The sequence below is a fragment of the Malaclemys terrapin genome, chromosome 6 (genome assembly GCF_027887155.1).
Source record: "Malaclemys terrapin pileata isolate rMalTer1 chromosome 6, rMalTer1.hap1, whole genome shotgun sequence".
In the NCBI taxonomy this organism is placed as follows: Eukaryota; Metazoa; Chordata; order Testudines; family Emydidae; genus Malaclemys; species Malaclemys terrapin.
Window position 1 is genome coordinate 131,633,445 of NC_071510.1, and position 70,037 is coordinate 131,703,481.

Consider the following 70,037-nt stretch of genomic DNA (forward strand, 5'->3'; position numbering starts at 1 on the left):
GGCCGTGTTAGAGTGCCCTTAAATAACTCTGTTTGGGTTCAGCAGAGGCTGGGGAACAAGCACATTCAGCTAATTTCTTTTCCTAGAACAATTTCTTTTTTTAAGCCGCCATGAGGTGCCTGTGAAAACATCCCATCTCCTCCCACCGCCCCCTCAGCTGGCAGCCTCCCCACCTTACAGGCATGACAGCTGGCAGGCCATGTGCATAGCATTCTCGCGCACACGCATCCGAGGGATACTGGCCGCTCGTTTCCCCTTCCCCTGGTTGAGCAGACAGGCAGCGGAAGGTGCCCCTCCGTTAGCAGTACCCTGAGCCAGGATAGCTCCTCCGGAGGGCACCCTCCCTCGTCCAGAAAGACAGGGACAAATGTGGGGTCACCTGACCAAGCTACTCTGCAGACAAAGTGCACTTTCATCTCACTGTTGCAACTGCTGCTGTCCGGCCCCAGTGGGAGCTTTTGCAGTTGGCACTCAGCCCTCCTGCCTGGGCGAGAGCCAAGCAAAGCAGAGGAGCAGAGCTCATTCTGCAGCCACTACTTTATCCAGCCTCAGCCCCGCCACCGGCAGTGAGTACCAGCGTGCCCACCGCCCTATGGCTGCAGACACACAAACACCGGCGTTGCCAACACTTGAGCTCTTCCGCACCAAAGCACAGGCCTCTACCACTTGAGCTACAAGAGTAACTTCTTCCACGCTAAGTAGCAGGCTTTTATCCCCTCTGAAGCCAGCCGCTGGAGGGAGGCGGGATCACACATACTAAACCGGCGGAGTCTACTTCCTGCCTGCTCCCTGGATGGGTGGGTGATGGGGGAAGATGGCTGTGGATTGTCATCCTGCCATGCTGAAGAAACTGCTCTTTACTATCCTAGATGGTCTCCCCCGCAGGCATGTGGCGGGTGAGGACACACATCTGTGATCTCTAGTGCTGCAGTAGGAGAAAAGTTCTGAAGTGGTTTTAAGGGCTCCGCTAGTGGGCGCAGCGCAGGGGTTAGGAAGGGATCCCTCTTCCCCCATGGGCAGCACTGCACAATTGGCCAGCTGCATTAGGGAGGTTTTCCATCTTCCTCTGGAGCACCAGGGGCCTGTAGGTCTGTGCAGCCGCCGTGAACTGCTCTCTTCCACACACCACGCTGTAGAACTCCCTGGGCTCCGTAGGAGAGACATCGGCATGCAGGCAAACCCTTTGAGTCCCACTCCTGCCCAATCGCAGCCCAGGTGTTGACAGCATCATGGAGCTTGGGGTCTGGCTGGGCCAGGGCACATCCACTGAGAGATTGTCCTGTTCGGGGGAAGCGGCTTGAGCGTCTCTCGCTGAAAGCCCTCAGAATTGTCTCCACCCTTAGTTGTCACTAACCGCTCTCACGGCCCTTGCCTATCTGTGTCCTCACTACTCAATGGCCCTCTTTAGCCCTGTGCTTGCATCTCCCAACTGCGCAGCAGACACCAAGGCAGACTCAGCTACGTGGCCAGCCTGCTGCTGTCCAGCTATGCTAGGAAGGGACTGGACCATCCGCCAGCTGACGCCACCTTGCGGGGGTCTTATCTGGACGGAGACCAGCAATAACTCTGGACTTTGATATCATCCGAGGTCAAACCTGAGACCTTATTTCACTTCTTAGGAAAACTAGCTTCGGAGTGACAATGGCTCAACCCTCCCTTTCTGCTGGCCTGGGAAGAGTTCAGCTCTGAACATTCCCAGTTAGATTCCCCATGTGACGGAGGCTGATTATGGTGATTAGCTCCCGGAGCCCCTGCAGATGTGACCCCGCAGCTGGCAAACAGAACTGGGCTGATAGCTGCATTTTCACCCCCAAAGCAAGTGAATGCTTCTGTAATGAGCATGATTGAGTTGAGGAATGGGGTTGGCCTTTTGTTCAAGAATAATTCAGGCAGAATTCGCTATTCAGCTCATAGCAGCAGCAGCTACTGTTCCAAACCCAACCATTAGCCTTTTGTTCATGCTAATAGGCTTCTCTGTCCTCAGCAACCTTTCTGTGCCAGTCTAGGTCATTCACCTCTCCTCCTGTGTCTCCAGAGCCTTCTCACTTGCTAACTGCCTCCCCAAAATCCTCTACAGGTATACAGGAGGCAGTTTGGCCTAGTGGACTAGTATGGGACAGGGTCTAGGAACTCCTGAGCGATTTCTGGCTCTGCCAGTGACTTGCTTTGCGGCCCTGTCCCATACTAGTCCACTAGGCCAAACTGCCTCAGTTTGCTCTTGCTCTCTCCGTGCCTCAGTTTCCCTGTAAGTGCTTTGAAGGTGTCACGGACTCACAGATCGTGTCCACTCGTGGCCCCGTGCGGTCTGTGGGGGGTGCCCCTTTCAGTGAGACAGCCCTTCTCGGGGGTCCACTCTCTCTCAGGGTCAGGCCCTTCCACCTCCTGGAGCTGCACCTCTCTGAGCCATAGCACGTCTGTTTCTCGCCATGAGCCCCCTCAGGGAGTCCACTCGCTCTGGACCTCCCGGGCCTCCACCCCCAAAGGGGTGGCTGCAACCCTGTTCTCTAGACCGGAGCGACTCTCAGCCAGCGTAAAACAGGAGGGTTTATTGAGTGTTGAACACAGCACAGGAATTCTCAGGCCTGGCCTCCCTCAGCACAGCACATCCCAGTCTCCCCTGCATCCAGGCGGGCTCTGCCTGCTCCCCCTCTCCAGCCCAGAGCCCCCCTGCTTCCCAGCTCGGCATCTGAGATCACCGGTCCCAAGCCCCACCTCTGTCCATTGTCTTCTATCCAGGTAAACAGGGTCGTAAACCCGGTCACCTGGACCTCCTCTCCTCGCTTCTGTCCTCTGGCCTCTCTGGCTGGAACCAGCTGGTCAGGTCACCAGGGTCCTCTCTTTACTGCCCATTGTCCTCCCACTGGCCAGAACCGGTTGCAACTCCTGAGCTGGGCCTCCCGGTCACCAGTCGCTGGGCTGTCCATCCTCTAGGCCATTGGCTGGGGTCCCAAGTTGTGTTGCTGGTCCTCTGCAACAACAAAGGCCCTCTCCCCTCACCTCGTTAAACCAGTAACACCCAGGGACACTGAGTCCCACCCCCTCCGCATGCAAACCATTGGAAAAACAAGGAAAAAACAAGAAAATCCCCACTTCGTCACAGAAGGTGAGACCTGCTAAGTGCTCTTATCCTGTTAAGTTTGCAAGGTGCTTTGGGACCCAGGGGCTGAGCGAGAAGGGGCCCCAACCAAACACCAGGTGCAAACATTGCAGCAGAGCTTTGGGTTGATCCAGATCTGGATCCCGGTTGTGCAGCCTGAGTCCCGCTCTGTTTTGGATAAAAGCCATTTGACAAAAGTGACTGAACAGGAGTTGGATCCCGCCCTCACCAATTACAAATCAGAGCTGGCCCTTCAGCCACGTCTACACTGCAGCAGGGAGCTTGCCTGCAAGCCCAGGCTAGCGGGGCTCCTGCTGGCGCGGTAAGAATAGTAGCGTCGACGTGGCGACTCAGGTTCCCAAGCTCACCCCACCCCTGGGTCTGGGCTCTGGTGGCTAGACCGAGTCTGCGCCCGAGCCACAACCTCCACACTGCTTCGTTTAGCGCGCTAGCTCCAGTCCCGCTCGTTCGTGCATCGAAGAACTGCATCAGTCCTGTTGGCCAGTGTCACACGGGGAGCTCATGTTCAGCTGATTATCTGCCAAGAGTCCCAACTATTTTTCAGAATCACTGCTTCCCTGGAGAGAGTCCCCCAGCTTCCTAGAGGTCTCCGTTTACATGTAGCTGTATTACAGCGTATATTGTTTGCTAGCACCCAGCCAACCAAATCATAGAATCATGGAAGATTAGGGTTGGAAGAGACTCAGGAGGTCATCTAGCCCAACCCCCTGCTCAAAGCAGGACCAATCCCCAACTAAATCATCCCAGCCAGGGCTTTGTCAAGCCGGGCCTTCAAAACCTCCAAGGAAGGAGATTCCACCACCTCCCTAGGGAACCCATTCCAGTGCTTCACCACCCTCCTAGTGAAACAGTGTTTCCTAATATCCAACCTAGACCTCCACCCACTGCAACTTGAGACCATTACTCCTTGTTCTGTCATCTGCCACCACTGAGAACAGTCTAGATCCATCCTCTTTGGAATCCCCCTTCAGGTAGTTGAAAGTAGCTATCAAATCCCGCCTCATTCTTCTCTTCTGCGGACTAAATAATCCCAGTTCTCTCAGCCTCTCCTCATAAGTCATGTGCCCCAGCCCCCTAATCATTTTTGTTGTCCTCTGCTGGACTCTCCAATTTATCCACATCCTTTCTGTAGTGGGGGCCCCAGAACTGGACTCAATACTCCAGGTGTGGCCTCACCAGTGCCGAATAGAGGGGAATAATCACTTCCCTCGATCTGCTGGCAATGCTCCTACTAATGCAGCCCAATATGCCGTTGGCCTTCTTGGCAACAAGGGCACACTGCTGACTCATATCCAGCTTCTCATCCACTGTAATCCCCAGGTCCTTTTCTGCAGAACTGCCGCTTAGCCAGTCAATCCCCAGCCTGTAGCAGTGCATGGGATTCTTCCGTCCTAAGTGCAGGACTCGGCACTTGTCCCTGTTGAACCTCATCAGATTTCTTTTGGCCCAATCCTCCAATTTCTCTAGTCACTCTGGACCCAATCCCTGCCCTCCAGCGTATCTACCTCTCCCCCCAGCTTAGTGTCATATGCGAACTTGCTGAGGGTCCAATTCATCCCATCATCCAGATCATTAATAAAGATGTTGAACAAAACCAGCCCCAGGACTGACCCCTGGGGCACTCGACTTGATACCGGCTGGCAACTAGACATCAAGCCATTGATCACTACCCGTTGAGCCCGATGATCTAACCAGCTTTCTATCCACCTTATAGTCCATTCATCCAGCCCATACTTCTTTAACTTGCTGGCAAGAATACTGTGGGAGATCGTATCAAAAGCTTTGCTCAAGTCAAGGAATAACACATCCACTGCTTTCCCCTCATCCACAGAGCCAGTTATCTCCTCATAGAAGGCAATCAGATTAGTCAGGCATGACTTGCCCTTGGTGAATCCATGCTGACTGTTCCTGATCACTTTCCTCTCCTCTAAGTGCTTCAGAATTGATTCCTTGAGGACCTGCTCCATGATTTTTCCAGGGACTGAGGTGAGGCTGACCGGTCTGTAGTTCCCCGGATTCTCCTTCTTCTCTTTTTTAAAGACGAGCAATCGTCCAGGACCTCTTTATCCAATCATCCAGGACCTCCCCCGATCGCCATGAGTTTTCATAGATTATGGCCAATGGCTCTGCAATCACACCAGCTAATTCCCTCAGCACCCTGGGATGCGTTAGATCTGGACCCATGGACTTGTGCACGTCCAGCTTTTCTAAATAGTCCTTAACCTGTTCTTTCACCACTGAGGGCTGCTCACCTCCTCCCCATACAGTGTTGCCCAGTGCAGCAGTCTGGGAGTTGACTTTGTCTGTGAAGACCGAGGCAAAAAAAGCATTGAGTACTTCAGCTTTTTCCACATCATCTGTCACTAGGTTGCCTCCCTTCAGTAAGGGTCCCACACTTTCCCTGACCTGTTTCTTGTTGCTAACATTGCTGTAGAAACCTTTCTTGTTACCCTTCACATCCCTTGCTAGCTGCAACTCCAGTTGTGATTTGGCCTTCCTGATTTCACTCCTGCATGCTCTAGCAATATTTTTATACTCCTCCCTTGTCATGTGTCCAAGTTTCCACTTCTTGTAAGCTTCCTTTTTGTGTTTAAGCTCACTGAAGATTTCACTGTTGAGCCAAGCTGGTCGCCTGCCATATTTGCTATTCTTTCTGCACATCGGGATGGTTTGTTCCTGCGCTCTCAATAAGGCTTCTTTAAAATACAGCCAGCTCTCCTGGACTCCTTTCCCCCTTCTATTAACCTCCCAGGGGATCCTGCCCATCAGTTCCCTGCGGGAGGCACAGTCTGCTTTTCTGAAATAATTCACTCCGCTCTGTATCAGAGATCTGTCCTCTTAATGATTTCCCCTCCCCCGCAATTTCTGTGATGTCTGCAAACTTGATCAGTGATGATTTTATGTTTTTTTCCGGGTCATTGATAAAAATGTTAAATAGCGAAGGGCCAAGAACTGTTCCCTGTGAGACCTTATTAGAACCACCCCTGCTCAGTAATGATTCCCCAGGGAGAGTTATATTTTGAGACCTATCACTTAGCCAGTTTTTAATCCATGTAATGAGTGTCATATTAACTTTGTATCATTCTAGTTTTTTAATCAAAATGCCCTGTGGTACGAAGTCAAAGGACTTACAGAAATTGAAGTACATTATGTCAGCACTATTACCTTTGTCAACCAAAACTTGTAATTGCATCAAAAAAATGTATCACATTAGTTTGACAGGATCTATTTTCCATAAACTCATGTTGATTGGCATTAATTATTGTCACGGACTCACAGGACTCGTGCTCTCTCTTGGCTCTGTATGGTCCCTGGGGGGAACCCCCTTCAGTGCAACAGCCCTTCTCAGGGGTCCACTCTTTCTTGGGGTTTAAGCCCCTCCACCTGCTGGAGCCGCACCTCTCTGAGCCTTAGCACGTCTGTCTCTGCCGTGGGCCCCCTGATCTCTAGACCGGAGCGACTCTCAGCCAGCGTAAAACAGGAGGTTTATTGAGCGTCTGAACCCAGCACAGGAAACTCTCTGGGCCTCAGGCCTGGCCTCCCTCAGCACAGTTCAGCTAGGTCTCTCCAGCCTCCAGGTGGGCTCTAGCTGCCCACCCCTGCCAGCCCAGAACCCCCCCTTCCAGCTAGGCATCTAATGTCACCTCCCCCAAGTCCCACCTCTGTCCTTTGTCTTCTGTCCCAGGTAAACAAGTCACCTGGGCCTCCTCTCCTCCCAGCCTCACCTCTCATCCATCCTTTGTTTGGCTGGAATGGGCTGGTCAGGTCACTAGGGCCCTCTCTCCACAGCCCATTGTCCTCCCACTGGCCAGAACCGGTTGTGACTCCCGAGCTGGGCCTCCCAGTTACCAGGTCACCAGTCACTGGGCTATCCATTCTCCCGGCCATTCGCTGGCCCTCTAACAACAAACTCCCTGTCCCACCACCTCGTTAAACCAGTAACACCCAGGGAAACTGAGTCCCATGCCCGCTGCATGCAAACCATTGAAAACAACAAGAAAACCCCCTGCTTCGTTACGATTATATTACCCCTTTTTAATTCTTGATTAATCAAGTCCTGTATTCCAGAGGCTCCCAAGATCTAGCGCCGAGTCAGTATCCGTTTTCTTGTTGCATCTCCTCCTTCTGCTTCCTCCACAGGTTGACTCTGTGGTTTGAGCCTGACGCTGGATGACAGCCCTCAAAGCGCATGCCGAGGAGTTGGCCACTGCCTCTGGACAAATGGGTCTCTGAATAGAGCAGCACAGAGAGACACCCAGCTGCTCTCTCTGGCCATGGCCCTGCTGACAGGCAGGGGCCCAAAGAAGGTTCAGGGGAGTTTGTGCTAGAACTAAATAAGATCCTCCTTAATTATACCCCTTCCGAGCTGCTGAGGCTGTGTGACAAGGGAGGCAACAAAACCCCAGCGCCACGGGGCCCCTCAGGCAACAGGCGCAGAAAGGATCCTGCATGGGTGGGTGACTCACTTCCACTAGCGGGGAGCCGAACTCATCCGTTCTCCCCCGCAGCGGGGGTGGGGGGGAGCTGGAAACCTCGCTGTGTATCCCTTGGGATAATTGCTCAATGCGCCAGCTCTCTCGCTGCCGGCTGGTGCTTCCCTGAGCTGTGACGTCGCCTTCAGGCTGTGCCAGTCAGGGGGAGATGGGTGTTGGCATCGGCTCCTGAGAAAGCAGCCTGGGATGGACCCAGAGCAGCCACCGAGACACAGGGAACGTGCCACTGATCCCAGACTGGCACGGGGCCCCGGGGCCAAACCCAAGAGCTCAAGCACCAGTATTCAAAGTGAAATGAACCCAGGCGATTGATGTGCAGCCCAAGATGCTCACGGCCCTCCGTCTCCTGGTGGGGCCCTTCCTTCCCATGCACTGGCACCTGCACCGCAGTCAGCTAGCGCAGGGCAAACTATTCGCCTCGCTCTCACTTCGGCAGCCCTGCAAGCAGCGCTGGGCTCTGAGAAGGCCCCGGAAGCTCGGCCAAGCTGCGGCTGGTTAATGCCACGCTCCCTATTTGCGGCTCAAACCTGGCTGGGCAGCTGGATTTTGTAGAGCATCGAAACACTCCGATGAGGAGCCCCTTAGAAAGGCCTATAAATAATGCATCAGTGACTCAGCTCAGAGTGCACTTTCCTAGCCCTGGCCTGCAGTCCCAGGCAGCCCAGCCCACTCAAACCTACCTCCTGATGCTCTTCTGATCCCTGGGAGAACTCTGTGTTCTTCACGGGCTAGAGACGCTCGTGACGCAAGAGAATGGCTCTGAGAACCCTGTGCTGGCCTCCGCAGCCCAAGGTGAACTTCACCCTCACGTGTGGGATGGTCCATGGTGTGCTGCCTCCATGGTAACCACCTCTGACCCTAGGGTGACCAGATGTCCCAATTTTATAGGGACAGTCCCGATATTTGGGGCTTTGTCTTATATAGGCTCCTATTACCCCCTTCCCTCCCCCCATCCCCTGTCCTAGTTTTTCACACGTGCTATCTGGTCACCCTACTGCCAACCCCCAAAACTGACTGGAATCCATCCCCTCTCGCCATGGGTGGAAATGGGGCCAAGGGGGCATAGTCGTATGGTTCAGGCTCTGGACTAAAATCTCGGAGCTTTGGGTTTAATTCTGCCTCTGCTGCCAATTCCCCATGTCTCTTAATCTCCACGTGTTAACATCTGTAAATAGGGATACTGACACTTCCTCGGCTCCCCCGCTTTGTCTGTCTTGTCTGCTGAGAGTGCAGATTTGCAGGCCCCATCTCTCACTACGAGTGCCTATGGGACCCCGAGCCAAGCTGGGGCTTCTAAGTGCTACTGGAATGCAAAGAAGTAATAAGAAATCCAGATCTGGATCAGAGCTTTCCCCAAATCCGGGGGCGGGGCTCAGAACCAGGATTTTCATTTGAAGCCATCTCAGTCTTGCATCTTAGTAGCTAAACAATAATACAGTCTTCTCATTCCTCATCCACCCATCTCCCGGGGCGCGTGACCAAGCCTACAAGTGAGAGCTGGTGAAGCCCGGTTAGGGCCCATTTAACCTCCCGCCCCAGGGCAGGACTCTCTCCCGTAGCTTAATCCCTAGTGATTTGTCCAGTCCAGATTAAGCTGTGTCAAGGCATGACTGGCTGAAGGGTCTATAGAAATCTGCAGCACTGGTACTGAAGCAGAACACACACACACTTCACTTGCTGCCACCCAGAGCAGGCTGCATCCTCTCCGCCCACCTGGTGAGATGAGGATAAAGAAGCAAAGGCCACGACCGGCTCATCAAAGTGAGCGGAAAAGGCCAGTTGGGGAGGAGTGCAGAAAGGCTTGTGCGGCTGCCAGTGTCTGGGAGCTGTTGTATAATAGAGGCAGAAAGAAAAAAACAGACCAGCTGGCAGCCCAGACACTGCCAGGGAAGGAAGCGTTCGGGTTGAAATGAGGATCCGGCTCATTAATTCCGCCCCCGCAGGTGCACTGTACCAAGCCGGAGCGGAGCCGCAGGGTGCTGTCCTCGCCTCAGCCAGCAATGCTGATTGTCCGGCTTTCTCGGTACAAACTAATCACCATCATTAGTGCAAATAACAGCTTCCAGCCCACCGCGCCGGTCACCTGAAAGGACCCGGTGGACTCTACAGAGCGTCTGCACAGCACTACCGAAACACAGCCACCTCCACACGGGGAGAAGCTGCACACTTGTGGGGGACAGACGCTCTCCCCAGCGAGGGTAACCACCTCTGAGAACCACCCTTGAGCTCTAGGCCAGACAGCACCTGGCTCTTGCATGGATGAGACCCCCATATACCCCCTACAGGGACTCCCCATCTGCAGTCCAAGCACCCAGTCTAGAGTTTGTGCTCTCAGAGGGGCCTGGTCTGGATGGGCCGTGAAGAATGAACACAACCCTTGTCCATGGAAGGGGTCTGCAGCTGTGACACATTCGTGGGGCTAATGTACGGGAGCTGCGTAGCGGCTGCCCCACTCCTGCAGAACAGGGGTAAAAGCGTCATGGAGAGGGCTGCAGCTGTGAAAGGCTGGGCTGATTGGGGGAAGCAGCCACAGCTGTGGCCAGCTTAATCAGGGCCCAGCTGACCCTTATAAGAGGGCTGTGGGCCAGAAGCTAAAACACACACTGTCTCTCTCGCTTCGGAGAGAGAAGGACCTGGCTGCCTGGGAGCTGAGACGGGTACCTGAGGTGGAGCAGTGCTGGGGAGCTCCAGCCTAGCAAAGCTGCAGGCTGAGTTAAGGGCCCACAAAGGTCCTGGGGCTGCAGGGAGGCAGCCTAGAGATAGGCAAAGGCAGTTGGTCCTACCCCCCTTGCCCGTGATGAGTGGTTTACAGACTGCAATCGGTCCCAGGGAGCGGGGGCTGGATGGTGGTAAACTCTCTGGGCCCGGGCTCCCCAGCCTTTGTCTGAGTACGTTGTGAACTCTTGGGGCAGGAAGTCTCTCACTCTGCGTATGTGCAGCACCGTCACCTAATGACAACAAATGAGCTCTCCTCCTCTGGTGTACAGAACCCTGCAGCCTGCCCCAGATTCATTGGCAGAAAGCTGGGTTGCAGATCTAGTCTGGACTCCTTGCTCCCCAGGCTGGCTGAGAACTAGGCACAGTGCAGCGGTGACGTCCTCGAGTGAGTGACTCCACGCAGGCCCTCCTGGAATGATGGTGGGATGGTGTTGGCATCGGTTCCAAAGGGAATTGTCTCTCGGGCCAGGAGATGAAGTGTGACAATTCAGCAGCCAAAGAAGTCAATGAGAAGAGTTGTGCTGGACTAGACGACCTCTCGAGGTCCCTTCCAGTCCTACGAGTCTATGCTTCTGTGCTAGTACGAATGCTCTGACAGAAACATATGGAGGCTACTTGCACAAGTGCTAAAAGTGAATGGGCCAAATCCATCCCTGGTGCATCCTCATCGATTTCTGGGGAATTAAAGCAAAGATGGATTTGGATCAGTGCTTTTGCTTATTAATCCCTTGGCTTCTCTACATCAGACAAGGGAAAGGGGAAAGCCCTTGGCTGGTAACAAATAATGACTTGAGAAGACACCTTGTTGATGCTTCCTGGGTCGGAGGTAGCCTTGAGCTCTGCACCAGCTAACCCTTTACAAGGAGAAGTGATTTCACCAGGGAAAACTGAAAGCTACGAAGGGCGGATGGGAGCCGAATTCCTACCACGTTTCAGGCTAAAAGCCAGGCTTTTGTCTCTTAGGCATACGTCTACACTGCAGAGAAAACCCTGCAGAGTCCAGGTCACCTGACTCGGGTTCCCGGGGCTAAAAGTAGCAATGTAGACGTTACCACTGAGGCGGGAGCCGGGTTCTGAAATGCAGTGAGGGGGGAGGGTCTCAGCGCCCAGCTCCAGCCTGAGCCTGATGGCCTAGGCTGCTACTTTGAGCCTCGCAAGGAGAGCCCCGCGAGCCTGACTCAGTTCACCTAGGGCCTAGGCTCTGCCACTCGCTGCCGCCGGGGTAGGGGGGGATTTGCAGTGTAGACGTACTTTTAAAGTCTCAGCAAAAGCAAAGGAAATGGAAGGCTTAATCTGTGGCCTCTCGTCTTTATGGGATCAGAACGGCTAATGGCGGAAATCTCATTGTGCCTTTACCACAGAGAGGGCGTGTTTCCATAGTCTGGTCTGGAAAAGACTAAGGCCTTGGCTACACTCGGGAATTCACAGCGCTGCCGCGGCAGTGCTGCGAAGCGCGAGTGTAGTCGCGCCGCCAGCGCTGTGAGAGCTCTCTCGCAGCGCTGTATGTACTCCACCTCTCCGAGGGGAATAGCTTGCAGCGCTGTGAGCGAGCGTGCAGTGCTGTATGTACTCCACCTCTCCGAGGGGAATAGCTTGCAGCGCTGTGAGCGAGCGTGCAGTGCTGTATGTACTCCACCTCTCCGAGGGGAATAGCTTGCAGCGCTGTGAGCGAGCGTGCAGTGCTGTATGTACTCCACCTCTCCGAGGGGAATAGCTTGCAGCGCTGTGAGCGAGCGTGCAGTGCTGTATGTACTCCACCTCTCCGAGGGGAATAGCTTGCAGCGCTGTGAGCGAGCGTGCAGTGCTGTATGTACTCCACCTCTCCGAGGGGAATAGCTTGCAGCGCTGTGAGCGAGCGTGCAGTGCTGTATGTACTCCACCTCTCCGAGGGGAATAGCTTGCAGCGCTGTGAGCGAGCGTGCAGTGCTGTATGTACTCCACCTCTCCGAGGGGAATAGCTTGCAGCGCTGTGAGCGAGCGTGCAGTGCTGTATGTACTCCACCTCTCCGAGGGGAATAGCCTGCAGCACTGCGAGTTGCAGCGCTGTACAGCACCAGTGTCGCCAAGGCCTAGGAGTTTCTGAAGCTGAGAGTAGCGTAGCCAGAAGGGCAGTAGCTTGCACCTGTATGTTTGGAAGCATGCGCTTCAATAACCAGACCTCTCAGCTGCCCTATTGACCCGGCGTGTCCTGTTCCAATGCATCCCTCCCATGCTTCTGTCTGTTCTCAGGAGTCCCCTGGACCCCCACTAGAATTCCCTCCCACCGCTCTGACTGGAGAACGCTGGGCCAGATAAAGACTCCGCTCCCAGGGTGGAGGTCCTTGTTTGCATTGTTTCAGAATCAAAAGCCAGCAAGAACTATAGGCATTGGGTGTGACTGCAGCTCCATTGTCATTCCGTGCTGTGCTCTCCCTCGGAGCATGCAGGCTGACTCCCTTTCACTGACTGAAAGGCAACAGACTATAAATGAAGGAAAGTCCAGGAAGAAATGTACACACTGTCCGTGACCCTGGAACACTGCACTGAGTGAACATTGCACAGCACACAAGCAACTCCCCTAGAGCTCAGTAACTGGTTAAAAGGCAGGAAACAAAGGGTAGGAATAAATAGTCAGTTTTCAAAATGGAGAGAGGTAAATAGCGAGGTCCTCCAAGGATCTGTACTAGGGCCCCTGCTGTGCAACATATTCACCAATGAGCTGGGAAAAGGGATAAACAGGTGGCAAAATTTGCAGACAATACAAAATCACTCACGATAGTTAAGTCCAAAGCAGACTGTGAGGAGTTACAAAGGGATCTCACAAAACTGGGTGACTGGGCAACAAAATGGCAGATGAAATTCAATGTTGATAAATGCAAAGTAATGCACATTGGAAAACATAATCCCAACTATACCTATCAAATGATGGGGTCTAAACGAGCTGTTACCACTCAAGAAAGTGATCTTGGAGTCATTGTGGATAGTTCTCTGAAAACATCCACTCAATGTGCAGCGGCAGTCAAAAAAGTGAACAGAATGTAGGGAAGCATTAGAAAAGGGAGAGAGAACAAGACAGAAAATATCATATTGCCATTATATAAATCCAGGGTATGCCCACATCTTGAAAACAGTGTGCAGTTCTGATCGCCCCATCTCAATAAAGATCTATTGGAATTGGAAAAGGTACAGAGAAGGGCAACAAAAATGATCAGGGGTATGAAAAAGCTTTTGTATGAGGAGAGATTAATAAGACTGGGACTTTTCAGCTTGGAAAAGGGACAACTAAGAGCAGATATGACAGAGATCTATGTGAAGCAAGTGAATAAGGAAGTGTTATTTACCCCTTCACATAACACAAGAACTGGGGACACCCAATGAAATGAATAAGCAGCAGGTTTAAAACAAACAAAAGGAAATGCTTCTTAACACAATGCACAGCCAACCTGTGGAACTCGTTGCCAGGGGATGTTGTGAAGACCAAGACTATAACAGGGTTCAAAAAAGAACTAGGTAAGTTCATGGAGGACAGGTCCATCAGTGGCTATTAGCCAGGATGGGCAGGGATGCAACCCCCTGCTCTGGGTGTCCCTAGCCTCTGATTGCCAGAAGCTGGGAGTGGATGACAGGGGATGGATCACTCGATAATTGCCCTGTTCTGTTCATTCCCTCTGGGGCACCTGGCATTGGCCACTGTCGGAAGACAGGATACTGGGCTAGATGGACTGACCCAATATGGCCCTTCTTATGTGCTAGAGATAGGGAGAGGAATTCCTCTTCTGTTGCCTAGATACCATAATGATTTGTGTACTAGACAAATAGACAGACAGATAATTTACAATAATAAGTGGTGGTTTAATCCACAATGACTCAGAAGCTGTGTTGATAATACATGGAAAATATTGATTCTTCTGGCTCTGTGAGATGCTCCATAACCAGTGCACAGAAGAAGGGCATTAGGGAATTATAGAAGTTACTCACATCCTGCAGGTGGAAAATCAGAGTTTTGGAGTAGCAACTCCCCTCTGTATTTCCCCTCAGCAAGGGCACCCACTGTTGGCTGCTGGGTCCCCAGCCAATGCCTCTCTTGAGTGGAGACCCGCCTCTCTCTCCCGTCTGACCGGGGTATTTCAGGCTGCACAGTTCCTGGCTGTACGGCGATTTTCCCAGCTGAAGACAGTCTGTCTAAACAATTCTGCTTCACTTCTCGCCTCAGAGACAGTACATAGTGTGATCGCCACCGATCTAAGTGAACACACAGCTGTTTCTAAGCAATCAGATTTATTCCTAAGGTAGAAAGCATTACAGAGAAAACCTATTACAAACCATAAAGGAACCTACACACACGCTAATAAGCTTACCAGAGATCACCCCCTCTCTTCAACAAAGGCTCTGGCCGATGATTAGCCCTTCAGTCCCTCACCGAGGTGTGTTCCCTGCAGCCACACGGTCATCACAGCTTCAGCCCAGAACCGGCACTGTGTCTTACGGGGCCTTGGTAGGTCAAAGTCCTTCCTTGGCCCACAAGGCCTGTCCTTTTGCTGAATCAGAAAAGAGGCCCTGAGCCAGGTTAACCCCAGGCTATTTATCCAAAACTCCTTTCTTGGTCTCTTGGTCCCTGGCAAATCCAGTCTGAAGTGGTATATATGGACCTCTCTGGGGTGGTATTTCTCTGGAGATGCTACAACTTGAGTGTGACAGGTTGGACCCCTTGGGAAACCACCTGATGTGCTGAGATACCGCTGAGTCTACCTGTTCTGCCAGCCTGGGCCCCCTTTCACCTGTCTTGCTGAGCCAGGCGCTTCAAACCTCCTCTAACACACACACAGGCAGGGCCACCCCCAGCTGCAGCTCAGCTCTGGGCAGACTCAGCGTCAGGGACTTGCTCCAGCACTCAGATGTCCCCCCTCCCTTGGAGTGCAGACCCAAAGAGATACTCTGAAATGCGCCCCCTCCCTCAATGGAGAGAGAGGTGTGCACACTTCTTCCCCCCGCCCCCAGTTAGAAATGACAGAAACTGGGTTTAATAATAAACAAAACAAATTTTATTAACTATAAAAGGCAGATTTTAAGCGGTAAAAGGGGTAACAAACAGAACAAATCACATTACTAAGCAAATGAAATCAAACACACAAACTAAGCTGTTTTCACTAAAGAAATTGGTTACCAATAGTATTTCTCACCCTAGATATTGTTGCAGGCAGTTTGCAAAGCTTCTGTGGTTCAGAGTTCCAGTTATATTCCTTTTCAGACTGGACCCATCTCAGTCTGGACTCCCTCCTTGCCTTCCCTTTTGCAGTCTTTCTTCTTGGGCAGACAGGCCATGGAGAGGAGGAGTCCTGTTTGCCTTCCTCCTCACCCTTAAATAAGATTTACATAAGGTGGGAATCCTTTGTTTCCCAAACTTGACACCCCCCCCAGTGGAAAGTTTCAGGGGGTAGCCATGTTAGTCTGCATCCACAAAAACAACAAGGAGTCCAGTGGCACCTTAAAGACTAACAGATTTATTTGGGCATAAGCTTTTGTGGTTAAAAACCCACTTCTTCAGATGCATGGAGTGAAAATTACAGATACAGGCATAGATATATTGGCACATGAAGAGAAAGGAGTTACCTTACAAGTGGAGAACCATTGCTGACAAGGCCAATTCAGTCAGGGTGGATGTGGTCCACTCCCAATAATTGATGAGGAGGTGTCAATACCAAGAGAGGGAAAATTGCTTTTGTAGTGACCCAGCCACTCCCAGTCCCTGTTCAAGCCCAAATTAATGGTGTTAAGTTTGCACATGAATTGTAGCTGAACAGTTTCTCTTTGAAGTCTGTTTCTGAAGTTTTTTTGTTCAAGTATAGCTACTTTTAAAGCTGTTACAGAATGTCCAGGGAGATTGAAGTGTTCACCTACTGGCTTTTGTATGTTACCATTCCTGATGTCCGATTTGTGTCCATTTATTCTTTTACATAGAGACTGTCCGGTTTGGCCAATGTACATGGCAGAGGGGCATTGCTGGCACATATCACATTGGTAGATGTGCAGGTGAATGAGCCTCTGATGGTGTGGCTGATGTAGTTAGGTCCTTTGATGGTGTCGCTAGAGTAGATATGGGGACAGAGTAGGCAACAGGGTTTGTTACAGGGATTGGTTCCTAGGTTAGTGTTTCTGTGCTGTGGTTTGTAGTTGCTGGTGAGTATTTGCTTCAGGTTGGGGGGCTGTCTGTAAGCAAGGACTGGCCTGCCTCCCAAGGTCTGTGAGAGTGAGGGATCATTTTCCAGGATAGGTTGTAGATCATTGATAATGTGCTGGAGAGGTTTTAGCTGGGGGCTGTATGTGATGGCCAGTGGTGTTCTGTTATTTTCCTTGTTGGGCCTGTCCTGTAGTAGGTGATTTCTGGGTACCCGTCTCACTCTGTCAGTCTGTTTCCTCACTTCCCCAGGTGGGTATTATAGTTTAGGGGGTGGTTGGTAGGCGGGAAGCAGATGCCTTCTGGTCCAGAACTAGGTAGCCTTTGGTTCTTGAGATGGGCAGTTCTCCCAGGAATGCTGGTGGTCTCCTCTAATGCAGGGAGAACAGGGCTCTAGGCTGCCTTCCAGTACCAGCTCTCCAGACTCCAGGCTGGGCAGGTAGGCACCTGCAGGAAGAGACAGCTGCACTGGCTAGAAGATTCCCACCTAGTGCAACAGCATCTGGGCCCGTTTCCTCTCCCCTTGCAATTCCGGAGAGGCTGTCAGGGAAGGTTGCAGCGATTACGTCGTGCACCCAGAAGCCTGCTGAGCAACTCAGGGAGGGAGTTTCCCTTGCTGCAGCTTTACAAGTGGATGAACAGTGTAACACTCAGGCCAGGTCTACACTATAAACGTACATTGGTCTAACTACGTCACTCAGGAGTGTGAAAAATCCACCCCCCTGAGCGACGCAGTTAGACCCACCCGTGTAGACAGCGCTTTGTTGGTGGGGGGCTTCTCCCGTCAACACAGCTGCCGCTTCTCCTGGAGATGGATTAACTATGCCGACGGGAGACGCTCTCCCGGCGTAGGAGCATCTTCACTGAAGCACTACCATGGTGCCACTCAGGGCCGGCTCCAGGGGTTTTGCCGCCCCAAGCGGCAAAAAAAAAAAAAAAAAAGCTGCGATCGCGATCTGCGGCGGCAATTCGGCGGGAGGTCCTTCGCTCCAAGTGGGAATGAGGGACCATCCGCCGAATTGCCGCCGAACAGCTGGACGTGCTGCCCCTCTCCAGAGTGGCCGCCCCAAGCACCTGCTTGGCAAGCTGGTGCCTGGAGCCGGCCCTGGTGCCACTGCAGCGGTTTGAAGTGCAGCCCTGCCCGCAGAGCCAACCTTAGCGTTTGGAGGAGGGTCTCCAGCAAATGTTGCTTCCTGCCCACGATGAGCCCTTCTCTGCACAGCAGCCTGGGGAGCGGCAGCAAGACGATATCCCCCAAGCCACGGGGACTCAGAGAGGGAGATCATGACATCTAGGGCACTGGGCTGGGAGTCAGGAGTCCTGGGTTCTATCCCCTGCCCTGCTACTGACCTGCTGGGGGACCTTGGACAAGACCCTTCCCACCCCGCATCTTGGCTATTTAGATTTACACTTTCTAGGACAGAGACTGCCTCACACTATGTTTGTGCAGCACTACGACCCATGGGGCCCTGATCTCAGCTGGAGCCTTTAGGCACTGTGGGAACAGAATTAAAGAATACTAATCACAATGTTATGTAGCTCCTCCCAGCCTGACTCCCGCGGCTCCAATCAGTTTGCGTCGCTTTCACATTTTTAAAGCACTTTGCAAGGCAGATGCCTAGAAATGTACTGTGCTTTTGTAATGAAAGCTGAGATTTGGCTTTCCACAGGACCCAGAGGCGGTACCACTCCCATGGGACTTGTACAAGTCCTCAGGAGGCCCTCCCACCTCCTCAGGGAAAGAATGTAAATGTCTTGGAGGGCTGGGGTAGGGAATGAATGACCAAGCAGGGTGGCAAACAGGGATTACCGCTACTGAACTGCTTATTACACCTACGAATCTGTGCACACAGCTAGTCCGTGAAACACACGTTTGTTTGGCTGTTACCCTGACCTGCATCCTGCTGCTCCCCGTTTGTTTGTTTCTGAAGAAATGTGGGCTCGGGAGAGCTACATTAAGTGGATACATAATTGGTTAAACAACTGCAAACTAAGAACATAAGAGCGGCCACACTGGTTCAGACCAAAGGTCCATCTAGCCCAGTATCCTGTCTGCCGATAGTGGCCAATGCCAGGTGCCCCAGAGGGAATGAACAGAACAGGGAATCATCAAGTGATCCAAAGAGTAACTATTAATGGAATGACGTCGGATTGGCGGGAGGGACGTCTCAAGTGGGGTTCCACAGGGATCTGTTCTGGGTCCGGTGTTGTTTAACATCTTTGTAAATGCCCTGGATATAGGTACACAGAGCCTATTTGCAAATGACACAAAGCTGGGGGGGCTGCCAACACTTTGGAGAACAAAGCTAAAATTCAAAGGGATCTTGATAAAATGGAGAACTGGGCTATAGATAAAATGAAATTCAACAACAACAAACGTGAGGTGCTGCACTTAGGGAAGAGAAACCAAATGCACAAACCCAGAGGGGGTTAACTGGCTGGGCAGCAGCACGGCTGAGAAGGATCTGGGAGTTGTGGTGGATCACAACCTCCCCATGGGTCAACAATGCAATACTGTTGCAAAACAAAGCAAATGCAATTGTAGGTGCATTGACAGAGGCAAAGCATGCAAGTCACAGGAGGTGATGGTACCACTCTACTTGGGGCTGGTCAGGCCTCAGCTGGAGAACTGTGGCCAGTTTTGGTCCCTGCTGTATACAAAGGATGTAGAGAAATTAAAAGAATCCAGAGGCGAGTGACAAGGATGATCAGAGGGATGGAATTCAAGCCAAACGAGCAAAGGCTGAAGGAATTGGGTATGTTTAGTTTGGAAAAGAGGGGATTAAGAAGGGACATGATATGGATCTTCAAATACTTGAAAGGCCGCCATAAGAAAGATGGAGAAAAGTTGTTCTCTCTTGCCATAGGGAGCAGGACAAGAGGCAATGGGGTCAAACTACAGCACAGCAGATTTCAATTAAATCTCAGGATACACCTCCTACCTGTAAGAACAGTAGAACAATGGAACAAACTGCCTAGGGAAGTCATGGAATCTCCTTCACTGGAGGTTTTTATAAAGAGTCTGGAACCATCTGTCTTGGATGGTTTAGACACAACAAGTCCTGTACCTTGGCAGGGAGTTAGACTAGATGACCCTGTTGCCAGCACAGAGTGCCCGAGGCAAAGCAACAGCGGGTCCGTTGCCCGGTGTGCTTCGCGCCAATAAACACACCAGGGGGAGAAGCAAACAAAGTTTATTTGGGATCCCAAAGCGGTGCAAGGAGACTGGCAAGTCTCAAATCAAGCACATTAACAGGAACAGTTTTTCTTCTTTTATACATTTTGCAGTTAAGCCTCACCCCCCCCTTCCCCTCTAGCCCTCCCTTTCTCCCCCCCCCCCATTCCTCCCTCTACCCCTCCCGTCCCTGGTAATAGTTAAGTCATTCTTGGCAGCTATAAACCTAGCTTGTTAGTAACTTCTTTAAACCGTTATCTTGTCCTTTTTCCCTTCAGCCAGAAACATGCAGCCTCATTATTACCGCTTGAGCAGGGGGTTGCACACAGATAACTGGTTGCTTACATATTCCAATTGCACCTGGCTTTTGAGGTTGATTAGAGTTTAAACATGGAAGGATAGAGTTTGGTTCACTTAGGCCTAGTGCAGGAAGGCTTCATTGACACTTAGTGGCCTTCCACCCTCCCGAGTTACCTAGGGTGAGGCCTAGTGACGTCAACAACTCCCTCCTTTGAGAATACTCAACAAGCTTTTGGCTGAGTTTTCTCATATTCTGTGGACAAGATATGATTAAGTGCTATGAAGCTGGGGTTTTCAATGAGACGGTATGCCGGGATTTTTGAGGAAGTGGGGGGCACAAAGCTTACGGAGGAGCATTTTAAAACAAGCAATTAGGAGGAGGGTGACCAGGCACAATACCACACCAGTGAGGAGAAGACGCACAAGGCCACCCCCCAGTCCTCCTAGGTTGGGCAACCAACTTCAAAGGGAATCGAAAACTGTGGGTTTCCTTTCCTGGGCCTTCCACTGCTTGAAAGCCTGTTTGGCCGACAGGACGTGCTTGTTAATGTCCTGTGAGTTTTCCGGGACATAAGTACAACATTCATTCCCAATAAGGGCACACACCCTGCCCTGGGAGGCTAAAACATAATCTAAGGCCTGTCTGTTTTGCAGGGACAGCAACCTGAGCTGGTATAGCTCTGAGTTAAGGCTTTTCTCTATGGCCAAGGCTTCATTGGTGATCTTGGTGAGAAACACAGAGAGCCTATGATAAAATTGGGTTAGCCGTTCCACCCCATAGGATGGGAGGAGGATTATACCCAACCTGTCTTCTTCCTTAATGGGCTCTGAGGTGGCATACAAAGATTTATGCTGCCTGGGGCGGCCAGGGGTTGTCCCTTAATGCATGCTGGTATTCAATGGTACAGTTTTGTGACAAGGGGGTACCTGAGGTATTTCTTCCCCTACTGAACCATCCCCAACAGATATCTGACCAATTTTGGGGGAACCACCCTCCAGGGTAACCCTGCTGCGTGGTGCGGGATTTGGGAGCATACTCAGCAGTTAGAGAGGTTAAACTCTTGGGCAAAGCAAACCTTCAAGGACTCATATGTGTTTGTTTCCAAGTTAGTAGGGATCCCTTTCCATCCCACATGTGCCTGGGGGGAACGGGAGGTAATGAAAGGAGTGTCCCTATGGCAAAGAGTACCACTGTGGCAGACCCTGGACCTGAACTCATGCTGGGCAGGTGACCCTAGGGCCTAATAATTACAATTCCCCAAATACCCACAAAATATCAATTACCAATAGTAGGCAGATTAAAAACAAAAGGACCAGGCCACCAGATTAGGCCGGCCCTGTGAGAGTAAACACAACCAACGCTTAGAGTTTTCACGGGGAGTGCGCTGCGACTGTCCAAAGAGACCACAGGGCATTCCCAGCAGGCCTTATTGTCTTTTGAATAACAGTTTAAGTCTCAGGTCGTCGCTGGTAGTCTTTTTCCGTAGGCTGGATGGTCCACCATTCAGGAGCGGGCACTGCCTTCAGACGGGAGTGATTGAATCCAGTTCTTGTGTCCCTTGACCTTTGCTGCTGTGTGGGAGACCAGCAGGACGGTGTGGGGTCCCTTCCACTTCTCTTGGAGAGGCTTGTCCTTCCAGGTCCGAATGAGAACGGAATTGCCTGGCTGCAAGGAATGGACAGGGGCATCCAGCGGGAGAGGCTGCAAATCTCTGGTACACCTGTGGAGAGAACAGAGAACAGCAGACAGAGAGCACATGTACTGAGATAAAAAGCCACACCCCATTTCCCACTCCCCTGCCAGAACCGGTGTACCATTCATAGGCCATGCCCTTCCAAACAATCTCGAAGGGACTGAGCCCTAACCTGCCCTTAGGGAGAGCGCGAATGCGGAGCAAAACAAGGGGTAAGGCATCAGGCCACTTAAGGGAAGCCTCTTGGCAGACCTTTGAGAGGTGCCGCTTAAGTGTCTGATTTGTGCATTCCACTACTCCACTGGCCTGCGGTCGCCATGGAGTGTGGAGCTTCCAGGGGATTTGCAGGGCATCCGATATCTTCTGAACAACTTGGGATGTAAAGTGTGTTCCGTTGTCAGATTCCATCCACTGGGGGAGTCCGAAGCGGGGAATGATCTCCTTGACAAATTTCAGAGCCACCGTCTTGGCAGTGTTGTTATGGCGTGAGAAGGCTTCAGGCCATCTGCTGAATCGATCCACCAAGATGAAAAGGTATTTGAATCCTTGGGTCCGGGAGAACTCAGTAAAGTCTATTTGCCAAACCAGGCCTGGGGTAGGTTCCAGAGTGGCTGGTGGCACTGACACTCCTGGTCGAGAGTTGTTCTTTTGGCAGACTAGACATTCAGCCTGTACCTGGGAGGCCAGGGGTCTAAGAGCCTCCCTGCCAGCGTATAATTCTTTGTTTCTTCACTAGGGTCAGTTCTTAATGTCTTTTGTAGTCAGGAATTCCTGGACTTTGTGGTTTCAATGAAGCAAGTGTTCCTTCTTCTCTTTTCCTGAAACAGTGTGGTTCAGCATCGTACAGGGGAGAGGTTACTAGCACATCACCCTGTCTTTAAATAGGCTTATCATCAGTCGGAGAGTCCTCCCGAGGTGGAGGGTCTTTTTACAGTGAGAAGCCTGGGTCCAGATGGGCAGTCCTTGGTACTTCACAGCGGTGTTGGTGGTGAACAGGACTTGGAAAGGGCCTTTCCAGTGTGGAGCCAAAGCAGTTTTTCGTTGATGGACTTTACGTAGACTCAGTCTCCTTGTTTCAATGAATGGCAGGGCTGCTAGGGTCTTTGGGTAGCACTTCTTCTATCTGTGAGAAAAGAAACCTAACACATTTCATTAATGCCTGGCAATGTTTTGCAGATCTCATAGTTGCTTGGGCCCATTCAGGCCCCCCCTTTTCTTGGCTGTCGGCCAAGTCTTAGCTCTGGGCAGTGTCCTTGGATGGTGCCAGCATCTTATCTTTGGACTGAGCTTGCTAGCTATATTTTTTTCCTCAGTTAACTCGTTCTGTTCTTTTTCCTTCTCTCCTTCTTGGCTTCTTTTAACTTAGAAAGGAAACTTCCACTCTTCACTCATACACCTTTTCCCAACAATGAACACATACACATTGCCATTATCCAGCAAAATAACTTCTATACAGAGCTTTGGAGCAACACACCAGGATGAGCACACCCACTTTTGAGGAGTCCAACAAAGTTCAGGAGGCTCACAGTGGCTTTAAGGCAAGGGGTGAGACCCACAGCGGCAATTAACAAGTCATCCACATATTGCAGGAGGAGGACCCTGTCCTCATTGTCCCACTCCTCCAAGTCTCTGGCCAGGGCCTGGCTGAACAGAGTGGGGGAATTTTTAAATCCCTGGGCCAGCACTGTCCAGCAAAGCTGCTTTTTAACCCTCCTTTTGTCTTCCCACTGGCTCCACTCTGGGGCTTGCAAAGCTGAGGGCTCAGTTGCAAGAGTCATTATCCAGGCATTCTCTGGGGGTAAGGTGAGGGTTATTTCATCTTGGGTGAAATGCAGGGTGGCTCCTAAGCAACAAAGCAGGTCCCGTCCTAGTAGAAGTGTTGGACAATCGGGGAGGTAAACCAGTTTTGTGAGATAGAGTTCTGTTTCCCAAAGCACATTCCGCTGGGGCATATACTGGGCACTTGGTTCCTTTCCCTGTGGCTCCCACCACAGTGAGGGACTCTGACACAGGCAGCTGCAGGGGTTGATTTACGGCGGTTCGTGCAGCTCCAGAGTCTATTAAAAAGTTGATGTCCAAGTCTCCCACCCTCATGTTTACTCAGGGTTCCGGGGGCAGGATAGTCCATCTTCCCTGACATCCCTATTCTTGATCCTTCGCTGTCATCATAGGGGTAGCTTCCCTTTCGGGGCACTCATTTTTCCAATGTCCCTCCTTCCGGCATCTGGCACACTGGTTGCAACCCAGACGCCATTCCTGTGAGCCAGGGCGCCCACGTCCTCTCATTCCCCGGCCCCTTCCACCTTCCTGGAATTTTCCCCTGCCACCGGCCTGTACTGCTGTGACCATCATTTTCGCTTGCCTCTTTTCCTTTTCTTTAGACATAACCTGATCATGCTCCACCTCAGACAGCAGGGTCTGCATAAGGACATTACAATCATTCCTGTCAGGCTTACAGCTAGCCAGGCACCCTTCAAAGACCGAGATAAACTTGCTTGGGTTCGTAGAGAATTCCCCTGCCTGTGCCTTAAAGGCTGCTAGGTCCACCGGGTTAAAAGGCACATGGGTGTAAACCTGCATAGTAGTGGCCTGATTCCTATCTGAGCCATGTCTGGACACCACGGTCTTAGTGATCAACGGATAAAATTCCACCGAGGGGGCAATCTCTGGGAGCTGAGACACCTTGTCTTTATATGGTGGGGGTGTGATAGCCGAAGGGGACACCGGACCTGCCATTACAGCTGGGGGGGGGTTCTGGGGACTAACAATAGCTACTACCGAACCTGTCGGAGTCAAATTACACTTTTGCAAAATATCTAACCTATCTCTTAACAACATAAACAACTGACATACATATGTTCATTCCATTTACCCGTTTGCTGACAAAACAGAAGTAATTGAAGGATCGTGTTATAATTAAGTGATCCTTCCGGTGGCCACCTTTCCTGGTCCTCTAGCTGATATTGAGGCCAGTCTACTGTACAGAATCTTTTCGGTTTACTTTTAATCAACGGATCCGATCCAAACACTTTCCAATTCACCAGAATGCATTCCAAGGGTGTACACCTTGCCCTGCCTGCAGTACTCTGTCCCTGCCCCATAGGGAGACACTGGGCGTCCCCAGGTCATAACAGGTAGACACTGGGCGTCCCCAGGTCAAGACAGATAAAGTCCCCACTGGACTGTTCCTACCTTATCCAAGGGTCCGGTTCTGCACCGTCGCCCTATCCACGGGACCGGTTCCCCACCGTCGCCCACAGCTGCTTCTCCACTACTCGAGCGCGTTGCACCGTTGTGCCCTCTGGGGTCGACCAAACCACGTCTTCGCCGAGGCCTCCGGTAAAGTCACCGGTGCGCGCTGGGCGTCGGTCGTCGCCGCAATCTGTCGACCTCCGAGAAGGGTCCGGGCAAGGCTAAATTTCAGCCTCGAGCCCCACGTTGGGCGCCAAAACTGTTGCCAGCACAGAGTGCCCGAGGCAAAGCAACAGCGGGTCCGTTGCCCGGTGTGCTTCGCGCCAATAAACACACCAGGGGGAGAAGCAAACAAAGCGGTGCAAGGAGACTGGCAAGTCTCAAATCAAGCACATTAACAGGAACAGTTTTTCTTCTTTTATACATTTTGCAGTTAAGCCTCACCCCCCCCTTCCCCTCTAGCCCTCCCTTTCTCCCCCCCCCCCCATTCCTCCCTCTACCCCTCCCGTCCCTGGTAACAGTTAAGTCATTCTTGGCAGCTATAAACCTAGCTTGTTAGTAACTTCTTTAAACCGTTATCTTGTCCTTTTTCCCTTCAGCCAGAAACATGCAGCCTCATTATTACCGCTTGAGCAGGGGGTTGCACACAGATAACTGGTTGCTTACATATTCCAATTGCACCTGGCTTTTGAGGTTGATTAGAGTTTAAACATGGAAGGATAGAGTTTGGTTCACTTAGGCCTAGTGCAGGAAGGCTTCATTGACACTTAGTGGCCTTCCACCCTCCCGAGTTACCTAGGGTGAGGCCTAGTGACGTCAACAACCCTTGCGGTCCCTTCTAACCCTATGATTCACCCATCTGTTATGTCTTGTCTTGCCTTCCACTAAGACCCCGATCCTGCAATGAGCTCTACATGGGCAGACTACGGACTGAAGTTAGTGGGGTACCATGAAAGCGTAGGGGGTCTGCCCATGTGCAGGCAGTCAGAAGACTGGGGCCAAAGGCTGTAATTTCTTTGGGGCAGGAACTTTCTTTCACTAGAGGTCTGTATAACGTTTAGCACAGTGGGGCTCCAAACAGGATGAGAACTCTAGGGGCTGCCATAATGCAAAAACCCCAGGTAGACGGAATCACATCAGGAAAGCACAGGTGATCTTTGCTTGAATAAAATGATTACAAAGTTTCACCAGGGGAGAACTCAGTCATTTTATTTAGCTGCATTTGTAACTCACCAAAGCGCCAGCTATTATTCTTGTTTTACAGCTAGGTCCACCAAGGTTCACAAAAGTTAGGGCCAATATTTTCAAATGTGGTCTCTGGTCTTGGGTGTCCAACTCAAGACACCTAGGACTTGAATTTCAGAGATGCTGCAGCTGAAGGCAATGGGAACTACAGAGGCTCAGAATCTCTGTCTCATGTTGGACGCCCAAATACAAATACAATGTCACTGGCTATTTTTGAAAAGTGTGACTTAAATGATTTACTTGCTCCCAGTCACAGGGAGTCAGAGAGTGGATTATAACAATGGCCCAAGAGATCTCTGATGCTCACACATTTACTCCTGTGTTTTGTTCTGTACAGGTTCTTATCTCACCTTCAGTACCATAGTATTTGAGTGCCTTCCCGTGGGGCATTAAGCAATGTGACTAACAGGGCCGGCTCCAGGCACCAGCCTGGCAAGCAGGTGCTTGGGATGGCCGCTCCGGAGAGGGGCAGCACATCCGGGCATTTGGTGACAATTCGGCGAACGGTCCCTCACTCCCGCTCGGAGCGAAGGACCTCCCACCGAATTGCCGCCGCAGATCGCGATCGCGGCTTTTTTTTTTTTTTTTTTTGGCTGCTTGGGGCAGCCAAAACCCTGGAGCCGGCCCTGGTGACTAAGTAACCTGGTTCACTCTCTCATCTTCTCCCCAGGGGGAGACTGTGTGTGTAGTGAGCAATTTGGTTTCATAGGCCGCTGGGTTTTTAATAGGTACGTGCTGTTCTGCGATTAAGCCAGTTAAGGCAGGTTGAAGAAGTTCACCTTGCACTGGGGGCAGAAAACGGTTTGTGAGGGTCCTTAGTACCTGTGGGTGTTTGTTCCAGGCTCAGGCCAGCCCCCGAGGACGCTCTGTCTCCTGCCCACACAAGTCTTATCCTTGTGGGAGAAAATTCCACTGTGCCCGAGGAGCAAAGTTGTCGACCCTGGTCCTCATCCCAGTGCTTTAGGCGATCTTCCTCAATCTCGTTTCACCTGCAACTCCGGAACTACTTGACTTTGACTTTGATCCCACACCCCAGAATCCTTTGTGCTTCTTCGGACAAAAAAAAAAAAAAACTAAGAATTTGCTATTTTTTAAAAGCTCATCATGCCATGCATGACCAAAGTCAGCCTATACAGGTGAAATCTGCCCTGTGCAGAGGGCAGCAGTGCCAACCCCAAATGTTAGTTTGCACTTGGGTCACATTTTCAAGCTTTACCCAACAACCAGGAGGGCTAGAAACCTACTTTGGTTTTAAATATTAGCTGAGGTTCTCATGTAATCATGTCACCGGGACCCGGAGCTTTACGTAAAATATCAAATATTGTGAGGCTCCAAATGAAATGACTCTCTGATGCAAATAAAATGGTGAGACGTGGAGAAAGCCAGCACGATGTCCAGCTGTGGCGGGAGACGGAAGGGAGGTGGCAAAGCAGCAAAGAACGAGGGTGGATAAGCAGAGGAGGGCGGAGATGTTAAAGGCCAAGCGTGGGTTTGAAGCAGCAACGAGGAGGGTGACTGGGACAGTAAATGATCTCAGCAACCCAGTCCCTCATAGGGCCATGGCAGTGTTGCCAACGCTCATGATTTTAACGAGTCTCACAATATCTGGTACTTTCTTTAAAGTCCCTGCTCCTGGACTCCCGTTACCCTGCGACAATCGCAGTTTTCCTCGTTAAAAGAGGCGTATGTTGGCCCTGCCGGTGGTGGAGAAAAACGTGGAAACGGCTCAGTAACCAGGTGGCCAATCAACACCCACAGATTTATTCGTTTTTGAAATCTGGCGATTGGGGGGCCCTGAGCCGGGCTTTCTGGGGCGCAGCGGTTGCAGGGGCCACTCGGCAGGGGGAGGCTCCTGGTGCCCAGCCCTCAGCAGGTGCTGCCCCCTCTGCAGCTGCCACCTCCTTCTCCCCAGCCCCCCAACCCCCACATGGCTGCAGCCCCCCACAGTGAGAACACCCAGCCCCCCCAGTGATGTCACAGGCTCCCCCCAGGGACGTCACAGGGTCCCCCCAGGGACGTCACAGGGCCCCTCTCTAGTGATGTCACAGGACTTCCAGAAGATTCCCCAGGGATTCCACATGGATGCATGCTACGGGAGCCAATGAGAAAGCGCAGGGCGGGTTGTGAAGGCGCCAGATTGACCAATAGGAAGCCGCTATGGGCGGTGCTGGGTTTCTCCGACCAATGAGAGGGGGTGGGAGGCGGGCACTAGAGGGTGATCGCGAGGGCAGTGAACCAATCGCACCTGGGAAGAGGCAGGCGCTCCTGGCCGTTTCCCACGGCGGCGCGCCTGGGAGCCGCCCCCCCGGGCAGACCAATGGGAGTAGAGGGCTGCCGGGATTGGCAGCCGCGGTGGCCAGTGGAGTTGCGAGGGCCGGCCGCGGGCTGTGGGCGGGCGGGCGAGTTGCTAGGCGGGGGCGGGTTCCCCCCACGTCACGGCCCGGCTGGCTCGGGGGGAGGCGGCTGGCGGAGCCGCAGTGTGCGCGGCGCCCCGGGACGGCGAGAGCGGTGAGTGCGGGGGGGCCGCCGCCGCTGCTGAGACCGCTGGGAGCGGGGGGCCGGGGTCCCCCCCCGGAGTGTCCGACCCCCCCGCGCGCTCCCGAGAGGGGGGCTGAGTGTCAGGGCCCCCCCGCGCGCGCTCCCGGGAAGGGGGGGCTGAGTGCCAGGGCCCCCCCGCGCGCGCTCCCGGGAAGGGGGGGCTGAGTGCCAGGGCCCCCCCGCGCGCGCTCCCGGGAAGGGGGGGCTGAGTGCCAGGGCCCCCCCGCGCGCGCTCCCGGGAAGGGGGGGCTGAGTGTCAGGGCCCCCCCGCGCGCGCTCCCGGGAAGGGGGGGCTGAGTGTCAGGGCCCCCCCGCGCGCGCTCCCGAGAGGGGGGCTGAGTGTCAGGGCCCCCCGCGCGCGCTCCCGAGAGGGGGGCTGAGTGCCAGGGCCCCCCCACACGCGCTCCCGAGAGGGGGGCTGAGTGTCAGGACCCCCCCGCGCGCGCTCCCGAGAGGGGGGCTGAGTGCCAGGGCCCCCCCACACGCGCTCCCGAGAGGGGGGCTGAGTGTCAGGGCCCCCACGCGCGCTCCCTGTTGGGGGGGCTGAGTGTCAGGGCCCCCCCGCGCACACTCCCGGGAAAGGGGGGGCTGAGTGTCAGGGCCCCCCCACACGCGCTCCCGGGAAAGGGGGAGCTGAGTGTCGGGGCCCCCTCGCGCACACTCCCGGGAAAGGGGGAGCTGAGTGTCGGGGCCCCCTCGCGCACACTCCCGGGAGGGGGGGGCTGACAGGGCCCCCCACGTGCGCTCCCGGGAAGGGGGGGGCTGAGTGTTAGCCCCCACCACCACGCTCAGTCCTGGGAAAGGGGGGGCAAGTGTCCGGGCCCCCCACATGCACTCCTGGCAAGGGGGGCACGGGGCTGAGTGTCAGGGACCCCCATAAAGGAAGGGGGACACTAGGCTCTGTCAGGGCCCCCCATGCGCACTCCCAGGAAGGGGGGGACACAGGGCTGAGTGTCCAGGCCCCCCCCATGCACAGTCCTGGGGAAGGGGGGGCAAGTGTTAGGGCCCCCCACGCGCACTCCCGGGAGGGGTGGGGCATGGGGCTGTGTGAGGGCCCCCCACGCGCACACCCGGGAAGGGGGGGCATGGGGCTGTGTGAGGGCCCCCCACGCGCACACCTGGGAAGGGGGGGCATGGGGCTGTGTGAGGGCCCCCCACGCGCACACTCGGGAAGGGGGGGTGGCTCGGGGCTGAGCGTCAGGGCCCCACATGCACACACTAGGGAGGGGCACGGGGCTGAGTCAGGCCCCCCCCCCACATGCACACCTGGGAAGGGGGGGCAAGGGGCTGAGTGTCAGGGCCCCCCATGCGCGGCGGATGGCACAGGTCTGAGTGTCAGGTTCCCTCCACATATCCATTGCAATGGTGGCAGAGTGTTGCCCTGTCCCCCCAACCCTCCCCAGGGGATGTGGCTGCCACTGGTGACATGCTGCCCCTGGTTGTGTGGGAGGCTCTGGCAGGGGAAGGGTTAATTCGTTACCGCTCTCACATCCCTGGACCCTGTGTTCCAGCCGGTTCCATGCGGGGGAATTAACTAGCGGGGGGGCTTTGGGGGCTGCGCTGTGTGGGAACTAGCGATGATTCACTTGGTGTAGTCATGACATTTCTGGATGGTTACTCCAGGCTGGCAGCCAGCCTGGGCACTGGTGGCTCTCCTTGCCCTGGTAAAGTCTCCTCACTAAGGCTGTCTTGTCAGCCTTACCAAACTTGGTCTTGGCTGCTGGTATCGAGCTGCAGGTGACTCCGTTCGGCTGACATGCCAGCAATTCTGCTCTTCTGGAGTCGCATGGAGAGGTATCTTCTGGTTTAATACTTCTCTGATTTAGAGGCTCTCATTTATTTCCGAGATGCAAGATGAAGAAACTTTTGTTTACTTGCAAACCCTTGTGTCAGTTCGGGTCTGCCTTTCTGTTGTCTGTCTTGGATTCCTTAGGTGCATCTGGGTCTTTGCCTGCCCTGCCTCGCTGATCAGTGTGTAATCGGTGTCCTTTTTGTTTTCATGAAATAACAATCGTTCAGTGAGCATGAAATTGTCCCTAGTTCTAAAGAGCTGGCTGGCCTGGGTTTCTCTAGAATTCAGCAGTTTGTGTTAGATTGTTTGAAGGGGACAGAACATCGCACATTGTTTGAGGGGGGTTGTTGGTGGCTGTGTTTTTTTTGTTTTTTGTTTTGCTAACTTGCAAATCTCTCTGGGCATTTTATATCTAAATGTACTCCATCTGTGACCTTCAATGCTTGAGTGCGTGTTACAGTCCTGTGTTAGTGTGGAGTTAACAACAGAAGAAAGTAAGGGATTTGCTGATGGCAATGACTTAATTTCAGAAGCAGTATTTTCTCAGGTGAGGCATGAAGCAGCGCTCTGCTAGTGCTATGTTACTGTGCAGCGAGCCCGGACTGTCTCTGTTAAATGAGCGATATGCTGTACAATCAGAACTACCTTTGCTGTTTTGTTGCAAGGATACCCATTGTTTATTACCCTGCCGTTGGTCTTTTATCCGAGATCCTGAATGACAGCGGTAGCCTGCAGTGAGAGCAATAAACATATGCATGAAGGTGACTTTTCAGACTCTGCGATATCCAGTCTGAAAGAAGCATCCATCAGATGCCTCAGTGATGGGAGCATTAGAAATTTGGGAGAGTCCCTCTGTTTGAAAATGCAGTGTTCACAAGCCCCTTTCTGCTGGGGGGAGAAGGGGCAGAGCAGTGAATACAGCCTGCAGGCAGGAAACAGACATACACTGAGCCTGGGGTCTTAAAGGGGAGGACAGGGAGGTCCAAAATGGTTAATGTTACTTTTTTCTGACTTAGGAAGTGTCGCTGTCCTAGTTTTCTCTGTCTCTGGTTTGTCCGTGGGGTAAAGTGCCACTGACACAATTGAGACGTCAAACAAGTAATTTCTGGTGAAGCCAGGGGACGGTGTATTCCCCGCTCTAATTACATCCATCCTCTTACCTGCTTAACTGCAGTAGGTGGCTGTATTAGAGAAGATAAAGGTAACTAACCGACTCTGGGGTAGAGCAGTGTTGCTGCAATTCCAGAGGCGCACCTCATCCTTTCTGACACCACGTTTATAAATGACAAGGACGTCCGAGCCGACTAATAGAAGGGTCTTTGGGAATTGTGCATGATGAATTGCAGCCTGAATTAGAAGGACCAGTGCTCTTTCAGTCCAAGCAAGCAGCAAGAAACCAATTAGGGAGAATTACTGCTTGTCAAGTGACTTCATTGAATGGTTTCTTCCCCATTCTGTAACGGGGAGGGGATTGCTTAGTGCTGCTAGAAAGCACACAAAGGAAAGCTTTTTTCATCAAGCATGGAGGCTGCTTTCTGAACTGCTCAGCTCACTTGGAAGTCCTGTTTCCAGCAGTCAACCCTTCCATCCTTCCCATTTTAGAACTGTGTTGGCTGGTCTCAGAGCGGAGTTCAGCATAGGTCCAGAGCCGTTCCGCTGAATCGGAAATGCCTCATTCTTTATTGAGGAATCTCTTCCATGCTGTCAGAATAGCAATTGTAGAGCTGAGTGCCTTTGCGGTTGCTTATGCTCTGAGTGAGTCATTCGCTTCTCTTCATCCCATACCACCACCCATTCCAGACCAGAAGAAGTCTTGGTAACTGTCAGCACTGAAGAATTTGTTGCCAGTTTGATGTTTAAAATAAAGTTAGAGCCTTTAAAAATGAGTGCTTGGACACTGAATATGTTTCTAAAGTTTCGGTAAGTCAGTTTACTTGTCTCATGCTTGTGTATTCTCCATAAATGCTCATTAATGAAGACCAATGTGTTACAAACCAAAGAGCTCTCCATAAGCACCCATTTTTGTCTTGTGAATGGTCTTTGTTATCATGTCATGACCACAGAATCAGAAGTTAGAAATGGAAAATCTTATGACATCATCCATCCATGTAGGATTGCTGCTTTACATGAACTTAGTAGGATGATTGTATCAAATGATTGATATCCACTGTCTCACTGACCCCAGAAGTCGCACTGTCTGATGCCATGCTAGGCTAGGACTGAGGCTAGGACCGAGGTTCTCAAAAGTGGCTAGTGATTTGAGGCACCTCAGTTTTTGGGTCACCAACTTGAAATTCCTGAAAGGTCCCTGATGTTCAAGGATGGGTGTTCAGTAATTTCTGGAATTCAATCCACCTTGCAGTGTCTCAGCTGGGACCTGAAATATCAGGCACCGAAATCACTAGTCCATTTTGAAAATCTTGGCCCAGAATGCCTCCTGGCTGATTCAGAGTTAAAGTGCGATCCAGCAGACTCTGACAGAAGAGTTGTGGAAATAGACAGCTGATTCTGGGCGGGTGGGAGGGGAGCTATTACAGGGGCAGAGTCGTGTTTGATCAATGCATACATGCAGTATTGCGTCAGAAAGGGGGCTAGCCCACTGAATGACCTGCAAGATTTTGTGATGTTCTCTGAGACCGGTCATCTAACCGCCCCTGCTCTGGGCGCCTTTCTGGGGAAATCTCTGCAGGCTGCTTTTTTCTCAGCTGCCCTGCTTGAAAAAGCCTCTCTGAGCGTGGGCAGTAGTCAGACAAAAGACTTGACAGCGTCAAAAACTACTGCACGTTTTCTTCTTCGGGGGGGAGGGATAGCTCAGTGGTTTGAGCATTGGCCTGCTAAACCCAGAGTTGTGAGTTCAGCCCTTGAGGGGGCCATGTAAAGGGATCTGGGGCAAAAATCTGTCTGGGGATTGGTCTTGCTTTGAGCAGGGGGTTGGACTAGATGACCTCCTGAGGTCCCTCCCAACCCTGAGATTCTATGATTCTTTTTCCTCTTCCCCCAACCTGATGAAGGACATTAAGGAGGGCACCCACAATGTGACTAGAACATGGTGATTACCTATCAAATGAGGTTCTTGCATGACCTGCAAGTCCTTCCCCTATGCTTCCTACCCCTCCCAGGAGCTTACAGTGGCCGCGTTGTAGGAGCAGAATAGAAGCTGGCTTTATTAGATAGACAGCCCAGTACTGGTGGCGCAGTAACTGTGTGGACAAATACACCTTTGTGGAAACAGGAGTCTTTGAGAGAGAGAGAACATTGGTCAAGCCTCTGGGACTGGAACTGTCCTTTTCTCTTGTAAAAGTGTGTCTAGGATCTTTAACTTCTGCCAGAGACCGGCAGAAAGAATCAGTCTTTTTTGGCAGGGTAATTCCCTCCCCAGGGTTGGACTGTCTGCACTGGGTAGGAGCCAAAGTCCTGCACTTTTGTGTTCCACTAATCCAGAGGTGAGAGTATTAAAACAACTGCATCTGCAGTTACAGCAACCGGGATAACATTCAAGGCTTTCCATCTTCATGCTTCAGGGCATAGGTTGAGCATGCTTCAGGGGTCAGGAAGAAATGTGCCTCTTTCTATGTGGCTTGCTCTTGCTTGGTTAGGGACATGATGGGAGGTTTGTCTTCCTCTGAAGCATCTGACATGGCCCACTCTCCGATCAAATGTAGAGCTAGATGACCATTGGCCTGTCTGTTTGTTTTATTTATTTGTTTTGCAATAGTGCCTGGAAGCCTCAGTCACAGACCGAGACCCCGTTGCACTAAGCATCGTACAGACACAACAAAAGGATGGTCCCTGGCTCTAGTCTCTTACAACATAAGTGTACGATGGGCGACAGCAGGTGGATATGAACAGATGGATGAAGAAGCACAAGGACACAATAAGACAAGGGGATGTCTGTCTACACTGTGAGCTGGAGGCATAAATTCCAGTTTGAGGAAACAGCGTCACCCTAAAAATAGAAGTGTAGCGGCAGGAGGACTAGCCACCCCTAGTACAGACCTACCATCTTGGGCGGTGTGCACTCGGGGTGGCTAACGCCTCCCGGTGCTCGTGCCGTCGCTGCGACACTGCTATGTTTTAGCCCTCTAGCTTGATCAGAGCTAGCGCAGGTCCGTCTCCTCAAGCTGGAATTTACATCTCCACCAGGAGGTGTCGATATCCCCAATATTGGTCAGCAGGACAGGCATGGTCTTAGCACACCAGCTCTGTATTCCTTGTCTGGTTTGTCATAGGCATCACGGCAAAGCAGAGTGTGAAGGAGGGCCAGGAGATAGCTGTGGGGATCTGTATGGGGAGTGCCTACCCGTGTGAGGGGCAGCGTGGGAGAAAGCGCGGAGGTGCTTGTTTAAAGACTTAGGAATTGAGTGATGAAGGCTGGCATCACTGGCCAATAGGAGGCAGGAGTCAACATCTCAGTAGTGAATAAGAGCCGATGGGGATAGGCCATGAAGGGCCTTGAAAGTGTGGGCAAGTACTTTCTGTTGGCAGGATAGAGAATGGGGAGCCAGCAGAGGGGTGCAAAGAGAGAGATGACATGGTCAAAGCGAGGAGCTATGAAAATTATCGTGGTGGCAGGATTTTAAATTGAAGATGGGGTCTGTCAAAGCCAGCCAAGAGGATGTTATGGTAGGCTAATCACAAGATGCGGAGAGCCCACACAGGCGTTTGTGTGTGTGCATGGAGAGGAAAGGCAGTGTAGCAGAGACGTTAGCCCCGGCTACCGAGGAAAACAAGCTTTCAGCTCAATATCCTCACTCACTGGCATTCCAGTCCCATTGTGTTTTCCCCCTTGTATGTAGTGAGCGAAGTATTAGGAGCCAGCAGACCAGCATTGTGAGCAAGGGAGAGAGAATCTGGGACTGTCTGGGTGGGTTTTTGAAATGCAGGTGCTGCTAGTGCAGAAGCTGCAATGCTTTGGGGGTGTATGGGTCCAGAAACGTGCTGGCATTTAGAAGCTGGGCTGGGAGAATGCTGTGGGATGCTCTTTACGCCCCCAGAGGCCTTCTTCTGTCTCTAACAATAGAACTCCTACGCTACTTGTGTGCAGGCCTGCCATTCTGGGTGTGCTTCCAGCAATTGCTACTGCCACATATGGGGTGATTAGTTCTAATTACCAATGGAACTGATTAACAGGAAATCGATTCTCGCTCACCTTCCTCACTCAGGCGCTGAATGTGCCTCTTTAGGAAGCAGGATATTGGGAAGAGACATCTGAGAAATGTAAACTTTGCTGAGCCTTTGCCATAACTCCTGCCCTAGATCTCTGAGCATGTGTACGTCTCCAGCTGCTCTCACGATTTTCCAGGACTCTGACAGCTTTCAGTCTTCAGCCTGGTGCCTGTGGAATGCCATTGTCTGCCCCGGTCCCTTTCCTGGGTTCTGGGCCAGCTAGGTGTCCTATGCCATCTCCCTGCCCTTCAGGCTGTCCCATGCCACGGAGAAAGTGAATCTAGTGAGTTTATTATGTGTGGCTGACTTCATTGCACTGTGTCAGGATATGAGACTTAGCCATGCCTAGGGTTACTGATATTTCTAACTTACGGCTACATAATTTGTTAGTTGCAGACTCTCTAACATAGTCCTAGCTAGGCTAGAAAACACTTTATAAATATCTTCCCATCATCACAAGATATTTCTATCTAACAGCTTCATCCTTTGTCGTCTTTACATACAAATTACAGCTCTTGCGTGGTGAGAAGCACTTATCCCCAAATGAACGCCAATCACTTTGCAGAACAAAATGTTTCAAGTTCCTTTAAGGTGAACTACACAGCACGCAAGCCCTTTTGGTTCTCACTCTTCCCTAGCACTGAGGCAAAAGGGTCACCTCAAATTGGTTTGGGTTTTTTGGTTAAAGTTCTGCTTGTTTTTTGCATTAGAAATTTATGGTCCTGGTTTCTTCCTTCCCTGGAGGACCCAGGCATGCGGAGGACCTTGCTAGTGAAGTCATGTGAGGCTGCTGCTCTTGGGAGAGGGGCTGCTGAGTTCAGACTTTCCTAGGGTGACCAGATGTCCCTTTTTTATAAGGACAGTCCCAATATTTGGGGCTTTTTCTTCTATAGGCGCCTATTACCCCCCACCCCCTGTCCCGATTTTTCACACTTGCTGTCTGGTCACCCTAGACTTTCCTCCCCCATGCACCCCCACCCATTCGTAGGTGGGCAGAGCTGCTGCTCAGGTCACAGCCTCATGTGACATTATTAGTCAGATCAGCCATATAACAGTACTGTGCACTAGCTTAGCACTTTGTATCCATAAACTTCAACGCACGTCACAATGGGGGAGCATCACGATTCCCATTTTACAGGTTGGGAAATTGAGGCACAGAAAGGTAAAATGAGTGGCAGAGTGGGCCTGTTTCCCAATGCCCTGCTCGGACCACTAGACATGGTGAAATGTGTTGCAGGGTCTTGAATTGGTCCCTTAACAGAAAATGTGTAAGATGTAAATTGGGCAAAGGTTATGGAGAGCTGATCATGGCTGTGATGGGAACATGAAATTGGTCTGGGGTAAGTCTGTGGTGGGAGGGAGCAGGAGAATTGCCGGTTCCCCTAACGTTGTCGGGCAATACATGCATTACAGAGCACTGTCTGTCTCCTTTCAGGAATAAAGACTCGACCGGAGGCAACGTCGCAGTCATGGGAAAGGATTATTACAAGACCTTGGGGCTCCAGTCTGGAGCAAACGAAGATGAGATCAAGAAAGCTTATCGGAAAATGGCCCTGAAGTATCACCCTGATAAAAACAAAGACCCCAGTGCAGAGGAGAAGTTCAAGGAGATCGCAGAGGCTTACGATGTCCTGAGTGATCCCAAGAAAAGGGCTGTCTATGATCAGTATGGGGAAGAAGGTAAGGGACTGGGATGGTGAATGGCTTGGAGGCGTGTGAGTACCCAGTTAGCCGGGTGGGTTTAAATGTGCTGCTGTAAGCAAGAAAGCGTTTATACGTGTAAAAAAAGTAGCGAATGTTCACAGGCGTGGGTAGCGTGTCCGGAATTATCCCCATGACTCATTCCTGCCTCTGAAACAAGGTTACTACTACCAAAGCTGGGAAGAACAAACACCCAGACGATGCCGTGTCTCCTAAGAGCCAAAGATAATCGCTTGACCCAGTTCTCGACTAATTATTCTGTGGCCAATCAAAGCCAGTTTTGAGCATGCGATCCCAACTCCTTGCCCTCATCACACAAAGATGCCAGTTAGATAAGGCAGAAGGATGTACGGGGACCTATATCAAGGCAGTCATTGCCGCTCACTCTGATAGCTTCATGAACGAAATGGGCCCTTCTTCGCTTTTCACCCGGTTATTCTGAAGGCTTCTTGAGAGCATAGAAATGAAAGGTGTTTATATCCTTGATCAAATATGGGCTGCAGAATAACTCTCACTACTAACTCTTTCCTTCGCACAGATTCTCTAGCTACAGACACTCTTTGCCCCCTTTTTCCTTTCACTGGGGCTTAGTGTGTCTGTGCAGTGGTGTTACTTGTGCACTAGTCCCACTCTTTTTTTCCCCTTTCCTTTGTTCTTGCTGGTACGTACTGACCTACATGTTTCAAAGCCTTTCCCAATTTAAGTAATAGATTCTTGTTCCCCAGGTCTGTGGATATCCCAGTCTTCTCCCCTGCTGCCAGGAGCGGGTGGAGTTTCTTAAACGCTGCTTGGTCCTTGAGGAAGCCCAGCTCCATGCAAACCTGGGGCCGATGTAAAACTGAACAGGGGATCTAAACTGCTGCTGAAGCAATGTGTTCGCTGCATGCACCCTGTCTGCACTGTCCCCAGTCCGAGCCTCTCCAAGCCCATCCCTGCTGGCAGGTGCCCTCTGTGACGGGAGCGGGGTTCAAAGGCAGCCTGTCATAGAATCCTAGAACAGCAGGGGTGGAAGGGACCTCAGGAGGTCATCTAGTCCAGCCACCTGCTCAAAGCAGGACCAACCCCAACTAAATCATCCCAGCCAGGGCTTTGTCAAGCTGGGCCTTAAAAACCTCTAAGGAAGGAGATTCCACCACCTCCCTAGGTAACCCATTCCAGTGTTTCACCACCCTCCTAGTGACATAGTGTTTCCTAATATCCAACCTAAACCTCCCCGACTGCAACTTGAGGCCATTGCTCCTTGTTCTGTCATCTGTCACCACTGAGAACAGTCTAGATCCATCCTCTTTGGAATCCCCCTTCAGGTAGTTGAAAGCAGCTGTCAAATCCCCCCTCATTCTTCTCTTCTGCAGACTAAACCATCCCAGTTCCCTCAGCCTCTCCTCATAAGTCATGTGCTCCAGACCCCTAATCATTTTTGTTGCCCTCCGCTGGACTCTTTCCAATATTTCCACATCCTTCTTGTAGTGTGGGGCCCAAAACTGGACACAGTACTCCAGATGAGGCCTCACCAATGTCGAATAAAGGGGAACGATCACGTTCCTCGATCTGCTGGCAATGCCCCTACTTATACAGCCCAAAATGCCATTAGCCTTCTTGGCAACAAGAGCACACTGTTGACTCATATCCAGCTTCTCGTCCACTGTGACCCCCTAGGTCCCTTTCTGCAGAACTGCTACCTAGCCACTCGGTCCCTAGTCTGTAACAGTGCATGGGATTCTTCCGTCCTAAGTGCAGGACTCTGCACTTGTCCTTGCTGAACCTCATCAGGTTTCTTTTGGCCCAATCCTCTAATTTGTCTAGGCTTAGTCCTGCTTAGTGCTCCATCCCAGGGCATGTTCCTCGTGCCTAGGGCCCTACCACATTCATGGCTATGAAAAACGCGTTACGGTCTTTTGGGGGCTTTTACTCGATACTATACACATTTCACGGGGGAGACCAGCGTTTCTCAAATTGGGCGTCCTGACCCAAAAGGGAGTTGTGGGGGGGTCACAAGGTTATTTTAGGGGGTTGCAGTATTGCCACCCTTACTTCTGAGCTGAATTCAGAGCTGGGTGGCTGGAGAGCAGCGGCTGTTAGCCGGGTGCCCAGCTCTGAAGGCAGCGCCTCCCAGCAGCAGCGCAGAAATAAGGGTGGCGATACCATACCTGCCATCCTTACTTCTGCGCTGCTGCTGGCAATGGCTCTGCCCAACCAGCAGCCGCCGCTCTCCAGCTGCTCAGCTCTGAAGGTAGCGCCGCCACCAGCAGCAGCGCAGAAGTAAGGGTGGCAGTACCGCAACCTGCCCCCCCACACACACACACAATATCCTTGTGACCCCCTGCCCCCAATTCCTTTTTGGGTCAGGACCCCTACAATGACAACACTGTGACATTTCAGATTGAAATAGCTGAAATCATGACATTTATTATTTTTTAAATCTTCTCACTGTGAAATTGACCAAACTGGACCATGAATTTGGTAGGGGCCTACTCATGCCACACTGCTTCAGTGCTGGATTAGCAAGCAGAATAAATACACAGTGCTAGCACCGAGACTTCGCCCTTGGCCATGCCAGCAGGCGATGGTCCCTGTGGGATCAGGGGAGGAACAGTATGGGCAGCGTCTGGTCCTTCATCTCACCTTTTGGGTTCCACATTCCTTAATTTGCCATTATTCAGGGGGGTCGGCAGCGAGTTTCATTTTCTCCCATTGGACGCTGAGGCTGCCAGCATATCCCATGGAATCACCCTCCAGAGATCACTGCCCCTGCAGCTGCGAGGCTCAAACGCCAACTGTACTTGAGAACTTGAGTTTATTCTTGGTGTCAGCTGCTCCTTACCCTGTGAACTTTCATGGCGCTGAGCTGGACAGAAAGGACTCCCCACGGCCCTGCTCGGGAGCTAAGATCTGTCCTGTAGTCTCCCTCCCCTCCCCTCCATCTATGTTTCATCTCTTTGACTGTGGTCTGGATAGAATTCTTCTAGCCGGCGCCACGTGGCTCCCGCACATGCACAGCTGAGTTCCGGCGGGTGATGACACAGCAGGTAATAACTGGCCTTTGAGGATTAGGGGTAATAAGGCCTCAGCTCTTCTGCACCCGAGCCCCTAGGACAAGGGGTGGAAGTAGGAACGGGGATAGGCATTTTCCCCTGATTTCCATCCGCTTCCTCCTTTATACTACTAGGGCCAATGGAAACGTTCTGGGCTTCACCACTGTCGCATGCCATGGGCTGTGCAAACGAGCCTCTCGTTGCTCTCCTCTGTTAGGAGCCTTTACTGGGTGCCAACACAGACTCGTCCCATCTCTCCCCTTTGTGGCGGACCATGAAATCCGAAGCGTGCCGCCTCTCGGTGGGTTGGGAAGGGCCAGCTTGCCCTGCAGGAGCAGCTAAGTCAACATGGCCCCGTCAAAAGTCTGAGCAGCCTCGGTCCAAGAGAGCCAGTTGTGAAGGGTTCTTCCATTGCCGGCACCTCAGACTGGCGGGTGGCATCCCGGCAAAGTGTGGCTGCTCCTGGCCAGGAGGGGAGGCAAGAGGAAATGAATGGCTTTGTTTCTTTGGGCGTGGAGGGGAGAATGTGACCAGCTGTTTCTGAACCAAACCAAACCGTTCACAAAGCAATACGTGGACTCAGAACCCTCGCGCCGGGGTGTGAACCCTGGGGTGGGATCAAACACTGACACTCGCTTCCCTCCAAGGAAGAAGGGGCTTGTCATGTGGCCATAGCTAATGAAACGGACCCCTCTCCCTAGGAGAGGCCAAGCCCGGCACACCCCTTGCATTCGGTTTGCTTGGGGAGCTTACGTGGGATGAGAGGAAGGTGGGTTCAGGAGGGAGGGTTCTGGGACTGGGAGACCTGGGTCCATGTAACGGCACCAAACGTGCTAACCCATCTCTTAAGGCTTCTGAAAAGGGAGGCGTCCTGTGTGACCTTGGGCAAGTCCCTTAGCCTCTCTGTGCCTCTGTGTGATAGGGCTGATAGCCCTGCCCCCCTCAGTGGGTTGTGAGGTGCTCCCATATGGCAGTGATGGGGGGCTAGATACATGCCTTGTATAGGCAGACAGACTCACCCACACTGGTCACTGGATGCCTCCCTTTCCAGAAGCCTGGAGAGAAGGGTTAACGGTAGTTTGGCGCCTTTGCAGTAGCGTGCCCAGGAGGGAGGCAGACCTAGAGAGGGGCCCTGAGTCTCGGTGTGCCCCGCTGGTGGTTGCCAGTACCTTCTCGTGCACAGAGACAGCCTCCCTCTGCTCACGTGAGCCCAGCTCGTGCCTTCTGCGCCGTTCCACAGCAGAATCAAACTGCTGATGTCTGAGTGTTGCTGTGACACAAATGCAGCATTAGCTGTTGCTGGAGGATCACGTAGATGTTCTGATGGGGGGGGGGGTGTTTGTCTAATCACCTACTTGAAAGCACTGGGGGTGGACCTCAGTTCCGTTCTGTGCCAGGTTTGGGATGCTAGATCAGGCCCAGCAGGCTAGCATGGGTAGAAGGAGACCTGCTGTGACGCTTTTGCAGGACTGGGCAAGGGGGCTCAGACAGCACAGCACCCCTCGCCTCCCCAAGGCCCTGGGCAAAAGAAAAGAACAATATTTGCAGACCAAATTAAATTGGATGCAGGTCAGGTTCAGGATAGGTACTGGTCTGACGTGTGCTTCCAAGCCTAAGTCCCCTTTGCATAGTGTTGTAGAGGCTTAAGGGGTGTGGCTGGCAGATGAGGAGTCTTTGCTTATGTGTATTGTATTCAAGCCAACAAAAGACCTCTGCATCCCAGGGCAAACTCCTCTGTCAAGAACAGCGAGTTTGACTGTCCTGCGTTTGCCTGGCTTGCGTCTCCTGCTGCTGGCTCTGACTAGAGGGGTTTGCGCAGGACGTCAGCTTTTCAGAAATAGCACTATTTTGTAAGTGGAGAGCTGAAAATAGACCCCGAGCTGGGCTTGGTTAGACTCCTTCTTGACCCCTCCAATCAGAAATATTTGACACAACGTCCCGAAGCATGTGGCAATGTGAAGGGGACATTGGAAGTAGTCTACCCCCAGCCTTGCGTGACCTGCTGGGCACCTTCGTGATCCTCTGTCTTTTTATTGCAGATACACTTTTGAGAGGGAATATCTGCCTCACACCTTGGCTGTGTAGGAACATCCAGGGGGTTGCTGTGGACAGATCTAAACGTAGGGTATCTGTGCAGAATCAAGTAGGAGCAGGCGGGGCCTGAGAGAAGCCCTGGCTGAAGATCTTTTGCTAGTTACCAAAAGAAATAAACACCCAACTTACTTGCTGTATCTCTGGGTTCTGCTCCTGAGTGTCCCTCCACCCACCAACCTGGGCTGGTCACGGAGCAGGGGAAAGCGAGTCTTTTTTAAAAACAAAAATCCATCATCCCCCCTCACACTTGTCTGCCATCAACAAGATCTGATACTAACTTCTCCGGTTGTTGAGCCTTGACTCTTTTTGCAAAGTACTTTGTGGCCCTCATGTTGGCCCCTTTCATCTGAGAGCGTAGCGTGGGTCTCACTCGCGTGCACGTTTGTGGTGGAGCGGCTAGCTAGTGTATAATGCTGACCTCCCATCATTAGCCCTGACTGAACAATTGCTCGCTGAGTTCAAAGCCTTTCATAAATTGCTACGTGTGCTGCTGCTGGCCCATGAGTCAGACGCCTGGGGAGATGCAATAGATCACAGCACGAACGGGGTGTTCAAGGGGTGATGTGCTGCTGACACACACAGAGTACTCAGCACTGCCTTTGGCAGAACTTAGACTTCTCATTTGTGTTGCTAAATTAGTTTCAAAGAGCCATCAGCTGCCTAGTCCATATGGTCTTTGGACTCCAACTGTTACCGTGCTGTGAAATTTAACAGATTTACAGAGACTGAATTGCTTCCTGTAGTACAGCAGGAAGGAACACGGGAAGATGATGCTTAAGAGCCTTGCATGCAGGGGCGGCGAGTTATATGGGCCCGTGGTGCCTGTGCTCCAGGAACATTCAGGGCCCGGAGACCCAGCTCCACCAATGTTTGGGACCGGGTCTCTCCCCCGGCCCCGCCTGCTGCTCCCGGCAATTTAAAAGGCCCTGGGGGCCGCCACCACCACCACCGGCAGCACAGCAGGGCTAAGGCGGCTTCCTGCCCACCCTTGCTCCTTGCCACTCCCGGAAGCGGCCGGCATGTCCCTTCGGCCCCGGGGTTACGGGTTGTCTCCACGTGCTGCCCCCGTCCCAAGCGCCGATTCCGCAGCTCCCATTGGCTGGGAACTGGTGCCTGTGGGCAGCGGTGCGCGGAGACCCCCCGCCTAGGAGGCGCTGCTACAGGGGTGTGTGTGTCGCTTTCGGGAGCCGCCTGAGGTAAGTGGGGGGGGGAGGGATAGCTCAGTGGTTTGAGCATTGGCCTGCTAAACCCAGGGTTGTGAGTTCAATCCTTGAGGGGGCCACTCAGGGATCTGGGGCAAAATCAGTACTTGGTCCTGCTAGTGAAGGCAGGGGGCTGGACTCAATGACCTTTCGGGGTCCCTTCCAGTTCTGTGAGATAGGTATATCTCCATATATTCTAAGCGTCGCACCCCTCACCCTCTCCCACACACCCCCAATCCCCTGCCCCAGTGCAGAGCCCGCACCTAAACTCCCTCCCAGAGCCCTCGCCCTCTGCCCCAGCCTAGAGTCTGCACCCCAAAGCCCCTTCTGCACCCAGACTCCCTTCCAGAGCCTCGCCCCGTGCCCCAGCCCAGAGTCTGCACCCCAAAGCCCCTCCTGCACCCAGACTCCCTCCCAGAGCCCTCGCCCCCTGCCCCAGCCCAGAATCTGCACCCCAAAGCCCCTCCTGCACCCAGACTCCCTCCCAGAGCCTTAGGCAGGTGCGAGGCGGGGACAGGCGGGACTTGGACCTGTTCTGGGCACCAACAAAAATTATACAAACCTTCTGCCCCTGCTTGCATGTGTCTCTAGAAATGGAGCCTCCCAGAGCTCTCTGTCATAAATACGTCTTTTCCCCTTGTGTTATCCCCTGGCAAATACTGGTTCCAGTACTAGAAACAAAGAGAATACAATCAAGTGTTTGTGGGAGACAGGCTAAGAATTTGGATACTCATCAGCTTGGAGGTGGTGATAGAAGTCTGGCTGGCTACTTACTCTCCTTAGTAACACAGGATTTGTATAAACTTGCCTGTTTCATGCCCATTTAACATGAGCCCCAGTTACAAAGCATCCACTGCAAACTCGGGCTCCAGCGAAGGGTTGAGAACAGAATTGCATCTCGACTCTCTGCACCCTGTAGACTAGTTATGGTGCTCACCTTCCAGCCAGGGAAGATAAGATTGCTCAGCTGTATTCCTGCTAGCTAGTTTCTCCAACGGAGAAGGGATGCAGATTGTGGCCAGGTTGGGGGTGAAGGGGGGATGTGTGGGACCCTACTGCCCAGGGAGAGGTAGAAAGCAGCTTGCAACACCAAGACTGAATTCCACCTTTGGTTCCCATGCTGCTTATTAGAAAAAAACAATAAAAGTCTAGTCAGGGTGGCCCAGCCGTCGCTCTGTCTGCATTCCCTGTGCTTCACACAGGACTAGAAGGGAACAGCCTTCTTCCATGGATTATGTTAACGTTGTCTTTTCCTTGCTGTGTTCTAGGGCTCAAAACTGGAGGCGGTTCCTCTGGCGGCTCCGGCAACACTTTCCACTACACCTTCCACGGAGACCCGCACGCTACCTTTGCTTCTTTCTTCGGCGGCTCCAATCCCTTCGACATCTTCTTTGCCAGCAGTCGCTCCCGGGCGTTCAATGGCTTTGATCAGGAAGATATGGATATCGATGACGACGATGACCCTTTCAATGCCTTTGGACGGTTCGGCTTCAACGGCATCAACGGAGTCCATCGACGGCACCCGGAGTCTCTCCACACACGAAGGAAGGTCCAGGACCCACCCATCGTCCACGAGCTCAGGGTCTCCCTGGAAGAAATCTACCACGGCTCTACCAAAAGGATGAAAATCACCCGCCGGCGGCTGAACCCTGACGGGCGAACCACGAGGACCGAGGATAAGATATTGAACATTGTCATTAAAAGGGGGTGGAAAGAAGGAACCAAAATCACCTTTCCCAAAGAAGGAGATGCCACGCCAGACAACATCCCTGCCGATATCGTCTTCATTCTCAAGGACAAGCCTCACACGCATTTCAAGCGAGACGGCACAAACGTGGTCTACACGGCTATGATCAGTCTTAAAGAGGTGGGTCAGTGGGAGCTCCCCGCCGCAGTGCTCCTTGGAGATGAGTTTGCTAGTTTGAACAGAACAGATGAGAAGGGTGATGAACTTGCCCGGGATTAGAAGGTCACATAGGGTGTAATAAGCCAAAGCAAGAGAGATCTACAGAGTGGAGTGTTCTCCCTTTGCTTTACAGGCCAACATCTGTTCCTGTCTGCAGGAATTACAGACCTCAGTACTTCAGTCTCTAGGCCCAACTGATGCTGTTTTAACTGCTCTAATTACCCTTTCCCCCTGCTTGGGTGCCAAGCTTGCCCTTTAGTATGGAGTGTTCGTGTCTGGAAAAGAGCTCAGACCCTGCCTCGGGTCAAAAGAGAAACTAGTCCGGTGGCTTTTGCCTGGTCAGCCCCATTGGTTGGTGTTGTCCCAAACACCCCAGCTTGTCAGTCTTTGGCATCCGTGTTCTGCACTTAAATATACCAGGCTGACTGTGGCTGGGGAGGGGGGTTGGTCCCAGTGAGGTTGCAGGTTTGTTGGTGTGGCTGCATGGGGGCAGTTTGCATGGCACCCTGGTCCTCACTATGCCTTGCTTGAGCCTATACCAGCCGTACTCTTCTCTTCTCTCCTCTCCCTCCCGGGCTGCGTGTGCTGCTGCATTTATTCAAGCAGCACATGAAGGTAGTTTTGTGCTTTGCAGAACAAGTAAGTTATGGTCTCTGGCCCATGGAGTTTGCAAGGAACTTTAGAGGGGACCCGCTGAGCCAGAGCAACAGGCCGCGTGAGGCAGGAGTGGAAAGGAAGACATGGGTAACCCACATTCATGAGATGCGTGTTTGATGGTACTGCTGTCTAACTTCTTGTTAATAAGTCCCAGCTGGCAGGTACATTTAAAATTTAAATTGCTGGCAGCTGCAATTTACCATTCACTTCAGATTGTAGAGGTTGTCTGTCTTTTCATGTAGCTCTTGGTGGGCGGATTTTTTTAAAGACCGATTTAGTCCATGTTCGCAAATGCATTTTATAGAAAAAAATCTCAGCGGATAGGGGGGGAGGGATAGCTCAGTGGTTTGAGCATTGGCCTGCTGAACCCAGGGTTGTGAGTTCAATCCTTGAGGGGGCCACTTGGGGATCTGGGGCAAAATCAGTACTTGGTCCTGCTAGTGAAGGCAGGGGGCTGGACTCGATGACCTTTCAAGGTCCCTTCCAGCTCTAGGAGATGGGATATCTCCATTAATTATTAGATCTTGGGTACAAACGTCTCAGGGTGTGCCCTTGAATCAGGATACTAATCAGGATGGCTCCCCTTCCTCTAAAAGCTTGAGGGAACTTTCCCATGGACTCTGTAATCAGAGGGAAGCATAGGACTACCAGGGTGCGACTTCCTCTCATGCATTTGAATGGCGTGCCACTTCACAGCCACACTGTGACCATTCAGAGCTGGGTGTTTTAGGGGACGCTCTTCTAACGGTACGTTGGAGACACTGGAGTCAAGGTGACTTGCGTTGACACTGAAACCGAAGTGCATGGCTCTGCGAGAGGCAGCGCTGTTTATGGAGTCAGACCTGCCATATCTCAGATGCTTCCTCCATGCCTTCCTCACAACGATGCCTGTCACACCAGACCTAAGTGGGTCCTTCTGACATCGGTTTCATGTTTCCTGCTAAGGGTATGGGAGGGGGTGGCACCATCAATACTCAAGGCAGAAAATCGGCCCCGTTCTGCTTTACCTGACCGCTGCAACACAGGGGTAGAAAATCACCCCAGAGTCCTCAGCGGGCTTAGAGAGGGCAGCGCTAGTTGCTGTGCCCCCCTCCTTGCAGCCCTGCTGCAGAGGGAAGGAGGGGTGGGGAGTATCCCTAGTTTCTAACCTGCTCTAATCAGAGCTGGGGCGGGGAATCACAGAGCCGTAACTAGTTGTTGGTTCTCAGTATCTCGTGGGTTGCCCTGGGTGGTTGCGTGGGAGGTGGGATCCATCCTGTGTTGGGAGCAATTGTGGCAGACTCCTGTCGTCCCTGGCCTCCTGCAGCCCATCAGGGAAACCTCCCCATTGTGACAGGGCTGATTCAAACCCTCTAGTTTAAAACTGGCAGAGAGCCACATTCTCAGTTCTTCATCCGATACGCCCCTCCCAGGCCTCAGGTCAGACATGATCAGCTGGCCCATCAGACTTTGACAACCATCTTCTGTAGCTATTGCATGAGAAAACCAGTGGCCAAACCAGGGGGTGGAGAAGGGAGATACTTCCCCTGGTCTCTGAGTCCAGGTACCATTGAACTCTGGTTTGATCATTCCAGTGACTCGCGTCTGTCCACGGCGAGCAAGCCAGCGCTGGGCGCTCGCTGCGACCTGGTACGGCCCAACAGGAGCGGCCCAGCAGGAGGTGTATCTGAGAGGGCTTCCCCACAGACACATGGGGGGCAGAAAACTGTCCGTTCTTAAAATGACACGAGCGGCTCAGTGGGAGGCAGAGAGAGGAAGAAGCAAAACTGCTCTTGGGGGGAGCCAGGATTTAGCTGTGGTATTGCTGCCTGAAGGTAACTTCACGAGTCTGAGTTAAACTAGCCCCACCAGAAACGTAACATTTACCTTCCTGTGAATGCTTCAGCTTAGATCCTAGTTTTAGTGACATCTGCCATTCACAGACCTTAGTGGCTTCCCTATTTGTCTTGTCCTATCCCCATTGAAGTCAATGGCAAAACTCCTCATTGGCTGTACTGGGAGCAGAATAAGGCCCATAGTTAAATTAGGTAAATCCCTACATTTTCAGCTTGGCACAGCCACAAAGCTTCCTCGGATTTAATCCATGAGGGCAAATGTCACATGGGACCCCCTCTTTAATGTGGCGACAACAGGTTCCAGGGTGCAGTGCAGTTTGGGGGCTTGGATTAAGGTGGAGCATTCTATGCTGGGTCTCCTTTCAGTGGGCTGCACAAACATAATAAAAATGAACTGCTCTCATACATCGAATTATATGCAAATGTGGTGTCCCGTGGGCTCCTGGCAAGTTGCCGGTGCGGTCCCTAGCCTTTCAGAGTGCTGGGCACTAGTTGTTATGGAGCGTGATGTCAGTGGTCTGTCTGTCGTCTCAGTGAAGGCAGTGTGGGGGTTGGCCGTTCCACTACAGCTTATCCAGTCGAGGGGATTATTTTCCACAGTTAGTGTCGCTAATTCTTGTCTGGTTTCACTGGTGTTAAAGGGCTAGAGTAGGGGTGGGAACCATCTGTACTAAGGAAAGGTTAAAAATCCACTGTAGTGTCTGCTGCCTTCTTTCTTGCGTTTCTGAATGCTTTGCCGTGTAACCAGCATGTCGGTTACACTTCCAGATTCTCCTGCACTAGCACGATGCTGCAGTGCCACGTGGGAGCTACAAGCACAGGAGAGGCTGTCTGTCTGCTTTTAAATCACATCCCTTGGAATTAAACAGAAATGGTCCAGGAGCACTTCTCTTGGCCCATTGAGCTCTCCGAAAGCTGATTCTAAAATACGTAAATTTGGGGCCAAATTCAAACGGAGTCCTTTGAAATCATTGACACAGCCTGACGTGAATGAGGAAAGAGTTCAAGATATTGGGGGGGGGGGAACGGGAGAATTGTTTTTTCAAACAGTCTTATAGATGCCATAGTGAAATCAGTGCGTCAGTTTTCCTCTGTTGGCTTTCCCGTCTGCGCAGGGCCGGCTCCAGCATTTCTGCTGCCCCAAGCAGAAAAAAAAAAAAAAAAGAAGCCGCGATCGGCAGCGGCAGTTCAGCGGCAGGTCCTTCGCTCCTAGAGGGAGTGAGGGACCTGCCGCCCCCGAATTGCCGCAGGTGCCGCCCCTCTCCCTTGGCCGCCCCAAGCACCTGCTTAAGCTGGTGCCCGGAGCCGGCCCTGCGTCTGCGTAAAATCTAATCATCTTAAAATGAGTGGATTGTGGTTTTGGTTACTCTGCCTGGCCTCGAGTCCTCTGCCAACTTGTAATGGTTTTCTGACTCTGCCCCCTGTTGCTGTATCTAAAAAGCAAAACGTTTCTATTTCATTTCACTTCTATTTATATTTCTTTCCATATATATGACCCTTAAGTGTTACTTGTAACAGAAATTTCAGACAAACTTTAACTTTTTAAAATGTGACTTGACCTCTTTGCAAACACCTGTGAGATCTGTGCAGGCTCCACTTGGTGACGCTGGTGCATGAGCTCAGGTGAGGAAGGAGGAATAACCAATTTGCTGAACGCACACGATGGCCTGATTTTGAGGGGGTGATGAGCACCCAGCTCCTGCTGAAGCTAATGGGAGCTCCAGGTGCTCTGCAACTCAGGGCAAGGACGTGGTGAGGACTGCGGGGTGGGATTGTCAGGAAGGGACCAGAGTGCACCGGCTGCTGCATGCAGACGGCGGGGAAGAGTGAGCGAAACTAACCTGCTCCCCTCAGCCTGGAGAAGGGAGCCAAGCTCTGCCGGGAATGCAGCGAGTTCTGAACCCGGGAAGGTCACCGTTCATCATCACAGACGTGCCGACAGCTGCTGAAGTGCAGCATTCTAGACACGGCCAGGCTTCCCCATCATTGCTACAGACTGTCTGCTTTTCACTGCTCTCGGTGACTGACCCTGCAGTGCTGGGGCTGGTCAGGATTGGGTTCAGAGCATGGGCTGGTTTGGTTCTCTCTCTGCCTAAAGGCGGCCCAGACTATCATGTGTAAACCAGAAAAGTAAGGTTGCTAGGGCCACTTTAGAGGTCTCCAATAACACTGCTTGGCAAAGCACCTGCAGACCCTTTGGCTGCATTGTCAGCACCGGGTGGATGTATCCATTTTACGGCTGGTTGATTGATGGGTTTGTGGTGTCGGGCAGAGCCAGGAATAGAGCCCAGGGTCTCTCATTTTCATTCTCTCTCCAGCCACTGGAGAGCCTGCCCTCCACAGCCTGACTGCTCCCATTCTCGGCCTGCTTCCAAAGAAGCGAAAGTGATCCAGTGAATGTGAGCTGCCTCTGGCATCAGAGCTCTTGTTTTCCTCTGTCCCCGAAAGGGAGCCAGAGTGGGCCCTTGCACTGCGGCTGGACCTGCATTCCCCTGGGTGGAGAAGCGAAGGGTACTTGGCTAATGACCGGGGGGAATTGCAGCCACTTGTGTCTGTGACAGCCTCCTCGGATGGCATTAAAGGATATCTGAATGGGGGATATAGATTCTTCCTTTTGCTTTGTACTGTGATGTCTGAAATTGGCATGAAAGATTTTCCCAAAGAAAGGGGTAAGGGAGGAGAGGCCATGTTGTCTGCCTTAGACATAGCAAATCTATTCTTTGCTGCTTTTGCTCTGGAGGGTAGGAGTGGGCACTTATCTGCCCTGAAAGCCAAGGGGCAGGGCCAGCAGATCTTGGAGGCCTCACGCAATTGCACCTGTTAGCGCCTGGATTCAGCATAGGTGTCTGCTCTGAGCCCAGCTCCCAGGGGCTGGAGGTGAGAGGGGGTTCATGAGAACCTCCCCTGCGAGCAGCACACCTACTCAGGCTTTAAGTTCTTCATCCCCCAGCAGCGTTGGCTCTTCTCGGAGCATCGCTCCACATCCCATTCGCTAACGGTGACGTTTTCCCCTTGATGAAAGCGAGGCAACGTCCCCGCCCACGTGTGCAGCAGAGCTGTTGGGGTTATTTAGGGACACAAGGAGTTCCACGCTGCATTGCCGAGCTCTGTGGCCTGTTACCACAGGCTGCCTTGCAGCGCCACCCCCGGCACACACGGGCCATTCCGCAGGAGGCAGGGCCTGGATTTAGTGCTGACATCCCAGGAGGTCTTTCTCTTTGCCTCCTCAGACGTGCAGCAGGAGCGCTCCAGCTCGGTCTCTGGCATTTACTGGTCGCACTGCTGGGGGGCTTGTTCCTCAGTGGAGCCTCTGCGTAGTTGCCTGATCCCAGCGCTCGTTCTGCAGATGGAGAAGTGCCTGTCGGAGCAGAGGCCCCCAGCACTGACCTGCAGCCCTCCCTGTCACCCTGCCATTGTGGGAGCAAGACCCACCTTTCTGGCCAAACAGCCCGAGGCTGGAAATGCCACAAGCAGCCAGCCAACGCCAGCCCTGGCAGCTTGGCTTGCAGCGTACCCGCAAGTGAGTGACTCCCACGTTTGGCCATACAAAGCCGCCCGTGTGCAGAAGCTGGAAGGGGAATGCTGCCCGGATTGAACCTGGGAGGCTGTGTGACAGCTTCCTTCCCTCCTTGACTCCCGCAGGCAGACCCACAGCAGTGCGGAGAGGAGTTGTTGGTTACAGAGTGGCAATAAGCTAGTTCACGGGGACCAGGATCGGTCCCTGCGGGTGGTTTACACATGGCTTGCGCTGGGGAGGAACTTACCTAGCTCAGCTGCAGGGACGTGCTCTCTCTTGCTCTGGGCACAGCCGGGTGGGGTTAGTCATTGCTGGGCTGGCCCTACAGTTTGGCCTCTGAGCAGCCCTGGCTGTACGTGCTGCAGAGATGTATGCTCAAGGGCTTGTGGGGCAGAGGGAAAATGGACCGTGTGACTCTCCAGTGCCTATCCCAGCAGCCAGGAGCAGCGTGGATCCCAGCCTCTTCCAGAGAATGCAAGGCTTGAGTGGCATCCTGGGTACCCTCTCCCCACACCTCCAAAATCAGCACCATCAGCCAAAGAGTTTCCTACAAACTGGCACACGGCACCCCCCTTCCCAAGGGGCTGGCTCCCAGTTCCTCACTGGTGCGTACAGCCCAGTGCCACAGAGTCGCTAAAAGCAAAGCCCAGAAATTGAACCCAGAAGAGCCCTCCCCCCGCTGCCCCTGTCAGCTTTGCACAGGCCCTCTTGAGTCAGTGAGGCCCCAGCGTGGGGGAGATGGAGCCCATGTCCAGCTATGTGCGTTCCCTTTACTAAAGAGGTGAAACTTGTTAAGATCCGCACCAGAATAGAAAGCGGCAATGCCTGAATGAGCCGGTACAGCAAAGCCACTACCACCTGCTGAAAGGAGAAGCCAGGCAGGGCACTTCCTCTAGGTTCGCCGACCACACAGTCTGTCCTTAAACCCTCTGTGGCGCTAGAGCCATGCTGGGAGCCAGCCACTGTAGCCTACAGGAGAGTAGGCTCCATTGAGAGCAGAGAGGAACCCTGGAGAACGGTGAACCATAGAGACTCATCCCCCGTTGTGCTTTGAGGGAGCTGTGTGCAGGTTGTTGGAAGCAGTGGGTACCAGTAGCCGGGGGCAGAGGTGCATTGATACAGTTCTAGGTAAGCTCCCTGCCCACGTCCGACAGTGGGTCTCCCTGCTGCAGGGAGGGAGAGAACTTTCGAGAGCTTTAACTTCCAGGAAGCGTCTGTGCTGCGAGCACCGAGTGGGCAGCCGAGGAATGCCTGGCTCTTGCTTTCCTAGCCTTTTGGAGGTTGTTGGCAGAGGTGCCAGGGCCCGTGTGCTATAGATAAATCCAGCGCGCTGGGCCGAGATGCTGAGCTCTGGGAAGGGCAACAGCTGGTGAGCAGCAGAAACATTCAGTTACTTCATCAGGGACTGAACAACAAGGCCACAGTCTAAATTTAGCTTGCAGCTTATCTCTCCCAGGCTCCTGGGCGGTCAGCGAAGGGTAGAGTGCTTCCCGTTGGGAACTCTCAGAAGGAAGAGGTGCTGCAGTTCAACCCCACTAGAGCGCTTTAGCAGACGCTCCATCCTACTGTGGGGGCAAGGGGGGTCTCATTTGATAGAGCCTGTAGGACTGTAGCCCTGCCCAGAGAATGATATTCGGGAAAACATGCCTCACAGTGAGAGACTAAAGAAGCTTGATCCGTTTAGTTCAGCTGAGAGAAGGCGAAGAGGTGACTTGACCACAGTCTATAGGCACTTAGGTGGGGATGAGATTTCTGGTGGCAGACGGCTCTTGAATCTCGCAGCCAAAGGCAGAACAGGACCAATGGCTGGAAGCTACAGCTAGACAAGTTCAGAGGGGAAATAAGGCCCTGTTTGTTAACAGCGAGGGGAAATACCCATTGGAGCAACTCACCCAGTGGATTCTCCGTCAGGTGGAATCGCTAACTGGAGACGGGATGTCTTTCTAAAAGACGGGCTGTGTCTCAGCCAGCAGGGGAGGGCTTGATTTAGAGATTACTGGCCGGTGCTGTGCAAGAGGTCAGACCAGGTGGATGATGATGGTCCCTCCTGGCCTTAAAATCTAGGGCAGTACAGATGTGGCCACTCCACTCCAGATCCCCACACGCTCCTCAGCGCTCTTCTCGTCTGTGCTGGGAGACTGGCGTGCCCCGCAGGGGGGGTGCACTCTGCTGCCTGGGACGCACGTGGAATCGTGGATTTGAGATTGCCAGGCCCGGCATTTGGGGGTTTATTGGTGCAGTTTAGCATTCCTTGGGCTGACTGACCGACACTACCTGGCTGTAGGCAGGTTCAGGGCAAGCTTCTTGCATGCACAGCTCTGTCAAGCTGCCTTTATCCTGGCCTGCAGCACCCCTGCCCTTCCAGTGCCAAGTGTCAGGGCTGCGTCTGCCCAGCGTGACCTGTCCCTGCACACCAAGGCTGTTGCCTTTTATAGTTTGTTGGAAGTCAGGCTGCATGTAATGAGGTTCCTAAAAAAAGACACTGGGGCTTGATTTCATCAAAACCCAGCTCGTGTGTGACTGGCTGTTTCTGGGCATTTGCAGTTACCGTGCACATACCCTGCCCGGTTTGCTGTCTGCAAGAGCTGGGTGCATACAGAATCCTTGGCTATGTTACTTGAGGCTTAGATCTGTATGTACTTTCCGTGAGGTTTTCCATCTGCAGTGTTCTTCCATTCTCCAAGCCAGATGGCTCATGTTAGAAACGCTCTAGGTTTTGGCTGATTTAGTCAGGACCAGCTGAAACCAAGCCACATATTGGCTGACAGTACCGGGTCCTGCTTACCAAGAAAGACACGACATTTTGGGGTAGTCGCTGTGCGGTAATTAAAAACTCCCGATTGGTGATTCAGTCGTCGGGTTTGAGAGTCACGGTGTGGGCAATGCACAGGCTGGTGGCTAGCGCAAGCCTGCAATTCACTGGATCCCGGTGAGCTCCGAAGTGCTTTGTAAAGCACACCTTGGGAATGGCCAGTGCCTCAGGCATTGTCTGCCGTGGTAACAGGCCTTGAGGAGACCTCCCCACAGCTCACTTGCTCCAAGTTCTTCCTGCAGGTCTGCTTGGGCCTGATCTGATCTGGACCTGAGCCCAAGAGTCGTTTTCTGACCAGACGCTCCCCTGCCCCAGAACCCGAGTCAGCACTGATGCTTTGTGCCCCTGAGAACCAGGCAGTGCCTCACTCCTGCCAGCCGCTGCTGCGGATCCTTGGCACGCTCGCTCCAAAGTGCGCACGGCACAGCAAGTGGCAAGAGTGTGGCATGCAGCCTCTGCCATGCCAGCCCCCTGGGCAGGAGGAGAGTCGACCCAAGCCTGAGTCAGTCAGGATATTTTCCAACCGGACTTGAACCCGACACGTGTAGTCTGGTCCTGTCGGGATCGGGTCTGGCTGCAGCGTTCTAGCTCGTGTTGCTGTGCAAATGGGGAAGTGCAAACATCCACTGATTCGCCATTACTAGGGGGGCAGGGAGATTATATCAATTAATGAGCCGCTTCCAAGCTTACGACTTGTACTGCACAAAATGTGGTCAGGACTGTAGCCAGAGTCCCTGCCACACTCTGCAGCAACAGGGCACCTCGCCAGTCCGCTGACCTGCTGAGACAGTCACTCTGATTTCCTCCCCTTCGGGGTCTCTGCTTCTCTTGGTTCAGACAAACATGGGGTAAGAGGAGAAATGCAACCTGTCCTGAGCGCCCTGCATGCTTGGGTAGAGTTCTAGAGAAACCTGCCCCTCTTCTGAAGGCCTGAGGGGAGTGAAGAGTGGTGCCACCATGAAACCACCCCCGGGGTTGAACCCACATGCCATGTGCTTTTCTGGGGCGTTCTCAGTAGAACACCTAGGAGGTGTACATGGGGGAGACTCCTGTATATCCCCCAGATGATAATGGCGTCGCTGCTGCGTTGCTAATAGACGTGAAATGGGCAACAGTGACAGGCCAGAGGCTGGTGTCATGTCTGCTGGGTGAGAGAGCAGAACTGCTGAGGCCAGTCGTGGGTTCCCAGCCCTGGGGGGAGGGGTAGCTCAGTGGTTTGAGCATTGGCCTGCTAAACCCAGGGTTGTGAGTTCAATCCTTCAGGGGGCCACTTAGGGATCTGGGGCAAAATCAGTACTTGATCCTGCTAGTGCAGGCAGGGGGCTGGACTTGATGACCTTGCAAGGTCCCTTCCAGTTCTATGAGACAGGTATATCTCCATGTATTGGCTGCTCTACACGCATGGGCTTTTTCTAGAGACCCCAAGTTGCAGCCAGTCTCACTGTTTGCTCTTCTTCCTTGCAGGCCTTGTGCGGCTGTACTGTGAACATTCCCACTCTCGACGGGAGGGTGATCCCTCTGCCCTGCAACGACATCATCAAGCCTGGCACCGTGAAGAGACTGCGAGGGGAAGGGCTGCCCTTCCCAAAGGTCCCCACCCAACGGGGAGACTTGATTGTAGAGTTCAAAGTCCGCTTCCCAGACAAAATAGCTCCACAGACGAGACAGATCCTCAAACAGCACCTGCCGTGCTCCTAGAGCCCCGGGACGTTCTGCCAGCAGCAATACTTCTAACACACGTGCCACAGCATCTGAGCTGCACAAAGCGGAGGTGCCCGATCACACTCAAATGCAAAAAACCCACGCTCCTTTCCACACGGTCCTGTTAGCCCCTGCCCTTTGTCGGCCTCTGTTATACTCTCGCCGTGTGGGATTCAGGAGCTCAAACTCCTGGCTAACTTCTGGCTCTCTGGGCTGGGCGCCTTTTCCTAGAGGTCTAGCTTTTCTGCCTGGCACAAGCAAGTGGGCCTGGGCTGTGGGCCCAGGGAGTTTTATCAGCTGGTGGTTTTCACATCGCACGCTTTGAAGTCAGCTTCCTGGCTAGAGGATGAATTTGCGTTTCCTGAAAAGCGCAGAGATTCCACCCCGTGTACATAGGACTCGGAAGGGTTAGTGTTCGCTTCACCTTTCTGAAGCTTGCTGCTGGTGGGTTCCATTAGTACCAAGAATCCAAACAAATTCCATGAGCGTGCACGGCACAGGCACGGTTTGTCTACACCATGGCCACCACAGCGGAACTGTTTCGAACGCGGAACCACGGTACCTGGGGGCCATGCTACTGTGCCAGGATTACAACGGATTATCTTCCATGCTGAATGCAAACCCTGAGCTGCAAGGCACCTGGTCTCAGACCCTTCTTAAAACCTAAGCGTCCCGGCTTTATCGGTTCAGAGCATGTAAGACAGGTGGGAATGGAGTTGGGCCAGCGTCCTCCTATCGGGGTGTTGTTGGCATGCCAAAAATGTCCGGTAGTAAAGGGAGGGCAGGGGGCCCAGGATGCGAGCTTTCTTGTTCAGGTGTGTGGAGTTTGCATTGCTGCTTTTATATATAACCCCATAAGGGTTTTTTCTGGAATGGTTCATCCCAGCTCTTTTGGGGATCAATTCAGCCATATGAACATCACGTCTGTGAGAACGTAATCCGTGTGTAGCAGAAGTGTAGGTGTAAAAGCAGAGTCAAGTGTGAGTGGAGCTGAGGTTTGTTTTGCTGGCGTTTGAGTTACGCTGTAGGGATTTAGCAGCAAGAAGATTGTGCATGTAGATATTTTCCTGCAGGGCAGATGGAATTCAGGACGCGTTTCGGGGAGGAGCAGGAGGGAATCTGCTTGGGTGGCTTTGTTTTTAAATGCTGTATTTTTTTAAACTTGGATTTCCATTGGGAGAATTTTTATATTTCTTACCTACGTCAGCCTATCTTGCCAATATCTCTGGGGCCGGGTTCTTCCGACAATGACGCATATTTAACCTGCCTTTGGGCCGGTTCAGAAGCTGATCCTCCAAAGAGGCACCACGTTTCTAGTCAAGCAGACGGCCATTGCCCTAGGAGTCCTCTGGACTTGAACTGAGAGGGTTTCTCTGGGCTCCTTCCCTGTGTCTAGGCCTCTGACGAGCCAGGCCTTGTCAGAGCACCTTGGGAATCTTTTGAGCTGACTTTAAGCTAACTTGGTTTTAACTGAGGTATTCTGGAGTGTCCATTGATACTCTGCTGTGGGACGTACACCCCAGTCCGCTATGTACAGATGTACAGTATGTAACGTGTAGGGGGAAGGGAATCCAGGGCAAAGACATCGTTCTGGAGAGGGGGAAACTGTCACGCAGCGCTTAATTTATAAACCCGTTGGAATGGTTACGATGATGCCTTGTCCCTCCGATGTTGCGTGTTCGGTTATAAAAACAGAAACGCTGTTCAGATAACCCTGACGGGGGGAGAGGAGCCAGGAGCAGCAGTCCAGGCTGGGAGCTGCTTTGTTTGTCTCAGTTTCAATGAGATCCTGAATGTTTTATAGTGGGGTCTTTTTCGTATTTTTCTGTTCCTTCTTTTTTTTTTTTTGTAATGTCAGTATTGAGAAAAATAAAGTATTTTAAAAATAAACCTGCTGGTTGTGTGCTGGCCCTGTCAGTGCTGGGGCAGGGCAGGGGTTCCCTCGGCCCTGGCGCTCTCGACACACTCACTCACTCTGTGGCCTCACATCCAGAGACAGCTCCCTGCAGCACTACCCCTCCCAGCGGAGTAAACCAGCCCTTGGCGCTCTGCTCCTGTGACTGACAAGGGCTCAGTCTGTCTAGTCTAGTCCCTCCTTCGCTTCAGGCCGTTGCTCCATGTCCTGATCCGTCTCTCTGAAGCTCTGCCGGTGCTTTTGGGCTTACTAGACTCCCATCTACAGCGCCCGGCTCCAAGTGCAGTGGGAAGTGGCGTTTTCAGAGACCTTTCAAAGCTGGTTTCTTGCGTGGACCGTGGGGATCTCTCAGCCCTTTTCACAGGAGTAAGTTTGTCCCTTGGCCAAAGTTTCCATCCCCCCCGCCGGCTAGTGCTGCGGGGCTGTGAGTGAGAGCGAGGGCCCCCGCGAGGGCTGTGTGCGCGCCAGGCATTGGAGCGGAAGGGGCTGCAGCCCTGGAAAATACGCCGACCTGCAACCCAGTGTTCCAAAAACCACCGCTTTCCACCTCCTCCCTGAACATCAGCCTTGATTGAAACAAAACACGGGCCCAGTTCTTCAGCCTCTGCGGCGCTGGTGTAGCTGGAGCCCCCGTTCCTCTGGAGCCCCCCTTAAAATGGTCACACTAGAGAGTCGCAGTGGTCCCGTCTGGCCTGGGAATCCGTCAATCACTCTGCCTGCACTGATGTCCCATCTCTGGAAAGGGCCAGAGTCCAGGAGCATTGAAATCCGCCGTTGGTCCTGTGGGGGAGGGGAAAGACTTGGAGCAGATTGTTGTCTGCAGATGTCGAAAGGGGGGAAGAACGGTCTTCCACAAGGATTGTCCCCATCCCAAATCCAGCAGGGCAGCCAGATTTCAAAGGTACCATCCCATGTCTCTGCTGAGCTGAGTAGGGGCAGAGGTCTTGTAACAAACTAACAGACCGTAGACTCTTCGCTAGCACAGGGGTTTGCAGGATGGATCAGGGGATGCTGGTAGTTGGGTAACCCCTTGCCATGGTCATGTGACAGGCCCAGACACTCGTCCATTGCCCCTGGACACAGGAAACTGCCCCAAGCTAAAGCAGTCTATTCCCCCCTTTTCTTCAGGCACCCATCCCACCACCCCCTGCAAAGCCCGGCCCCAAGCCGAGTTCTGACCCTGGGCCGAGAGACGGGCCGCAGACTGCGTGGAGCCCACGAGGGGCCGTGCTGTTGGGGCTGATTCTATGTAGAAGGTGCTCAGCTGTCACGGGGGAGGGGCGTCCGTATAAAACTCTACGACAAACGGGGGCCCTAGTCTGTTAGAGTCAAACCTCTTCCTCTGAGCCACCATCTCCCAGGCCACTTCCTGACCCTGAGCCGAAAAGACCCAACAGGCTTGTGTGCACGAGCTGGGTCGCGCTGGCGCACAGGGATGCAGGGGCACCCAGGGCTGCTGGGTTGTAGTGGTGTAACTGAACGTTAAGGACTGTAACACCCCCTGATAGCACAGTACGTGGGAGTGGTAGACAGAGTGCTAACAATATATCCCCTCCCAAAGCCTCGGAGCCCAGCTCTGACCCCCCCGCCCCCCCTCAGCTCCCACAACAGCTCAACCTACATGCCAGGGAAACTGAGGCCCAGCTAGGCCAGTGCACAAGGCTGAGAGACTCCTGCCCCCTTCACATGGGACAATACAGGGGATGCAGAGAGGGAACATGATCCGCCCAAGGGCACGCAGCCCATCAGCAACAGGGCTGCAAATAGAACCCAGGAGTCCTGGTTCCCTGACAGAACCACTAACCCACCTGCTCTCCATGCAAAGATGCTGCTGACCAGTGCAACTTCTCCCGCCAGTCCTGGGGGTCGGGACTGTCCTGCTGTGAGATCCAAACCCCCGTCCCACTTTAAGTGAATGTTTCCCATCTCCAGGGCAAAGGGGCAGTTTGCCCCCCGGCCCCCATTTGAGAGGGGCCCCCAACCTGAGTGGCGGCGTGACCGGGCCCACGGGCATGCAGGCTCACGCAGGCGTGTGTGGAGGCGCTGCACCGGGAGCTCTGCGAGTCCAGCAGGCTGCGTGCCGAGCGTTTCTCCTGCTGCTGGCGCACGCACTTTAACACGGGGATCTGGGGCAAGGGAGGGGCTGTTCGTGCAGTGACACCCCACCCAAAGGGAAGGGCAGGGGCTGAGGGGCTCCCAGTGGATTCTTTTCCAAGCACTGCCAGTGTGCTTGGCGCTGCACAGGGTCGGCTCTGTCCCAGTCCCCTAGACCAGCCATGCAGCTCTGCCCCGGGTTTCACCCCCCACCAGCCGCGAGGAGTGCTGTGGGGGAAGGGGTTTGCAGCTGGCATCTGACCACAGAGAGGACAGACACTGGGGCGGGGCAGCCTGGCGAACTGGGCCCAGCCAGAAGCGGAAGGCGGGGAGTGTGGGCTGGGGGCAAAGGGCTGACACTGCCTTTAGGATGGGGTGCTGCTCCTGCTGCTGGAACCCAGACTCCCTGCTCGTCAGCTGCCCGGCGAGCTCTGTTCCCTGGCACACAGCACGGCCCCTACAGCCTGGCTCTGGCCTCGCTTTCCCCAGCAGGAGAGCGAACGCCTCCAGCCCCTCAGCCAGGGAGCTCACAGGCCACTCACCTCTCCAGTTCCTTGGGCACCGGCTTGCCCTGAGCTGCCCACGGGGCAGGGTAACTCCGCACGTAGGGGCGGACAGAAAGCAGGCTTGAGCTCAAACCTGACTTAGAACCCGTGCTCAGGCTGCGGTGTAGACGCACCCACGGCGCTGGTCTGTGCCAGCTGACGGGGTCTGGGTCATGCCCGTGTAGACTTCTGGGTTCAGGATGGCACCTGGGCTCTGGGAGCCTCCCACAATCCTAGAGCCCAGGCTCCAGCCCAAGCCCAGACGTCTACACAGCACTTATACAGCCCCTTAGCCTGCGCCCTGGGAGCGACTCAGCTGGCCCGGGCCAGCCGCGGGAGACATGCCCTAGGTGACGTCCCCAATGTCACACAGTGACTGTGCTGCGGTGCAGGGAAATGAACCCTGGGCCATCCTGGCTGAATGGCAGGAGGTGATCTCAGCAGGGCTGGGGATCGGGACCCTCTGCCCCCAGGAAGGGGAGGGAGCCCTGCCCTTGGGGCACCGCTTTGGAGACGGGGGAGCTACCCTGCCGCAGGCGCCGGGAGAGGCAGGCAGGACACAGTGGGCCATTCTGTCCCTGCTGTCCGCGATCATGGGCTCACCGAGGCAAGAGCTGCTGTGAAACAGCGCCAGTCTTGGCCCTTAGAATCATAGAATCTCAGGGGTGGAAGAAACCTCAGGAGGTATCTAGTCCAACCCCCTGCTCAAAGCAGGACCAATCCCCAACTAAATCATCCCAGCCAGGGCTTTGTCAAGCCTGACCTTAAAAACCTCTAAGGAAGGAGATTCCACCCCCTCCCTAGGTAACCCATTCCAGTGCTTCACCACCCTCCTAGTGAAAAAGTTTTTCCTAATATCCAACCTAAACCTCCCCCACTGCAACTTGAGACCATTACTCCTTGTTCTGTCATCTGGTACCCAGTGGCGGATTAACGATTTTGCCGCCCCTAGGTCCTGAAATAATTGCCGCCCCCCCCTGCCCCTGGCCCTGCCCTGACTCCACCCTTTTCCTGCCCCCATTCCAACCCCTTCCCCAAAGTCCCACCCCAACTCTGCCCCCTCCCTGCCCCTATTGGATCCCTTCTCCACCCCGGCCCCGCCTCTTCCCCCAGCGTGTCACGTTCCCCCTCCTCCCCCTCCTTCCCTGTCCCGCAAAACAGCTGTTTTGCGATGCAAGCGCTGGGAGGGAGGAGAGAGAAACAGGACGTGGCGGCGCGCTCGCGGAGGAGGCGAGCTGGAGCAGGGGACTTTCTCCATGGGTGCTCAAATTTGCCGCCCCTGCAAATTTGTCGGCCTGGGCGATAATACGCCACTGCTGGTACCACTGAGAATAGTCTTGATCCATCCTCTCTGGAACCCCCCTTCAGGTAGTTGAAAGCAGCTATCAAATCCCCCCTCATTCTTCTCTTCTGCAGACTAAACAATCCCAGTTCCCTCAGCCTCTCCTCATAAGTCATGTGCCCCAGCCCCCTAATCATTTTTGTTGCCCTCCGCTGGACTCTATCAAAAGCTTTGCTAAAGTCAAGGAATAAACATGTCCACTGCTTTTCCTTCATCCAGAGAGCCAGTTATCTCCTCATAGAAGGCAATCAGGTTAGTCAGGCATGACTTGCCCTTGGTGAATCCATGCTGACTGTTCCTGACCTTCCTCTCCTATAAGTGCTTCAGAATTGATTCCTAGAGGACCTGCTCCATGATATTTCCAGGGACTGAGGTGAGGCTGACTGGCCTGTAGTTCCCCGGATCCTCCTTCTTCCCTTTTTTAAAGATGGGCACTACATTAGACTTTTTCCAGTCATCTGGGACCTCCCCCGATCGCCATGAGTTTTCAAAGATAATGGCCAATGGCTCTGCAATCTCACCTGCCAACTCCTTTAGCACCCTCGGATGCAGCGCATCCGGCCCCATGGACTTGTGCTCGTCCAGTTTTTCTAAATAGTCCTGAACCACTTCTTTCTCCACAGAGGGCTGGTCACCTCCTCCCCATACTGTGCTGCCCAGTGCAGCAGTCTGGGAGCTGACCTTGTTCGTGAAGACAGAGGCAAAAAAAGCATTGAGTACATTAGCTTTTTCCACATCCTATGTCACTAGGTTGCCTCCCCCATTCAGTAAGGGGCCCACGCTTTCCTTGACTTTCTTCTTGTTGCTAACACACCTGAAGAAACCCTTCTTGTTACTCTTAACATCTCTTGCTAGCTGCAACTCCAAGTGTGATTTGGCCTTCCTGATTTCACTCCTGCATGCCTGAGCAATATTTTTATACTCCTCCCTGGTCATTTGTCCAATCTTCCACTTCTTGTAAGCTTCTTTTTTGCGTTTAAGGTCAGCAAGGATTTCACTGTTAAGCCAAGCTGGTCGCCTGCCATATTTACTGTTCTTTCTACCCAGCGGGATGGTTTGTTCCTGCAACCTCAATAAGGCTCCTTTAAAATACAGCCAGCTCTCCTGGACTCCTTTCCCCCTCATGTTATTCTCCCAGGGGATGCTGCCCATCAGTTCCCTGAGAGAGTCAAAGTCTGCTTTTCTGAAGTCCAGGGTCCGTATTCTGCTGCTCTCCTTTCTTTCTTGTGTCAGGATCCTGAACTCAACCATCTCATGGTCACTGCTGCCCAGGTTACCACCCATTTGTACTTCCCCTACTAATTCTTCCCTGTGAGCAGCAGGTCTAGAAGAGCTCTGCCCCTAGTTGGTTCCTCCAGCACTTGCACCAGGAAATTGTCCCCTACACTTTCCAAAAATTTCCTGGATTGTCTCTGCACTGCTGTATTGCTCTCCCAGCAGATATCAGGGTGATTGAAGTTCCCCGTGAGAACCAGGGCCTGCGATCTAGTAACTTCTGCTAGTTGCCGGAAGAAAGCCTCGTCCACCTCATTCCCCTGGTCTGGTGGTCTATAGCAGACTCCAACCACGACATCCCCCTTGTTGCTCACACTTCTCAACTTAATGCAGAGAGACTCAGATTCTTCTTCTTAGTACCATTATACAAGGCACTGGTGAGACCTCATCTGGAATACTGTGTGCAGTTCTGGTCTCCCATGTTTAAGAAGGATGAATTCAAACTGAAACAGGTACAGAGAAGGGCTACTAGGATGATCTGAGGAATGGAAAACCTGTCTTATGAAAGGAGACTCAAAGAGCTCGGCTTGTTTAGCCTAACCAAAAGAAGGCTATGGGGAGATATGATTGCTCTTTATAAATATATCATAGGAATAAATACCAGGGAGGGAGAGGAGTTATTTAAGCTCAGGACCAATGTGGACACAAGAACAAATGGATATAAACTGGACATTAGGAAGTTTAGACTTGAAATTAGATGAAGGTTTCTAACCATCAGAGGAGTGAAGTTCTGGAACAGCCTTCCAAGGGGAGCAGTGGGGGCAAAAGACATATCTGGCTTCAAGACTAAGCTTGATAAGTTTATGGAGGGGATGGGATGATGGGATAGCCTCATTTTGGCAATTAATTCATCTTTGACTACTAGCGGTAAATATGCCCAATGGCTTGTGATGGGATGTTAGATGGGGTGGGATCTGAGTTACTCAGGGCCGGCTCCAGGCACCAGCTTACCAAGCAGGTGCTTGGGGCGGCCACACCAGAGAGGGGCGGCACGTCCGGCTCTTCGGCGGCAATTCGGCAGTGGGTCCCTCACTCCAGCTCGGAGCGAAGGACCTCCTGCCGAAGTGCCGCAGATCGCGATCGCGGCTTTTTTGTTTGTTTTGCGAGTGGGGGGGGTGGCTGCTTGGGGCGGCAAAAACCCTGGAGCCGGCCCTGGAGTTACTACAGAGAATTCTTTCCTGGGTGCTGGCTGGTGAGTCTTGCCCACATGCTCAGGGTTTAACTGATCGCCATATTTGGGGTCAGGAAGGAATTTTCCTCCAGGGCAGATTGGCAGAGGCCCTGGAGGTTTTTCACCTTCCTCTGCAGCGTGGGGCACAGGTCACTTGCTGGAGGATTCTCTGCACCTTGAGGTCTTTAAACCACGATTTGAGGACTTCAGTAACTCAGACACAGGTCAGGGGTTTGTTACAGGAGTGGGTGGGGGAGATTCTGTGGCCTGCGTTGTGCAGGGGGTCAGACTAGATGATCATAATGGTCCCTTCTGACCTGAAAGTCTCTGAGTCTATGATTCTGCTTAGTCCTCGAACATGGCAGCTTTGCGGCCTTGGCTGCATGCCAGCCATGGCCCCCCATCTGCCTGCACACAGCTCATGTCTGCCCCCCGTGCTCACTGCAGACTCAGGCAGCATCTCTGTGCTGGGGGGGCACGGCACTGGTCCATCTGCGGTGAGCAGCATCCTCTCGGCGACGACCCTGCTGCACCTGGTCCCTCTGCAGCAGCTGCGCTCACAAGCATGGACACGAGCCCCCATCTGGCTGGTGCAGCTGTTCTACCCTATTTGTAGGCTGGTGCATTTCATGGGCTTTGGGGGGTAAAGACCCTCCGGATAAAGGGCTTCACCACCCGACAGATGCTCCTGAGAGGCAGGAAACGTCCCCTGTGCCATTCCAGGTCATCTGTGCCCTTCGGGTCTGTGGAGCTCAGTGCCTCCCACCCCACCCCCTTGCCACCCTCCTGCCCTGCGAGGTTCGGCCCCATGCCCCATAGGGGTGAGATGGGGGGAAGGCCAAGCTAGTCAGCTCCAGCTCTCAGAGGCCCAGCCCCAGTGCTTCCCTCAGGGTTCAGCTGCCCTCTGGTGGCAGATGCAGGGAAAGAGACGGTTTAAAAGCGACCAGCGTGTCTCATGGGAGCAAAGTGGGGAAATGCCCCGGGGCCCGGTTCCTCCGTGTCGCCAGGGATTATCTCGGGGGTGACGCTGGCCAGTCCACCCACGCTCCCTCTGAGCAGCGAGGCCCACGAGCTTGGGGCCGGATTAAGGCCTGGGCGCTCTAGGCCTGTACCCAGGGCCCAGCTGCTGAAGTCACAAGGTTAACGCAGAAGCTCAGCCTCCATTTTAATAAGTGCATTTCTAGCCCTTGTGGTTGTGAAGAAAAGCTTGAAAAATGGCCCAAGCATGGCTAACACAGCCCCCATCTGCCTGAGTCTGCTGAGAGCCTGAGCCCATCGCCCTCAGACGGGCACGCTGCCCCGAGTGTAACTGACACAGTGACACTGCCTGAGTCTGCAGAGAGCCTGAACCCATCACCCTGAGATCAGGGAACTGCCCCGAGTGTAACTGACACAGGTACGCTGCCTGAGTCTGCTGAGAGCCTGAGCCCATTGCCCTCAGACGGGCGCGCTGCCCCGAGTGTAACTGACACAGTGACACTGCCTGAGTCTGCAGAGAGCCTGAACCCATCACCCTGAGATCAGGGAACTGCCCCGAATGTAACTGACACAGGTACGCTGCCTGAGTCTGCTGAGAGCCTGAGCCCATCGCCCTCAGAGGGGCGCGCTGCCCCGAGTGTAACTGACACAGTGACACTGCCTGAGTCTGCAGAGAGCCTGAACCCATCACCCTGAGATCAGGGAACTGCCCCGAATGTAACTGACACAGGTACGCTGCCTGAGTCTGCTGAGAACCTGAGCCCATCGCCCTCAGACGGGCGCGCTGCCCTGAGTGTAACTGACACAGTGACACTGCCTGAGTCTGCAGAGAGCCTGAACCCATCACCCTGAGATCAGGGAACTGCCCCGAGTGTAACTGACACAGGTACGCTGCCTGAGTCTGCAGAGAGCCTGAGCCCATTGCTGTGACGGGGGGAGCTGCCCTGAGCATTACCGATACAGCAATGCTTCCTGAGTCTGCAGGGAGCCTGAGTACATTGCCCTGAGGGGGGGGGAACTGACACAGGGATGCTGAGACAGTCTGAGCCCATCACGTGGGAGAGGGAAACTGCTCCAAGTATAACCAACACAGCAACACTGCCTGAGTCTGCAGAGAGCTTGAGCCCATTGCAGTGAGAGGAGGAGCTGCCCCAAGTGACTGACGCAGCGATGCTGCCCGACTCTGCAGACAGCCCGAGCAGGGAGGAGCGCCCAGTGAATCTCAATGGAGCGATAATACCAAGCAGCCCCACCCCAGCAGCAACAGCCCAGCTCCTGGGGGGAAGAACTGGGGGCCCCTGCTGCTCCCAGCGGGGCGGGGGGGGAGCTACCCATCCTGGGGGGAAGAAGGAACCCTGTGCAGCTGTACCTGCCTCTCCAAGATGTTTAGCTGAAGTCGATTAGGAACAGGTTGGAATTAGTCTGTCCCGAGCCCCGCTGAAACCCAAATCAGAGCGTCCACGTGGGGTTTGCTCCACTTTCACTCCATCGGTTTCAATTGGCCCCATTAGTCAAACTGGTGCCACTTTCCCATGCAGAGAAGGCCTGAGAGTAAAGGCTTGAAACCCTGGGGCGCCCCGGGCTCAGCGAGGGGGCTGGCCGTTCTTGGGGTGCCTGGGAACCACACCCCCACGAGTCCCGATGTCCCTCTGCTCTGCCCATGGGGACGCACCGCTCTGAGTTGGGCTGGAGACTCTTGCCTATATGCTCGGGGTCTTACTGATCGCCACATTTGGGGTCGGGAAGGAATTTTCCTCCAGGGCAGATTGGCTGAGCCTCTGGAGGTTTTTCGCCTTCCTCCGCAGCATGGGGCAGGGATCTCTAGCAGGAGGGTCTCTGTCGATTGAAGTCACTAAAAACAGGATTGGGGACTTCAACAGCAGAGTCCAGGGAAGCGGTAGGGACGGTTTTATGGCCTGCAGCATGCAGGGGGTCAGACCAGATGATCATAATGGTCCCTTCTGACCTTAAAGTCTATGAGTCTATGAGTCTATGAATCCTGCTGAGCATGGGGTGAGCCGGGCGGGCCGGGGACACAGGGGGAGCACAGGAGCGCTGGGCCCGGGGCGGGGGGCTGCTGTAAAGGGGATACTCCACGTTAGCCCCTGGGATCCTGACCCCCACTTGCCCGCTGCCCAGGCTTGGACGGGGCAATGCGCTGGCCCTCCAGGGCTCTGCTACACTGGTGTGGGCGTGGCTAATGCAGTGGGCGGAGTCCCTTGGGAGCCAGACTCTTTAAAGAGCCAGGTGGAAGGCAGGGGGGGGGGCAGACTGCAGGCAGCTGTGTCTGGAGTCAGCCCTGGGACAGAGGTAAGGGTACCTGGCTGGGGGGAGCTCTGTGAGGGGCTGTGGGAGCCGGGCCTGGTCTGAAATGCAGGGCTGGTGCTCCCTGCTCCCCAACTGGTTTAAAAGCTCCCCTGGAGGGGGCAGAGGAAGCAGCCCTTGTAGGGATGCTGGCTCCACACGGGGGGCTGGACCCATGACTGCTCCAGCCCCACGTGGCCCTGAGTCTGCCTTGGGGGGTGCTGGACACTGGCTCCACGAGAGCGTAACACCGCCTAGGCTGGGGGAGATGCCAGCGGGGTGGGCTGGGTGCTGGGGGAGATCAGCCTGGATTCCCTGCCCCCAGCTGGGTAGCCCCGGCTGGTCCTTTAGCCCCAGTCTGTATGGGCTGGGGTGATTCTCCTGAGGGGCCAGCTGGCTTCTGCTCTCCCAGCACCCCCTGGTGAGGGGCCGGGGGTGGGAGCGAGTGAGTTTAGGGGCCTGGGGCTCATGGGCTGCGCTGGTGAAGGCCTTGTCCTGGCTGGCCGCTGGGCTGCAATTCGGTCCCTTGCTGTGTCCAGTCAATGCTGAAATGTCAGGGAATATTCCTGGCATCCCCTGCTGCTTTGGGGGGCACAGGGAGCCCCTGCAGCTCGTTAGCCCATGAAATCCTCCACTACCTGGGCAGTTGTCTCTAGCTCAGACTGGCTGATTGCACCCATTAGCACCTCCCAGGATAACAATAGCCCATCCTCCCACACACTGAATGCTTATCTCCCCAGGGTGGGGAATGGGGCACACCCTACCCTGGCTGGGGGAGGCTGGTATGGAGGGAAGGGGGCTGGGGGTGCACACAGAATCCCTGGTCTGGGAAAGGGGGTGCAGACAGCTGCTGGCAGGAGCCTGGTATGGGAGGGAGGGAAATGGGGGGCACACAGACCCCCTGCCAGGGGGAGTAGTGGGGAGTCCCTGAAATAATAGCGGGTAGGGAGGGGAGCTTCTGGGAGGAACGGGGAGATGCACAGCACCCTGGTGTGTGCAGTGAACTCTGGTGCATGTGACCCGCCTGGCACCTCTCTGAGGGCATTAGCACCGGCACCTGCAGGTCTCTGAGCAGCCAGCCCCTGTGTGTGGCCTGGCAAGCCCCCACCACGCCACGTGGCTGCACTGCCCCTGTGTAATCCAGGGCTTGCCCCTCCTTGGCTCCCGGCGGCTCCGCTGGTGGCTCGCCCTGCGAACTCCCTGGGTGCAGACAGCCCCCGACTCTCTCCTGCCTCCCCCCAACAGCAGTCGCTGCACCGGGCCCCATGAGCCAGACTCCGCTCCAGATCCTGGTGCTCGGCCCAGAGGCCTCTGGGAAATCCACCATGACCAGACGCCTGCTCCGCGAAGGGGGCGACAGCTGGAAAAGTCTGGAGAAACCCCAGAAAGAGGTAACCGCGGCCAGGGGGCATCCGCAGGCAGACGAGTGTCCTTTAGCCCCGTCCCCCATCTCTTGCTCCCAGAGCCTGGGCTGGACTGCATGCAGGGGAGCTCTGCCATGAGATGGTCCGTGAGGTCCCTCGGCCAACACCCAGTCTACGGGGGACCCACAAACGGTGGGACTGGGGTTTCTGCAAAGCGTTTCTGCAGGCCCCCCCCTTGCTGGCCGAGCCGATGGGCTTCGAATGACCCAGGGTCTCTTCTCCGGGCAGCTGGAGGACGCAGTCCTGCCGAGTGAGGATTTCTCAGCCCTCACGCCCAGGGGAAGGGGAGTTGGAGCCCAACGAGCTCTTCTCCCAAGGCCTTGTCTTGCTGCCCTTCCAATGTAGCCGCTAGCTCGGCCCAAGAGCAGGGTCAGTGCCGCTGTACCAACAGCTCTTCCCCGAGGGGAGGATAACTGGGCCGTCGCCTGGGGGTGCGCCAGTGTAACCGTCCTGGTCAGAATCGCCCCTCACCGGCACTGCGCCCCAGGCCGAGGGCTAGTGACACAGACGTGCCAAACAAAAGCGGGTTAGGTGCTGTGAAATCAACTCCCGGCCTGAGCTGGGGGTCGCTTCCTTCTCCTCGGCGTTCCAGGAGCTCCCCAGTCGCCCAGGGAGGTTCCCAGGGAAATGGGGCTTCGCTTTCCAGTGAACACGCAGTGCTGGGACACCCTGCCCGGCCTCTGTCCAGCAAAGCAGCGAGTTTCCCCACGGAGCCCCTGGCTGGGCGAGGAAGCCCGGCTGCTCCCCATTTGCCTGGGGAGGGGCAGATTAGTAGTTCTGGGTGCTGCAGAGCTGGCCGAGCCCCTGGGGGTGCGACTCCGAGGTCCACACTTGAGAATCGAGCCTCAGTGTGTCTCTGATTGCGTGCCCCGAGCCAGTGCCCGCCCCTGGGAATTCAGCCCCAAGACCAGTGCTTCACTTCTGCCAGGGCTTGGCAGTTTGTTGCC

The 70,037-nt window shown here is 53.6% G+C and overlaps 1 protein-coding gene across 3 annotated transcripts; it reads left to right on the plus strand.

The window, feature by feature from the left end:
* Nucleotides 1-28,527: 28,527 nt before the first annotated feature.
* On the plus strand, nt 28,528-57,932 carry DNAJB5 (DnaJ heat shock protein family (Hsp40) member B5). 3 transcript variants are annotated; one of them, XM_054032504.1, is made up of 4 exons: nt 28,528-28,597; nt 37,021-37,265; nt 44,883-45,481; nt 55,806-57,932. In XM_054032504.1, exons 2-4 carry the CDS (start codon nt 37,055-37,057, stop codon nt 56,037-56,039), a joined length of 1,044 nt encoding a protein of 347 aa, XP_053888479.1. In that variant the 5' UTR covers nt 28,528-28,597; nt 37,021-37,054; the 3' UTR covers nt 56,040-57,932. The 3 variants fall into 3 exon arrangements, with proteins under 3 accessions (XP_053888479.1, XP_053888478.1, XP_053888477.1); XM_054032503.1 differs by lacking the exon at nt 28,528-28,597 and adding an exon at nt 30,269-30,421; XM_054032502.1 differs by lacking the exon at nt 28,528-28,597 and adding an exon at nt 31,861-32,339.
* The last annotated feature ends 12,105 nt before the right edge of the window (nt 57,933-70,037 follow it).

Excerpts from the sequence above, each read along its gene's own strand:
- DNAJB5 (XM_054032502.1), top strand. The coding sequence starts at position 32,272 with ATGTTTAAAATAAAGTTAGAGCCTTTAAAAATGAGTGCTTGGACACTG. Across the intron at positions 32,340-37,020 it reads AATATGTTTCTAAAGTTTCG|GAATAAAGACTCGACCGGAG; the intron begins GTAAGTCAGTTT and ends GTCTCCTTTCAG. Across the intron at positions 37,266-44,882 it reads TGATCAGTATGGGGAAGAAG|GGCTCAAAACTGGAGGCGGT; the intron begins GTAAGGGACTGG and ends GCTGTGTTCTAG.